The sequence below is a fragment of the Pistacia vera genome, unplaced genomic scaffold, assembly GCF_008641045.1.
Source record: "Pistacia vera cultivar Batoury unplaced genomic scaffold, PisVer_v2 Contig473, whole genome shotgun sequence".
Taxonomy (NCBI): Eukaryota; Viridiplantae; Streptophyta; class Magnoliopsida; order Sapindales; family Anacardiaceae; genus Pistacia; species Pistacia vera.
Window position 1 is genome coordinate 188024 of NW_022196305.1, and position 59796 is coordinate 247819.

General features: G+C 35.1%; 2 protein-coding genes and 1 pseudogene across 2 annotated transcripts; 1 reads left to right on the forward strand and 2 right to left on the reverse strand.

Moving 5' to 3' along the window:
- Positions 1–4725: 4725 nt before the first annotated feature.
- Positions 4726–6141, reverse strand: LOC116146143 (protein JINGUBANG-like). The gene has a single exon (XM_031431549.1). It carries the CDS (start codon positions 6139–6141, stop codon positions 4873–4875), a length of 1269 nt encoding a protein of 422 aa, XP_031287409.1. The 3' UTR covers positions 4726–4872.
- A 765-nt stretch (positions 6142–6906) lies between these two features.
- LOC116146135 (protein JINGUBANG-like) lies at positions 6907–8067 on the reverse strand. The gene has a single exon (XM_031431542.1). It carries the CDS (start codon positions 8065–8067, stop codon positions 6907–6909), a length of 1161 nt encoding a protein of 386 aa, XP_031287402.1.
- A 16383-nt stretch (positions 8068–24450) lies between these two features.
- Positions 24451–46946, forward strand: LOC116146131 (annotated as a pseudogene).
- The last annotated feature ends 12850 nt before the right edge of the window (positions 46947–59796 follow it).

Here is a 59796-nt window from a genome sequence, read left to right on the forward strand (position 1 = left end):
TACATTTCAAATAAAGAAAAAAAAAAAAACTAATAATCATTATAGATAGTAGGCATCTCACTGTAATCTAACACAGTAATATTAGGTCTACAATCTAATCTCATAACATTCTTTCATAATCTTCGTACAACTCTCGACATGACAACTTGTTATTGGTTAACCTATAAATAGACAAATAGGACTCATACAAACAAAACTTATTTTACGAGTTGACTAATGACTAACTACCACGTTTGATTATGAACTCTCGCATTACTCAATCTAACAAAACCCTAATTCTAGATAAACTTCATACAAAGTTTTAACCAATTTTAATCTTTAGATATACCCCGCTTCATTCATTTAATTGTAGGTTGTTTAACGGAGCACGATAAGGTCACATCAAATAAGGGGACTTGCGGTGTGATTGTGTAAATGTTGGAAATTTTTACTAAAGTCAAAGCATTATAGTTGACTTTCTTGTTTGTCGGGTACTCTGACGAATCATGGTTCATCTCGAACTAAGTGAAGCCCAACCCAATTAAGCAATGTTTGGGCCTCTATTCTATGTCGTTAAGCATCTCCTCCAAGCTAGAGTGGTAGTCTCGATCAAGTTTGAGAATATTTTGTGATTGAAGTATGATAATTAGAGTCGGCACCGGCATCTCCTTTGGTGTCCCAGCTCTTGATGCCATCTGTCATACATATAATTATGTTAGAAGTTGACTACTAACTAATTAAAAATCTAGTCTTCAAATAACATCATTTAGAAATTTTCGGTTCGTTTGATTCATTATTATGATAGTTTTTAGAATAATCTTTTGAAAAAAGTTAAATTATACAGGTATTATGACGTAAGATTTAAAAATTAATAAAAATATCTCATATGTTTGTTTATTTACTAAACACCCCTATAATAAAATATTAAAAGTTAACAAAAACACCTCCAATCCACCAATTAAATACGGACAGCCAGCCACCACCGCCGGAGGGTGGTCGGAGTATTTTTGTAATTTCTAAAAAAGTATTTAGAGGTGTTTAGTTAAATTAACAAATTTAGAAGGTTTAAAAGAAATTGAAAAATATAGAATAATATTTTGGGAATAATGACATTTTAGGCTTCGTTTGGTTGCATTTTGGGAATATTACTTTTAGTATTCCCAAAAAAGTTAAACAGTAAAATACCAAAAAACTCACAATATTATTCAACTTTTTTTAAACCCCCTAAATTTGTTAATTTAATTAAATACCCATAAATATTTTTTAAAAATTGCAAAAACACCCCAACAATCCACATTTACCAGATTCCGGCCACCACTGTCAGAAAATGGCCGGAATCTGGTAGGATGGCGCACTACCGGCTAAATCTGGCCAGTAAATCCTACATCATAATACCTGCCCAATTCAACTTTTTTTTAACTTTTTTCAAAAAATTTTTCCCAAAAACATAAAATTGTGAACCAAACGGAGCTTTACTGTTTAACTTTTTTGGGAATACTAATAATAGTATTCCCAAAAGCAAAACAAACGAAGCCCGATATTCTATGTCCTTGTCTGACATACATGGTTGGTCATGAGGGAATTTTTTTTGGAGTTTTTAAGAAAGATGTGTAATATGAGATCAAAATAGAAAACTCACGCAAATATCAATCAAGTAAAAAGAAAGAAATATACGCACAATTTATCTTGGTTTATACAATTAACAGATTATGTCTAACTGATTTAATATTATTACAATATTGTCTTACTTCTCTTGTTACAATGAAAGTATTTTATCCTATGATTTGATATCACTCACATATAAGAAATAAAAAAGTTTATATACTACGTTTAAAGAGTAAAAATATAAATATTCTTATTCTTAAGCCCAAAACTCAATAATGAATTAATAACTTAAAAACATCCTATAACGACTATTAATTAAATAGGCCCAAATCACCTGCGGGCCTGAGGGCGTTACCCTCTGCACCCCGCACCCATCGACTGAGCAACGGGATCCCTAATTGTGTTTGCGTGACCTGTTATTGTTGAAGTCGTCAATAACTCCAACAAGATGGAGGTAACTTTTAAAAGGTTAACTTTCTACTTCGTAAGTGCTAACCAGGATTTTCACAGTTATTTTCTTTCTTGATGGATTTGATTTATATTTTTTTAGTTACTTTGACTACGTCACACTTATCAACCTTCATTGACAGGCTATATAGGTAAAAGATCATTTGCCAATTAACTCAGTTTAATCCTTCATGTTTGAAATAAATAAAAGCAAAATTATGGACTATATATGTGTGTTGTTGAGGCAGTAGATTTCCCATCTCCTTATAAGCTGCAAATCTTGCCCATGAAATCTGGTATTGGTTTCCTAGTGATCTGCATTCTCTCACAAAACTATAAATGTAAGTAGCCTGCCAATAGCTGCACAATTCGACCGATTGTTGATAGAAGAAATATTTCGTTAAGTAAAGAATGTTATATTTGTATATGAGACGGCTCTTGGTATAGTGTTAAAGAAATATGAACCTGTGAGTCCGACTTAGCCCAATCCAGACAACATATAGCTATCTATACAGCTATATTTATTTACAATATGTCTTTTCTGAACCGCCTCATTGATACAGAGTTGGTTGCAGTAATTATATCAGGTCCAGGGTACTTGTCTCTTTCATTATTTCCATCACTTAAATATAAAGCTAACTTAGGTTAGAAGTTACGATTAAAGAATTTTGTCATCCTGATGTGAATCTGCAGATATAATCAAATTAAATTGATTTAGCAACACATCTAGATCAATGACAACTGAGATTAGAAGAGATCGATGAGACGTGCATTCCTTTTACGATCCCACTTTATAAATGTGACAGAAATATAGATGCACACCATTTTAGGTGAAAGCAACTAGTTTTTTCCTGAATAATGATTAATTTAAACTGAGTCATGAGAATGTTTATCATCTTTGTGTAATTATCTTCCAGGAGATTATTGAATGATTTTTGCACCCTTGTCCCTCAAAGTCCCATCTCCATGATCTTCACATATCATAAATTAACAATACAAAGATGGATTTGATACATGGTTGGGATGACTTTAAACCTAACTCCCACCCCACTTCTTATTAATTAAGCAGAAATATCAATAAAGCAGATGGTCAAATATTACTTTAATCCAAAGATAAAATACTTTATAGATATATTTATCATCACATAGCTGCATTGACATAAAGAAAATATTCGTGAAATCATGAGGTAATTTGGAGATCAATATATATATACACATCAGCTATAGTCATGCGTGGATATGCGATTAAATAGAATAGAACCCTATCTACTCTGAAAAGACATCACCTGAACATACTTCTGTCTGATGTTCAGATAATTTTGTTTTTTCCAGGACATGTGTCAAAAAAATAATCATCTTGATAGAAAGATGAAAAGAGGTTGGTTGAATAGTTTTTCAGCTGGTAAGAGAACCAATGGGAACTGGGGCCGTGGAGATAACTTGGAATCAATTTGACAACTCTCAACTCTGTGATCATCCGTTTTCATGCCTACTGAATTCATTTCTGCTCCCTTGTCATATCACATATGAATGTGAATTCTTTCCATCAGAAAATTAAATACCATTATTAACCATATGTATCTCTTAAGAGATGAAATTTTAAGCAGTTTTCTAGTGTTTATTTTGCCAGCACCAGCACATAGTTACAAGATCGATGAATCTGACAATAACTGTACAATGTAATTTTTCTTTCGAACAAATTGATTTTGTAATTTCCCCTAGTTGTCCAGTTCTTGCAATGTTTATGGTTTGATATTAAAGGATACAAAATTATGACCAGTTTTCTTTATGTTATCATCACTTCAAAAGCTGTTGAACTACAATCTTCACAAAATAACAACAATTCCATTATCTGATAGGACACATGCATGAGGTGATTAGAGTTTGCATGCAATGAACATTCTTTACTGATAAAGAACATTGAAACAGTTGTGGTCGATTTCATTTTGGTACATACACATCCATCATGCATATTGAGGTCATAATGTGTCGACAATGGTAAGCATCTTATCTCACACACACCAATACACGAAAAAAAAAAAGATGAAAGTTTGTATAAATTAGTCTTACAGTCCTCACTGGTCCCACGATTAAACTAAAATTAGGTTTTCATGATTAAAAAAAAAAAGTAAATGAAAACCTGTGCTTGTTGTGCTCATAAAGAAGAACAAAGAATTTAAATAAAGGCCAGTAAAAGAAAATGTTTTTTTTTTTCCAAGAAAGTATACATAATTCTATTTTATTAAGAATGGTCTGCCAGCAATTATGGAGGTAGCATGCATACATATAATTTAGAAACAGAAGTTAAATACGGCTGCCACACAAGAACAAGACAAGTAAGGTCAGGTTCATCATTCATGTTATCTCCTGACCTCTACATCAATTATACATAAACCATACCCCTTTTTAATGAAGTTAGGTCTCCTGTCATATAAAGCTAAAGATTAAAAAAATAAGAAACACTTTAATAGCGACATCAATTTTTAATTTAAACACCAATAGGTAATCGAGGATTATAATTAAACAATATAATCAAACCCTCTTTGCCAATGGCTTCACGCTGTAAATTAAAATTCAAGAGAGACATTCAGCTTGCAAAGAATTTGTTGATAATTTACTTCAACTGGTATGTATATGTCAACTCTTATTCAAAGAAATGAAACTAAGGGAGCCTTGTTGTGGCCAGAATCACAGTGACTCAAACATCTAGTATATTATATATATGTATACAAACATTGGTACAATTCAATCTTACAGTATAACAATTGATCAAAAGGAAGAAAAAAAAAAAAAAAAACAAATTTCCAATATGCATATACAGAATCGAAAAACAGCTTTATGCTAAAAGTTTTGCAGAAATGGAACCCATATGTGCCAGATCTTAATATCACAATCCAAGCCCCCGCTATAAACCAGATAAGAAGTACCGGACTCGGAATTTTCTATTACATTATCTCTATCAACAACCGCGGTCAAGCACTTAACCGGCTTTTTGTGGCCTTCCAGAACCGCTAAACAAGTATAACTCTTCTCGTTTCCTCTTTTCCATATCCAAATTGTATTATCAGCCGACCCACTGCACACCAAATCTGAAACAACCGCTAAGCACAGGATCGCTTTATTATGCCCTCTAAGGGCACCCATCAACATCATATGTTCAGAGCCATTGCCTGTAATATTATAATCTCTCTCCCATACCAGAATTGACCGATCGCATGCACCGGAATACAGTACAGACCCATCAGAACTAAGCGCTAAAGCATTAACAGCTGACTTGTGTTTCTCTAAAGTAGCCATAAGTGAATGCTTTTTCTCCTCTGCATGCTTTTTCCATACCTTTATTTTCTTGTCCGCCGAACCTGTGTAAACAAACCCATCATGGGATACTACTAAAGCATTGATGGCGTCATCGTGAGCATTCTTGACTGATTCCAAACACCTGAAATTGGATGTTCGCCAGATTTTGAACGTTCGATCCCATGAAGCGGAATAGAGAAGAGAACCATCTCTTGAATTCGCAAGTGCCGATACAGTATCAACGTGATGTACCCACGTGCACTTCTTGTGTCTCCTCACCTCTACGTAATTGTTAGCGGAGAAGCATCGTATGAAACGGTCATTTAGTGTGGGAAGCATGGCTATGCATTCGTATCTTTTTACTAAAGTGTTGTTATCGATTTTCCATATGCGGATTTTGTGATCTTGGTGGGCACTAAAAAGCTTATCGCCCAAAACCACCAGGGACTTGACGGCGCCATTGCCAGTGGCTACTAAGTTATCAGTTGGAGTCTCCACAGAAGTGTCTCGGCTCCAAGCTCGAATCTCGCTGTTTGAAGAACCGCTGAAAAGGAATTTTCCGGCTAGAGCGAGGGAGGATACATAAGAGGAGTGGGCTTTGAGAGTGCCTAGGCAGTGGTGGTGGGTAGTGGGGGCTTGTTCCTGTTGTTGAAAGGGTGAGGTGAGGGAAGGAACGGACGGTAAACTTGGCTGAGAGGAGAGGGAGGGGATTGATGAATATGATTGAAGGCGATTAGAGTGAGATTGAGATTGAGATTCTCTGTTTGTGTGACTGTGGCAAGGCAAAGGACAAGGACATGGAAGAAGTCCCATTATTGCTAGAAAACTATTTGAGTTTAGTGGCATGACGCATTTTATAAGCATGACAGGTATAAAAGAGAAGAAGTATACAAAGTAATTAAACACTTCCAAAAATAATCTCATTCTCACCTATCATATAAGTATGCCCTTTGGATTATTTATTTATAACTGATTAAATTAAATACGAAGATATGAACCTTTTGGGTTTAGAGATTCAAAAGAAAAGATTATTTTCGTGTTGATTCCTCAAAAATAAGTTATTTTTACTGCCTTTCCAATAATTTGTCATCTTGGATTATTTTTTTATTAACTCAAGAGAAAAGGGTTTGATAATTAGCAATATTATATATGAACTATTAGAATCAATAGCCGTCTGCCGAACCCTTTACCGTTATTTTTATTTTTGAAGTTAGTGTACAAAATGAATGTGCCAGTCTATATGATTCATGGTACAAAAACTATGTAACGTATAAATGGAATCTTACTATAAATACAAATTAAAGGTCTACCAGTACATGAAATGTAATGAAGTTATACACAAAAATAATAAAATCAGGAACCATATTCAGTAGAAAAGTCCCTTAGAATAGTAAACAAAAGCTTACAACGCCAATTTTCTTGCCACATAAATACTGTAAACACTCTAATCCTTTATTTCTTCTATCTCTTATGTTGAATACATTAGATATTAATAATATATTATATTACTTAATAATATTTTTTTTTTGAGTCAAATTGTTACTTAATACCGCAACATAATTAATTAAGGTTAAAATTTCATGTTNTATCAACAACCGCGGTCAAGCACTTAACCGGCTTTTTGTGGCCTTCCAGAACCGCTAAACAAGTATAACTCTTCTCGTTTCCTCTTTTCCATATCCAAATTGTATTATCAGCCGACCCACTGCACACCAAATCTGAAACAACCGCTAAGCACAGGATCGCTTTATTATGCCCTCTAAGGGCACCCATCAATATCATATGTTCAGAGCCATTGCCTGTAATATTATAATCTCTCTCCCATACCAGAATTGACCGATCGCATGCACCGGAATACAGTACAGACCCATCAGAACTAAGCGCTAAAGCATTAACAGCTGACTTGTGTTTCTCTAAAGTAGCCATAAGTGAATGCTTTTTCTCCTCTGCATGCTTTTTCCATACCTTTATTTTCTTGTCCGCCGAACCTGTGTAAACAAACCCATCATGGGATACTACTAAAGCATTGATGGCGTCATCGTGAGCATTCTTGACTGATTCCAAACACCTGAAATTGGATGTTCGCCAGATTTTGAACGTTCGATCCCATGAAGCGGAATAGAGAAGAGAACCATCTCTTGAATTCGCAAGTGCCGATACAGTATCAACGTGATGTACCCACGTGCACTTCTTGTGTCTCCTCACCTCTACGTAATTGTTAGCGGAGAAGCATCGTATGAAACGGTCATTTAGTGTGGGAAGCATGGCTATGCATTCGTATCTTTTTACTAAAGTGTTGTTATCGATTTTCCATATGCGGATTTTGTGATCTTGGTGGGCACTAAAAAGCTTATCGCCCAAAACCACCAGGGACTTGACGGCGCCATTGCCAGTGGCTACTAAGTTATCAGTTGGAGTCTCCACAGAAGTGTCTCGGCTCCAAGCTCGAATCTCGCTGTTTGAAGAACCGCTGAAAAGGAATTTTCCGGCTAGAGCGAGGGAGGATACATAAGAGGAGTGGGCTTTGAGAGTGCCTAGGCAGTGGTGGTGGGTAGTGGGGGCTTGTTCCTGTTGTTGAAAGGGTGAGGTGAGGGAAGGAACGGACGGTAAACTTGGCTGAGAGGAGAGGGAGGGGATTGATGAATATGATTGAAGGCGATTAGAGTGAGATTGAGATTGAGATTCTCTGTTTGTGTGACTGTGGCAAGGCAAAGGACAAGGACATGGAAGAAGTCCCATTATTGCTAGAAAACTATTTGAGTTTAGTGGCATGACGCATTTTATAAGCATGACAGGTATAAAAGAGAAGAAGTATACAAAGTAATTAAACACTTCCAAAAATAATCTCATTCTCACCTATCATATAAGTATGCCCTTTGGATTATTTATTTATAACTGATTAAATTAAATACGAAGATATGAACCTTTTGGGTTTAGAGATTCAAAAGAAAAGATTATTTTCGTGTTGATTCCTCAAAAATAAGTTATTTTTACTGCCTTTCCAATAATTTGTCATCTTGGATTATTTTTTTATTAACTCAAGAGAAAAGGGTTTGATAATTAGCAATATTATATATGAACTATTAGAATCAATAGCCGTCTGCCGAACCCTTTACCGTTATTTTTATTTTTGAAGTTAGTGTACAAAATGAATGTGCCAGTCTATATGATTCATGGTACAAAAACTATGTAACGTATAAATGGAATCTTACTATAAATACAAATTAAAGGTCTACCAGTACATGAAATGTAATGAAGTTATACACAAAAATAATAAAATCAGGAACCATATTCAGTAGAAAAGTCCCTTAGAATAGTAAACAAAAGCTTACAACGCCAATTTTCTTGCCACATAAATACTGTAAACACTCTAATCCTTTATTTCTTCTATCTCTTATGTTGAATACATTAGATATTAATAATATATTATATTACTTAATAATATTTTTTTTTTGAGTCAAATTGTTACTTAATACCGCAACATAATTAATTAAGGTTAAAATTTCATGTTCAAATCTCATGTCTCTTACATCTTTTTTTTTTTCTTTTTATGTGATCGAGAATGTTTGAGTCAATTTATACACATCTCAACTAATCTTACAGGACCTTGAAACTACTGACTAAACAAGAATTTCAGTGGCTACTCTTATTAGCAACCGATAAGGGATTCGAACTTAGGATCTGTTGAATAATACATTTAAAAGTATTTATCAAACCACTCGATAACTCATGACCTTTTACATCTAATTTCGTCAATCGAATCTTTATTATTTTACCGATTTTAGCTGTCTTAGTAAAATCCCAAGAACAATGTGTAAGATTATGCAATAATAATGATCTAATTTTAAGGAATTATAAAATAGGGCTTGCGTCACTATTTGCAAATTGAGTATGTATCCAAATTTACGATGCTCGGCAACTTGCACATTTTATAGGGTTTGAAGTGCTATACTGCTACACGTCCATTTTGATCAGTTAGTGAAATTAATAAGAGCAGATGACAGATCTTGAAAGGGTCAGAATCAAGGTTAGGGACCTTTTCTTTTTGTGCTTAATTGTGAAATTAATAAGAGCAGATAACAGATCTTGAAAAGGGTCAGAATCAAGGTTAGGGACCTTTTCTTTTTGTGCTTAATTGCTTCTGAGTTTGTGAATGACGCAAGGAGAACCAGTACGTAGTTCACATCTCAAATCTAATTAACTTGTCACTTCCGTGGTTGAGTTGAAAGGTAAATGATAAGTCTTCTTAGTAATAAACACATTAATTTGTACAAAGAGTATACGTACAGGAATACGGAACATCCAGCTTTTATCTTATTTTTATATTAGTCTTTTTGAAACTTATAATTAAACCCTTTGCCCCAAGAGTAATATGAGCAGGATTTCAAGACTTCAGTCACTCTCCAAGGAACTGCACCCACTAAAATAGTTGGTAGTAAAAGAAACACCACACTGTTCTTGTTTATTATATTAAAAGCTGTTCTTACTTTCTGGATTAATCTTAAGTTGAATATATGGATAAATTGTCTGGGAATCATTGGAATCTCTATTTGTGGTTGGACTATGTGTTATCGATGAATCTAGCAAATGTGTTGTGAGGTAGTTATGAAACAAGCTCTTATTAATTGATTTACTATTATTTTTAACGTAAAGGACCATAAAGCTTAATTTCTTGCAACTTCCAAATAGTACTGGTCATGTAGATGATATAATTAGATTGAGTAAAAAATAGTCAAATTTGTACAAAATGATGACAATTGAAGGATACAAGGATCGAGAATTTCATAAATTATTGACTACAGCCTTGACATGAAAAGGGTAGTTTTTTTTGCGTAAATTTCTCAGAACATGCAACAGGTCGCTATTTGATTCAACAAGGGTGGGCGGAGTCATGATCACTCTCTTTTACTATTACTATACTAGCTTGTGCGTGAAAACACGTGATTCTGAACAGCCGGAGTTCGATGTTATATTGAAATAGCCACATTCAATCAATAAAACATAAAAATATGCTTATATGCTGGGACGTCTTTGAGTGCTACTTTGCAGTGAAATTTGTAAAGCGTCCTCAGTATTTCACTGGTATTCATACAATGTAACTTAACACCAGAAGAAGTCGACAAAATGAGCAACGTTTTCTCTCATTTCTTTGATTGTCTCAATTGCAATACAAGTTCCAAGAATGATTCATTGTATATCAACACCGTTAAATTCCTGCAAATTCAGATTGATCACAAATATAATTTCTTGTATAGGGTTAATCCCTATGCTGTTATGCACCCCATGAGACTCAAAGAAAACTTGTCGTCCCCACCAACTCCGAAAATTATCACTTAAACCCCCTACTATTACTTCGATACTTTCTATACCCTAAAAGTTAATGAAGAGAAGAGTGAAATATATATTTTAACAGTAAATATAACTTTTATATAAAAAAATATATAAAAAATATAAAAATTAAACCTCAAAGACTGGCATAACGGTCTAAAATGTTTGCTCTCTTTATTAACTTTTGAGTTCTAACCTTGGGGTCATCTACCACATTTGTAACTTACTTTGAAAAATTTAACTTGTAAGACGTTCAATAGACCCCGAAGATTCTAGTCGAGATGCATGCAAATTAGCCCGGACATAAAAAATAAATAAATAAATAAATAAATAAAAATAAAAATTAGCACCATGGCTGATCATAACTTGATGGTCACACTCACAAGCACTGAAATATCTGCTGAAATATTAAATATAAAGAATTGTCTTAAACGTTAGAAGATAAAAAATTTAGCATTTTTGTTTTTTATATAAAACATATATATTAACATCCTTATTATGTGTTCCAAAAAAATGAGTAAAGACATAAGTTAAAACCATTACGGCAATTGCAAAAGCTGATGGGTACAGAACTTTGATGGAGCACATGATTTGTAGAGCTGTTGTCTGCTAATTGATTAATTCTATCTGTATGCCTGGGAAAATTTAAAGGGAAAGAGGTGAGCCACATAGGCAATCAGGCCCCGCTAATTCCATACACTCAACACGAATTTCATGTGGTTGCCGCCGCATTAAATTGATGCATTATTAGAATAGTAATTAATTCCCCTGGCCATCTTCACTGCCAAATTGGCAGGTGCTAAGTGTAATTTGCCAATCTTGATTGTATTTTCAAATTGTTTAATGTTAGATCTATAATTCTATCTCATAACTCTCAACATGATAACTTGCAATTGATCAATTTACAAATAGGTCTCGTCTACCCAATTATGAACTGACACATCAATGATTGTGCAATTGGGTGGTTAACTTAATATTACTGTCAAAAATTTTCTGTTCTGATTATTAATATAATGTATAACAGTGCACATTAATAATTTGCTAGTACATTGCTCTTTTTTGGGTATATATTACTACTTAGGTTACAGGTCCTTTGTAGAGTTAATGACTTTTTTCCACCCAAATAATAACTTAATGACACTTTCCCACCCACAAACTTTTAAAATACTATTTTATTACCCAAATTTATATTCCGACCACGAACAAAGAGCAAACTCGATCTAGACTGTTAGAGTTTTTGAAGAGGGGAGGCCGATGAGTCTTTTGGTGGTGGAAGGTTGGATTTTGATGGTTGAGATTGATCAAAATTTGACTTAGGCAGAACAGTTGTGCAAACTTTAATCGCTCGATTGGCAGCGATTGACGAGGTCAATAGAAGTGGGGTTTGAAGGGTAGTAATAGGATGGTGATGGTTTGGGCTTGCAATGATGCCGGAAACGGAAACGGAATATAAATTTAGGTGATAAAGTAGTATTTTAAAAATATATGGGTGGAAAATGTCATTAAGCCATTATTTGGGTGGGAAAAATTAGTTTACTCGTTCTTTGACCGTTGTAATTAATAATTCTTGTAGATGAATAATAAGATAGAACTAGGTAGTCAATAACACTACACATACAACACTCCCTTAAAACGGGACATGGCACATGATGTGGCAATTGCCACCTCATCTACCACGTCACCTAGATGCCACGTCATTCCCAAAAAAAAAAAAAAAAAATTCCCACCCTAAATTTCAAATTTCATTTTCCTACACTTGAATCCTAAATCAATTTCATTTTTTTCCTAAAAATACAGACCCCCCAAATTTTTCCCAAATTTCCTTTTAGCTTTTAGAACCCTAGCCACCACATTCCCCAATCTTAGGCGAATGGCGGTCACCTTACCTTGAGCAAGAGAGGTTTCGTATGTGTAGTATTTACCTTAATGCATCCTCTTTGTAAAGCTAATAAGAAAAACACAAAGCACACGGTTTGAAATGTCAGATGCGGGAAAAGCTGCTCACAGATGCAAGGGATTGTAAAGCAATCAGCACATTCTAACACAGGCGAGCCAGTTGTTAAGGTTGTCCTTTTCCTTCCTTATCAAAGTTCGAAACTTATTTTTTAGGCTCTCTAAATGTGGATGGAAATTTTTTCTTAAACCATTTCTCTTGTTTAGCTATATAATGCAAGTTTAACACTTTGTTTTTGTGTTGTTGATGCAGTCGCAAATGAGTTGAGGTTGTGGTTGTTGCCTGTTTAACTACAACTGTTTATTGTAAGTAAATTTTCTCCCTACAAATATTGAATATGGCATGATTTCTTTACCTTTCATGCAGATATGGAGTTCTGATTTTTCTAACACTTATTGGTAGATTCTAAATGGACATTATGTTATGATATCATTCTTTGGCATTATATCTGATGATTCCAGAAATTTGCTCCCCTCACTTCTTAGTTGGTGTTATGGGCCAGGTAATGATCGTGGTGTTATTGACCATTTGCTTCTGCCGAAGCAGAGAAATCAGTTGAATTAATCCTAATGCCAAGGTAAGGTGACCGCCATTTGCCTGAGATTGGGGAATGTGGTGGCTAGGGTTCTAAAAATTAAAAGGAAATTTGGGGGAAATTTTGGGGGTTTGTATTTTCGGGAAAATATGAAATTGATTTGGAATTTGAGTGTAGGAAAATGAAATTTGAAATTTACGGTGGGAATTTTTTTTTTTTAATTTTTGGAGAATGATGTAACATCTAGGTGACGTGGCATATAAGATGGCAATTGTCATATCAAATGGCAAGTCATGTTATAAGGAGATGCTGTAAGAGAGTGTTGTATCACTGCAACAAAAATGGTCTATGATAACACTGGACAGTAGCACTTTTTTTTAAAGTGTTACCGTAGACTATCTATGGTAACACTTGATGTTAAAATGTTACGATAACAATTTTTATATGTAACACTTTAACTTTCTGTAACACATTTTATATCAATGGTAACTCTTTTTCTTAAATGTTATGGAAAATATATCTACAGTAGCATTTTTAAAGTATTACAATAGACCTAATAATACAGTAACTTTTTTATAATGTTACCATATAATCAAAATACAGCAACATTTTATAAGTGTTACCATAAACCTAATTATTTACCGAAAAACAAAATATTATTTCCGCCAATATGAAATGAGGTTGGTTTTGTCTCATTTTTATTGTTTAGGGGTCAAATTTACTATTTGAGCTTTACTTTGTTACATCTCATTCATGTAGGGACCAAACTAAAATGTTTTTACAAATAGTATAAAAGGAAGATGGAAGGTTATGCAAAGCCAAAAACGTCCACCCATCTTCATCCATTTTCCGNTTTATCATGCAAACTATGATATGTTTTATTTTATTCAGGATGACCTGAAGAAATTGAAGAAAGATCCAGCATTTGAAAAAGAACAGCACTCTAAGCATTTACTTCAAGCCCTTCTCCCTTACGTTAGAACATTTAGTGAAGAACAAATGAAAGAGTTGGCGATGGAGGCCCAGATACTAGGTATTAAGATCATTTAGCTTTGATGCTTGTGCTGTTTTTTTTTTTTTTTTTCTTTTCCAAATTAATTATTATACTTTCTATAGAAAGAGTTGCTAAATCAGAAAGCCATAGGCAAGTCTTCTTGAAGTGAAATTGCTGTCACTATGACTTTTAATGGACATAAAAGAAGTTGTTATGAATACTATTCGCGTGGGGTGCCATTGCACCTGAGCTAATAAGATGGACTTTTCGTTCATTTGCTCTGTAGACCTTGTTGTCATTAGGAGAAGCTAAGGTGACTCATTTCAACAGTCTAAGAGGGTTCTTCTAAAATTTAATCAGCAGGCATAATATTTCATTTCTCTTAAAGGTGGTTCCATGTTCTGGCTTTCTCAGCAAGTTTCTGAATGATGTATATGACATCAAACATGTCTGCAATGCATAGCATACCCACGTATATTCAAGAGATCTTCTTTTTCTTAATATATGCTTGCTAAGTGTATTTTTGAATGACCAGGGGTATCACTATCAGAAATTCAGCCACGGAAGTCAGATTGTCGTGATACTGAGCGTGTCTACTGGTATGTGATTCTTTCTTAAACAGTTTGCAAACTGTAAAATTGCCGGTGGAATTTTTGCATAGTGATTGTGAAGCTGAAATTTAAACAGTTTTTAAACTTGCATGGTGCCATTTTTTGAACTAGTAATTGTGAAGTTGAAGATTTAAACATGTTTCTTCCTCTTGTCTTTTGCATTAAATATTTGGGGTGTTTTGTCTTAATCTTTTCTTATCCAATTATTGTGTGTCGTCTTTGAGATATACATGGGTTGAAGTTTTTTGTTAATGGTTTTGTAGGTTGTGAAGAGGTACTTTTTTTGGTAAAACCTCATTTGTGGAAGTGGTTGCATGTGGTTTTTGTTGTTGTTTTGTGATTGGAAGGTATAACTATTGCTCATAGTTTTTCCATCATCTGGTATATATGTAAATGATGGTGCTATTTGTTGGCATACATAAAACTTTTGTTGTGAAGGTTTTTGTTACAAATGTGAATTGTATGCATTTGATTTTTGGTGTAAAGGTGTTGGGTGCTTATTTTTGGCATATTTGCCCTTTTTGTATATGAAGGTTCACATTGACCATTCTTGAATTGTGTATCCTATTTAAAAGTTTATTTAATCAACTATACAGTTTTATATGGCTTATAACAACGCCATTGATAACACTTTCAATAGTTATGGAATTGAAAATCAATGTCAGATAACTTTTGCTTTTTATTATTATAAAACTCTCTGTAGCATTTTATGTTCAAAACAACTAATGATAGGTTACTACAGGACATAGATGTGTTAGACAGAAACAAAGTTAAGTAAATTGGTTTATAGTACAAACGTATTTGAAGTTACGTAAAGAGCAAAATTTTAGAGAGTTAACAGTTACAGAAACTTATTTATAGTATTTTAGAATGTTACAGAAAACTAAAACTGTAACAAGTTAAGAATGTTACAGAAAAACTTATTATAGCATTTGAGAAGTTACAGAAAACTAAACTGTAACAGGTTAAGATGTACAGAAAACTATTTATAGCATTTTGAGAAGTTACAGAAAACTAACTGTAACAGGTTAAGAATGTTACAGAAAACTTATTATAGCATTTTAATGTTACAGAAAAAAACTGTAACAGGTTAAGAATGTTACAAAAAACTTATTTATAAAATTTATACAGTGTTACCAAAAATTATTCGTAACTACAATAAGTGCTACAATAACTTACAAAACATTTATGATAGTTACTGAAATGATTAGGAACATACAAAAAATGTTACCAGTAATGTTTTAATAAACATAGACTGTATAGTATCTTTATAAATGCACAACCATTTTTGTTAGAGTGTGTAGTGGTTTATTATTATATAACTGAATAAATTATTCACTCTGTTGATTTAAATTCCAATAGATGATGACAGCTCATCGGATAAGATATTCATATCCCTTTGTCCCCACTGAAATTGAAGAAAAAGGATGAGCATTGCTCTGGCGAAGCTGTCGGTAGAAAGAATCTTGAGAGCTAGGCAGCTAGCAATAAACTCGTATAATGTAAGTTTTAAATTAGTTGTTAAGTAGAAAGGAAATAAAATAAATTTGATTACATACACAATGAGTGGTATATCTCTTGGGTGCACAAATTAAGCTATATTTTCTTGCAAATGTTATTATTAGTGATGACTACAAAAGGTTCATGATCATTCACAATATTAACGGTATAAGAAACAGCAAAATGGTATGGGCATGGATAAGTTATAGAGCTTTAAAAATTGAACCTGAAATCCAGTCCACTAACCCTAGAACTTTTGTTTTCTAGTTGATTGCAATGCTCAAAAGCCTAAGCTAATAATGAATACACATTACACTATGATTTTAATGAGAAACTCATAAGAAATGGTAGATTTATTTATGTTATCAATAACCAAGCAAAATGTATCACCAGTCGGATGAAGAGTTGGTATGCAAACTCCGTTGGGGTAGCCTTACTGTTTATTTACATAAATGTAAATATATAAACAAATTTTATAAATATTTATCACAAGATAAAAAAAATAAATAAAAAAATGAATATGATAAGTTTGACTTTTGTATATATTTATTCTTCTGTCAGTCAGTTTTATGTAAATCTTTTCAAGAGTTGTATAAATCTATCTTTATTTATATAATCCTTAATTTCCCTACAATTTATTATTTAACCCAACATTGGCGCCACTTTTCAAAACCTCACCCACTGTTTTTTTATTTTTTCCCCAAAACCAACCCTAACCCTAGTCCCAATTCCTTTCTATTCCGAATCCCTATTATTATCCTCTATCTTCAAGTCTTGAGTCCGTGTTTATACGGATTCAAATTCGTAGTTGAAACACGCTTTTGTATATTAAATACACCTTCACACTCGCTCTCTCTCTCTGTCTTTTGGTTTTCTTTCTGTTACTGCAACTCATGAAAACCACTAGAAAGCAGCAGAAACCGGAGAGGGCTCCGGGAGTTTGGAAATTGTGTGTGGAAATGTTGAGCTGAAGGGGAGTCTTAGGGAGAGCGAGGTCGACCCAAGAAGAGAGAGGTTTGGAACTGGATGGTGAGGGATTGGAGTGGCACGAGGAAGAGGAAATAATGGTATGGGGTTTCTGAAAAAGGGATGAGGGTGGGTAAGGGGGAATGGGTTCTCAAAGGAGGAGTGTGCGTGGGGTGGATTAGTGAGTTGGTGAAGGGATGGAGATAAAGCTAAGGAAGTGAAGTGATGCTGGAAGAAGGGGTTGGAAGGAATACATAAAGGGAATTTTATGGAAGGGGGGATAAGAGGAAGGAAACATTGGAACATGTGTTGAAGGATTCGAAGAAACGAAAATCTAATGTGAATTTCTCCTGTATGGTGTGGTGTGGGGTTTTTTTTTTTTGTGTTTAAAGTTGATTGATGTTTAATCGTGTCTGTATTCGTTTGTTTTAACAGGGGAATGGAGGGGGGTCGATGATGGGCCCAGGTGCCAGAGGAATGATAAAGGAAGGGTTGTTAATTGTCAAAATGTACAAAAAAGCGGTTTGCATCCATGCATAACAAATTGGTAAAACAAAACAAAAATATCTTCATGAATTGATTTTCTTGCAAAAGCGAATATGTGATTTTTGAACTCTGTTTTGGTTTATATTTAGTGTTCTCAGATGTGGGGATGAAATTTTTTCCATTGGATTTGAATTTTGCTATTGGAAAAGTAAATTGTGGTGGGAAATGAATAGTGAAAGCTAATTGCTTTTATGCTATTAAATGTGGAACTGTAGCTAGTCATGTGGTGTAGAAGTGTTGTCTTCGTTAAGCATTCTTTAGGATCATGAAATGTTGATTAGTTTATTAATTTTACTTAGAAAATAATTTATAGAACCGTTAAGTTTTGGTCTAAAATGTGGGATTTAATATATTGTAACACATAGCTGTGTGAGCATCATGAGTTTTCTGCCTGGCACCTGCTTGCTCTCAAACTATCATATCAATGTTACATTTGATTTATATGTTAGAAAAGTTTGTTGAAATTGTCTGTTTTAAAATAGATAGAACAATGTAAATATTTTTTATTCACCTTTGAAAGAATGGAAGAAATTTAGATAGTGAAAAGGTGTAGATAGGATATATTATGAGTAAGTGCTGCACATCACAAGCCTCTTCCAATTTTTGCATCGCTAGACGTGCTTCTGATGTTGTTCTAACTCAGATGATGAGACAAGTTGTTATGATGTGTAATGCTGCATGGGAAGACCCTGGGATGGAAAATTTTGGGGTATGAATGAGAATGGCTGGCATTACTCTCTTATTATTGATGCTCAGTGGCATAATGTCATTGTTCAGGACCAAGATATATCAGTGAGTTAGTTGTCTCACTTTCTTACATTTTAAAATTTTGTTATTTTTTGGACTTTATTGGTTATGTTGTATTTTATTTTTGTGTTCTCATGATAACGTCTTTTCAATTATCAATTATTCCATCTAGGTATCCTAAGATGTCAGAGGATGAAATTGCTTTTTCTTGTCCAGTTGTCTGGGTAATTGCAATTGCAAAACATGCTTACGCATGGAGGAGTGATAACAGTTAGTTGTCCTTCACTCGAGTCCTATCATAGACGAGATTTGATACCCAAAAAAAAAAAAAACCTAATACCTCATTCACTCATCTTCTTCACGCCACTTTTGCAATTTTACTTCTTCACTAAAATTTCAGCTGCAAACTTCCCTTTATAACAATTTTTCGTTATCTCAATGAAGCCACCCTACACTTAGAGCATTTTCAATTCTTCCAATCTACTCACTCAAACAAAATACCCTACACTTAATCATCTTCATTCAGAAAAATCTAGTGAAAATCATTCGTTTCATCGAATTTTTAGCTTAAAATCTCCAATACCCATAACCTATTGAACCTTAAATCGAAGCCCCCATCCTTTAAGAGGCAAATCAATGAAGCTACGGTTCAGGTGAATCAATTTCTTCATTTTTTTAATCGTGTCAGTTGTTTGCTTACGTTTTTTGGTTATTTGATAGTGAGTATGTTGTTCATCAGGGTACACAAACTCTGGGTGGAGGGCCGCCTGTAAAAAATGTCATTTCTAGTTGCTTCACATTCTTCTTTTCGCTCTTCCTCACATTTGTTACTTTTTTTTTTTTTTTGGTGCATTTACTGTTTATTGTTTTGTGCTTTGCTTGCTAGAATTAAAATTGTGTTAAAAGTGGTAATGTAGAAACTTTTAAGCTTAAAGCAATCGTCTCAATGGCTAGTCAAATTCGGTTTATCTCAACTATAGTTTGCAAAATGCAGTCTGCATTTTTGCAAACTGCGGCTTGCAAAAATGCAGACTGCAGTTATCATTGTCATCATATTCATTTTCTTCTCTCTATCTTATGTATTTCCTTTTGGGAGAAGGGGAATGGGAGCTATTGGTTGCAAGGTTGAGAAAATTATGATCACAAAAGAAAATCAATGGTAGTTGATTTAAGGTTTTTGGAGTGACTATTTTAGTGACATTGAGAGCTTGACATAGATGTTAACTAGCATTTTATGTGTACTATCCTGAAGATGCAGTTATGACCTTAAAGATTTTGAGTATAAGAATATTGATGATAAAGGGTGGGGTCGTAGCAATGATGATGATTAAGTAATTTTTTTATTGGTTAACTAAGCATATATGATGTTTGCTTTGCTTTAGAGTTAAGAAGCATTTTCTATTTTTAGTTTTTTCTTCTATTGTTCTCCTCTTGTATACTTCTTTTGGCCTTTTTAAATGTTATGTTATTTACTTATTCGAGAGACTTATTGCATCTTTGGTTGAAAGAATACTAAAATATCTGAAATTGAGCCTTCTCAACATTTTTTTAGGGTTCAGATTTCAAAGGAAGGGTTTTCTTTGCTACAAGTTTTCAAATTACTAATCAAACTTATATGTTTGCAAGATGAAGTCGTGAAACTATCAGCTCATGCTCGTGCCATTAGATATGTGGAGGATGAGGAGCTTCGGAGCTTCTTTTATGGAATGTCACCTTGGGAGGTATATCTTCTTTAGTTTCATAATGCTTATACTTGTTAATATTGTCTATCTCTAATAGAACCAAAAAGAATTGATATAACTGTAATTTTACAAACTGTAGTATGCAAAATTACATACTGCAGTTTGCAGTCTGTAAAATTGCAGTTGGCATTTTTGCACTAGTGATTGTGAAGTTGAATATTTAAACATGTTCTTTTAAACTTGCATGGTGCCATTTTTTAGAACTAGTGATTGTGAAGTTGAAGATTTAAACATATTCTTTTAAATTATGGGCAAGGTTATACTTTTCATGTGGTTAGTGTAGCTGCTAGTGAGGTATGCATTATCTTAGTATCTAAATTTTCTCATGTTGAGGTATATATGTATTCAATGTTTTAATTGTATGAACACACAGTTTATGTATAGAGTTTGATCTATCTTCATAAGTTTTTAATTTTTATTTAAACTGTGTAGCATGACATGAAATATATCTAAAGAGGTCACTCTACTGTCTTTGTAAAACTTTAAAGGTTTTGCACTATAACATAATAATGTGTTCTTTGTTATTTAATTGAGTGAAGAAAGATTCTTGATGGTGTGCAAACTGCAATATGCAATCTGTAGTTTGTAAAATTGCATACTGTAGTTTAAAAACTGTAGTCTGCAATTTTGCAATCGGCATTTTTGCAAACTACAATCTGCATTTTGCAAACTGTAGTTTGCAATTTTACAGACTGCAGTTTGCAAACTTCAGTCTGCAATTTTCAGACTGCAGTTTGGAAAATTATAGACTNTGAAAATTTTGAATTTCTATTAGGCATGAATATTTGGTATGAAATGTTATTTGCTGTTAATGTGGTTAGTAAATATTTACAATCTAAAAATATGCGTTCAACTATGTCACAAGAAAGTTTAGGTAATTTAGCTATATTATCAATTGAAAAAAATTTGGTTTCTAAACTTGAATATAAAAATTTAATTAGTGATTTTGCATCTCAAAAGGTAAGAAAAATAAATTTGAAATAATTTTTTAATATATACTTGTATTATTAGAAGGCCCCTAAAGCAACTCTTGCCTAGGGCCACAAATGTTCTTGAGACGGCCTGGTGCTAAGTGTAATATGCCAATCTTGATTGTATTTTAAAATTGTTTAATGCTAGGTCTATAACTCTATCTCACAACTCTTAACATGACAACTCGCAATTAATCAGTTTACAAATGGGTCTCGCCTATCTAATCGTGAACTGACACGTCAAGGGTTGTGCAATTGGGTTGTGAACTTAATATTACTGTTAAAAATTTTCCATTCTAATTATTAATATAATGTATAACAATGCACATTAATAATTTGCTAGTACATTGCTCTTTTTTGGGTATAAATTACTACTTAGGTTACAGGTCCTTTGTAGAGTTAATGACTTTTTTCACCCAAATAATGGTTTAATGACACTTTCCCACCTACAAACTTTTAAAATACCGTTTTATTACCCAAATTTATATTTCGATCACGAATAGAGAGCAAAGTCGGCCCAGACTGTTAGAGCTTTTGAAGAGGGGAAACCAATGAGTCTTTTGGTGGTGGAAGGTTGGATTTTGGTGGTTGAGATTGATCGAAATTTGACTTGGGTAGAATAGTTGTGCAAACTCTAATCCCTCGATTGACGGCGATTGGCGAGGTCAACAGTAGTAGGTTTTGAAGGGTAGTAACAGGATGGTGATGGTTTGGGTTTGCAATGATGCCGGAAATAGAAACGGAATATAAATTTGGGTAATAAAGTAGTATTTTAAAAGTATATGGGTGAAAAAATATCATTAAGCCATTATTTGGGTGGGAAAATTATTTTGCTCATTCTTTGACCTTTGTAATAAATAATTCTTGTAGATGAATACTAAGATAGAACTGGGTATTCAATAACACTACACATACAACACTCCCTTATAACATGACATGGCACCAATGTGGCAATTGCCACCTCATCTTCCACGTCACATAGATGCCACTCATTCCTCAAAAATAAAAATAAAAAAAATTTCCCACCCTAAATTTCAAATTTCATTTTCCTATGCTCGAATCCTAAATCAATTTCATTTTTTCTTGAAAATACAGACCCCCAAAATTTTCCCCAAATTTCCTTTTAGTTTTTAGAACCCTAGCCACCACATTCCCCAATCTTAGGCGAATGGCGATCACCTTACCTTGAGCGAGAGAGGTTTCATATGTGTAGTATTTACCTTAATGCATCCTCTTTGTGAAGCTAATAAGAAAAACACAAAGCACACGGTTTGAAATGTTAGATGTGAGAAAAGCTGCTCACAGATGCAAGGGATTGCAAAGCGATAAGCAAATTCTAACACAGGCGAGCCAGTTGTTAAGATTGTCCTTTTCCTTATCGAAGTTTGAAACTTATTTTTCACGCTCTCTAAATGTGGATGGAATTTTTTTTCTTAAACCATTTCTCTTGTTTAGCTATATAATGCAAGTTTAACACTTTGTTTTTGTGTTATTGATGCAGTCGCAAATGAGTTGAGGTTGTGGTTGTTGCCTGTTTAACTACAACTATTTATAGACTGAATGGCTTAGATCTTGGATGGTTGAACAATGCGGCACCGTTTGGATAAGTGCATTAGCTGAAGCAAAAGACGTCACCGTTTCTAGCTTCGCCATCAACAACAACCTTAACAACTGGCTCGCATGTGTTAGAGTTTGTCAATTGCTTTGCAATCCCTTGCATCTGTGAGTAGCTTTTCCCGCATCTGACGTTTCAAACCGTGTGCTTTGTGTTTTTCTTATTAGCTTCACAAAGAGGAAGCATTAAGGTAAATACTACACATACAAAACCTCTCTCGCTCAAGGTAAGGTGACCGCTATTCGCCTGAGATTGGGGAATGTGGTGGCTAGGGTTCTAAAAATTGAAAGGAAATTTGGGGGAAATTTTGGGGGTTTGTATTTTCGGGAAAAAATGAAATTGACTTGGAATTTGAGTGTAGGAAAATGAAATTTGAAATTTAGGGTGGGAATTTTTTTTTTTAAATGTTTGGAGAATGACTTAACAACTAGGTAACGTGGCAGATGAGATGACAATTGTCATATCAAATGGCAAATCATGTTATAAGGATATGTTGTAAGAGAGTGTGGTATGTGTAGTGTTTTATGTATATATAACTGAATAAATTATTCACTCTGTTGATGTAAATATCCAATAGATGATGACAGCCTCATCGGGACTAAGATATTCATGCCCCTTTATCCCCACTGAAATTGAAGAAAAAGGATGAGCATTGCTCTTGGCGAAGCTGTCGGTAGAAAGAATCTTGAGAGCTAGGCAGCTAGCTCAATAACTCGTATAATGTAAGTTTTAAATTAATTGTTAATAGAAAGAGAAAAATAAATAAATTTGACTATACATACACCATAATAGTGGTATATCTCTTGGGTGCAAAATTAAGCTATATTTTCTTGCAAATGTTATTTATTTAGTGATGACTACAAAAGGTTCATGATTCATTCACAATATTAACGGTGTAAGAAACAGCAAAATGGTATGGGCCATGGATAAGTTATAGAGCTTTAAAAATTGAACTTGAAATCCAGTCCACTAAACCCTAGAACTTTTTTGTTTTCTAGTTGATTGCAATGCTCAAAAGCCTAAGCTAATAATGAATACACATTACACTATGATTTTAAATGAGAAACTCATTTTAAGAAATGGTAGATTTATTTATTTTATCAATAACCAAGCAAAATGTATCACGTCAGTCGGAATTGAAGAGTTGGTATGCAAACTCCGTTGGGGTAGCCTTACTGTTTTATTTATCAATAATGCTAAATATATAAACAAATTTTATAAATATTTATTCACAAGATAAAAAAAATAAATAAAAAAATGAATATGATAAGTTTGACTTTTTGTATTTATTATTTTATTCTTCTGTCAGTCAGTTTTTATGTAAATCTTTTCAAGAGTTGTATAAATCTATCTTTATTTATATACTCCTTAATTTCCCTACTAATTTATTATTTAACCCTACATTGGCGCCACTTTTCAAAACCCTCACCCACTGTTTTTTTATTTTTTCCCCAATAACCAACCCTAACCCTAGTCCCAATTCCTTTTCTTATTCCGAATCCCTATTAAATATTCTCTCTATCTTCAAGTCTTGAGTCCGTAGTTTATACGGATTCAAATTCGTAGTTGAAACACGCTTTTGTATATTAAATACACTCTCACACTCGCTCTCTCTCTCTGTCTTTTGGTTTACTCTTTTCTGTTACTGCAACTCATGAAACACACTAGAAAGCAGCAGAAACCGGAGAGGGCTCCGGGAAGTTTGGAAATTGTGTGTGGAAATTGTGAGTCTGATAAGGGAGAAGTCTTAGGGAAGAAGCGAGTTCGAAAACCCAAGAAGAAAGAAGAGGTATTGGAAACTGAGAATGGTGAAAGGGAAATTGGAGTGGAACAGAAGGAAATTGAGGAAAATAATGGTAATGGGGTTTCTGAAAAGGGGAATGTGGGTGGAGTAAGGGGTAATGGGGTTTCTCAAAAGGAGGAAAGTGTGCAGAATGAGGGTGGAATTAGTGAAGTTGGTGAAGGGAATGGAGATAAAGCTAAGGAAAGTGAAGTAGATGCTGGGAAGAAGGGAGTTGGAAGGAATACAGATAAGGGAAATTTAATATGGGAAGGTGGGGAAAAGAATAAAGAGAAGGAAACATTGGAACATGTGTTGAAGGATTCGAAGAAACGAAAATCTAATGTAAGAATTTTCTCCTGTATGGTGTGGTAGTGGGAGTTTTTTTTTTTGGTTTAAATTGTTATGTGGTTTTATCGTGTCTGTTATTCGTTTATAATAGGGGAATGGAGGGGAGTCGATGATGTGCCATCAGTGCCAGAGGAATGATAAAGGAAGGGTTGTTAATTGTCAAAAATGTACAAAAAAGCGGTTTTGCATCCCATGCATAACAAATTGGTAAAACAACTTCTCACAAAATTATCTTCATTGAATTTGATTTTCTTGCAAAAGCGAATATGTGATTTTTTGAATCTCTGTTTTGGTTTATATTTTAGTGTTCTCAGATTTTGTGTTGATGGTAATATTTTTTCCATATGGATTTGAATTTTGCTATTGGAAAAGTAAATTGTGGTGGGAAATGAATAGTGAAAGCTAATTGCTTTTATGCTATTAAATGTGGAACTGTAGCTAGTCATGTGGTGTTAGAAGTGTTGTCTTCGTTAAGCATTCTTTAGGATCATGAAATGTTGATTAGTTTTTTATTAATATTTACTTAGAAAATAATTTATTAGGAACCGTTAAGCTTTTGGTAAAAAATGTGGGATGTTCAATATATTGTAACCACATAGCTGTGTGAGCATCATGAGTTCTTCGCCTGGCACCTGCTTGCTCTCAAACTATCATATCAATGTTACAATTTGAATTTATATGTTAGAATAAGTTTGTTGAAATTGTCTGGTTTTAAAATAGATAGAACAATGTAAATTATTTTTTTATTCACCTTTGAAAGAATGGAAGAAATTTAGATAGCTTGAAAAGGTGTAGATAGGATATATTATGAGTAAGTGCTGCACATCACAAGCCTCTTCCAATTTTTGCATCGCATGACTTGTCTTCTGATGTTGTTCTAACTCATAGATGATGAGACAATGTTGTTATTGATTGGTAATGCTGCATGGGAAGACTCTTGGGATGGAAAATTTGGGGTATGAATTAGAATAGCTGGCATTACTCTCTTATTATTGATGCTCAGTGGCATAATGTTATTGTTCAGGACGAAGATGTATCAGTGAGTTAGTTGTCTCTACTTTCTTACATTTTAAAATTTTGTTATTTTTTGGACTTTACTGTTTATGTTGTATTTTTATTTTTTGTGTTCTCATGATAACGTCTTTTTCAATTATCAATTTTATTCCATCTAGGTATCCTAAGATGTCAGAGGATGAAATTGCTTTTTCTTGTCCAGTTTGTCTGGGTAATTGCAATTGCAAAACATGCTTACGCATGGAGGGAGTGATAACAGTTAGTTTTTCCTTTCATCTCGAGTCCTCTCATAATTTGATGCATTTGTCATGCAAACTATGATATGTTTTATTTTATTTAGGATGACCTGAAGAAATTGAAGAAAGATCCAGAATTTGAAAAAGAACAGCACTCTAAGCATTTACTTCAAGCTCTTCTCCCTTACATCAGAACATTTAGTGAAGAACAAATGAAAGAGTTGGAGATGGAGGCCCAGATATTAGGTATTAAGATCATTTAGCTTGGATGCTTTTGTGCTGGTTTAGTATTCTAGTTAGGTTGTTTTGGAATCATTGCATCATGTGAATTTTAGTCATTCTTTTGCTAATACAGAATAAGCTGCTATAATTTCCAATCTACTGAGCCTTTTGTTTTATTGATCTTCTTTTCCAAATTAATTATTATAGTTTACATTGAAAGATTTGTTGCTAAATCAGAAGGCCTGAGGCAAGTCTTCTTGAAGTGAAAATTCCTGTTACAGTGACTTTTTATGGACATAAAAGAAGTTCCTATGAATACTATTCTCTGGGGGTGCCATTGTATCTGAGCTAATAAGATGGACATTCCTTTCATTTGCTCTGTAGACCTTGTTGTCATTAGGAGGAGCTAAGGTGACTCATTTCAACAGTCTAAAGAGGGTTTATCTAGAATTTAATCGGCAGGCATAATATTTCATTTCTCTTAAAGGTGGTTCCATATTCTTGCTTTCTCAGCAAGTTTCTGAATGACGTATATGGCATCAGCCATGTTTGCAATGCATAGCATACCACTTATATTCAGAGATCTTCTTTTTCTTAATATATGCTTGCTAAGTTATTTTTGAATGACCAGGGTATCACTATCAGAAATTCAGCCACGAAGTCAGATTGTCGTGATACTGAGCGTGTCTACTGGTATGTGATTCTTTCTTAAGTTAATTTTAACAGCGTCATTTTGTACCATGACATTTCCTTATTGACTTTTTGGTGCCATGACATAATTTTACAGTGACAACTGTCGAACTCAATTGTTGACTTTCACAGAAGCTGTCCAAACTGTAAGTATGATCTTTGCTTTGTTTGCTGCCGGGAAATGCGTGATGGCCACTTGCAGGGTGGAGGTGAGGAAGTAGTTGTGAAATATCGTAAGCCCAAATATTGGAATACTTGCATGGTATGATGAAACAATCTGAGTCTCCAGAAAAGACAGGTCATCTACTGCTGAGTCAAATTCCAAGGTCAGAATAGGTCAATACCTGACTGGAAGGCAAATGGGAATGGTGGTATTCCTTGCCCCCCAAAGGATTAGGTGGTTGTGTGATGGCCTCTTGGAACTTAGGTCTATCTTTACAAAAAATTGGGTTGCTGAATTGGTGATAAAGGCTGAAGAAGTAGTCAAAGCTCATAATCTTGAGATATGCCAAATCTCCAGAACAATGTGCATTGTTACAACTCAGCAGGTGATTGACATGGGCAACAGTCATTAAAAAGCAGCTTCGCGAAGACTCCAGTGATAATTATTTGTTAACCCAGTTGCTAAAGACATTCAGCATGGAGATTAAAGCATTCCCGTGGCACTGGGCTAAAGGCGAGTCGGTGTAGTCAGCAATGTGCTCGACTGTGCATTGGGGTTGAGTTGGGAACCAATGGTTATGGCGCGCTTTTTGTCAGATTACAATAAAAGCATGGCCAACATCTGGATGTTAAGGCTATGATTGTTTTGTAGGGGTGGCAAAAAAAACCGGTAACCGAACCGAACCGAACCCGGATTTGCGGTACCGAAAATTCGGGTTGGTTTCGGGTATTTTTATAAGATACCCGAATTTTCGGTTCGGGTATCGGTATTTAATTTTAGGAAACTGGGTACCTGGTTTTTATTTAAAAAAAAGAAAAGGTCAGACTAAACCCAAAAGCCCCAAATCTGAAAAAATTTCAGATGCCCTAAAACTAAAACCCGTCACTCTCCACCGTGTAAACTTCCAGTCTCAGTCTTCCCACTCTTCGTCAGTTCGTCTCTTCCCGGTACTCAAGTCCTGCAGGACCTGCACACAGCCGCACTCAAACTGTAGAACTAACATGAGTTGTTGCCAGTATTGATTGGCTGCAGTTGCAACTAAACTGCAGAACTGAAATGAGTTGTTTCCAGTTTTGATTAGCTGAAGTTGCAATTAAAACTGCAGAACTGAAAATGAGTTGTTGCCTTAAGTAGCTGAGCAGTTTTTTTTAGAGTTTGTGCACCGGTTGACTGAAGGATTAAAGGAGAACAGAGGTAATAAAAAGGAAGAGAGTTTGAGAATTTGAGAGGGCATGTTTGGTTAAAGAAGTCAATGAATTTGAGAAGAACTGCTGTTAGGAGTTAGGACTGCTAATATTCGGGTAAGAAAATCGGATACCCGGTTTGTGACCAGAATTTTCGGGTACCCGCAAACCAGGTATTCTAAAACCGGTTCGGTTAGCGGGTATATTTTTTGCAGATACCCAATATTCGGGTACCCGGTTTTGGTCAAAATCGGAGCGGGTACCCGGTTTTGCACAGCCCTAAATTTGTTTGGATTGGTGTGAGTCAGTTTATTTATACTGTGTAGTACAATGTCATAAACTTGCTGGTGTGAATTTTTTTGCATGCCATTCATTTTACAATGTGCAATATTTTTTGTTTTGGTTAGGGTCCAGACCATAAAAAAATGCTTAGCGAAACTTCAATAGTAATATGAGTTATACGGTAGATTATAACAGTAGTTCATGTGTTCCCAAGTTACCTACTTTTTCTTTTTTGTATATGTGAAAGTTTCTGTATCTGCAAGCATGACATAGATCCACATTTTTCCATGAATCTCAAATAGTTATAGGGTATTTTTAATTGCATACACATCGGTTATAGGTTTTCTGCATACCAGATTCATATACATAGATGGTTTAGAATTTAGAAAAAAAACTATTTTACCTACCATCTGGAGTCTAACTGGAAACTACGAACTGACAGATAGGAAACTAATTCCTTGTCAATTTCAGGACTGGTTTTTGTGCTTGTGCTCATTTCTTTTCTTTTTTTTTTTTTTTTTTTTTTTTTTTTTGGGGGGGGGGCGGGGGGCGCGGTGTGTGGTTTAATTTTTAAGTTGTTGAAGAAGAGATTAAAGATCAATGTTTCTTCCAGGTGAATATGAGAAGTTTATGTTGGAGGCTAAGGAAGTGAGAATAATATGTATTACTACTGTTTGTCAATGGGTTTACCTAAGGGAGTTCTTGCTACTTTTTCAAGTGTTTGCTCTATGTGTTTTTCTTTTCTGCCAAAAATTATGTCTACCAGCTTATATATATTTTTATTTTCCTGTGTTCAAAATTCTCTATTGGCTTAGTTTATATGACTTTCATGTTAGGAGCTAGAAAGTGAGTTTTGCTGATTGTGTGAGAAAATTTCTTGTTTTACTTGAAAAGTACCTTGTTTATGCAGTCTGTCTATGGTTCTTGTCAATGATGTTTACTTGCCATTTTTTTTACTGTTTATAGTCTGGTTATTTGTTTCTAAATATTAATGAATGGCAGGGGGAGTTCAGCATTCACCAATTCTTTAAAGGCTACACGGATGGTCGTTATGACTGGAAATCCTGGCCTCAAATATTGAAGTTAAAGGACTGGCCGCCATCTAATTTATTTGAGGAACGCTTGCCTCGTCATAACATTGAGTTTCTGGCTTGTTTGCCTTTTAAGGAGTATACACATCCTCGTGGTGGTATTCTAAATCTTTCTACCAAATTGCTTGACAAATCTCTGAAGCCAGACATGGGGCCAAAGACATATATTGCTTATGGGTTTGCTCAAGAGCTTGGACGCGGAGACTCTGTTACCAAGCTTCATTGTGAAATGTCCGATTCGGTATAATATTATTCTCTCTCTCTCTCTCTCTCTTTTNAATGGAGAGAGTTTTGAGCCATCTGATGTTCCTCAAAGTGAATTAGAATCGGCTGATGGAGGTGCTGTTTGGGACATTTTTCGGAGACAAGATGTTCCTAAGCTGCATGAGTATCTTAATAAGCATTGTCGAGAATTCAGACATATTCATTGTTGTCAAATACCACAGGTAGCTGCTTACTGAATGATTCATAATATGGCTGGAGTTTTCTTTTTGACTATTTTATGTATAGTGGAAGTGTGATCTCTTGATTTATGCATCGTAATGATTTTGTATTTATTTTGAGTGATTGAATGACAAACTCTGTCAGCCAAGTTTAGCTATAGATTATGGAAGTTGGCTGTTAAAATCATTTATCCAAGGTATTGACAGATTCAAAATGAATTTACTGCTGAATGATTGAGAAAAGTTTATTTAAAGAAATAAAAAGAAAAGGCCTAGCTGTTTTTAAGTTGCCTTGATGAAGTATATGACTTTATTCGACAGAGCTTATCTTAATTCTTGGAGAATACATTGGATCTTCTAGGAAATCTACAACTTATGTGAGAGAGCATGATGAAAGAGTTGGTTGAAGAGTAATGCACACTGGGATTTGGGGTTGTGACTATATTGATACCTTTTATGCCTAGATGCTTAGTGTATAATATCATTTGAATAATGGTACAGGTTTTCTCAACCTTTTAAGTCTTATGCCTATATATTTATATAGCTTCCATTTTTATATTGTTTGTTCTGGTGGCATAGGTTATTCATCCTATTCATGATCAGATCTTTTACCTCACTTTGGAGCATAAAGCAAAGCTCAAGCAGGAATATGGTATGTTAAAATGCATTAATATTGTGGAACTGTTTGAATTAAAGTTAGACTTTGATTACTGTTTTATGGTTATATGCTATCACTCAGGAATCGAACCTTGGACATTCCTTCAGAAGCTTGGAGAGGCTGTTTTAATTCCTGCAGGATGCCCCGACCAAGTCAGGAACCTTAAGGTATATCAATTTACACTTGGACAACTTTCTGCTTTTCTCTTACATTGGGAAGACAGGGTTGAACTTTCATTTTATCGGGTCATCAATATTACATTGAGACAGTTCTAGTTCACCAGAGCAGATTTATTTATTATTATTTTTTTTTTCTGGGAGCTGTTAATTTACAGTCTGCCATGTTTAAATATCCCAGGGAACAAGATATGGTGTGCTGATGACTGCAGTTAAATTGGAGTTTTGACTTTTTTCTGTCATATTTAAGACTGTTTTCTTGTCTCCCCACACGACACACATGCAGAATTGCATTCTAATATCTCAAAAGTGTATACTTTTTCAGCATTTCATGTTGTGTTATAGAGTTTGAAATTTATTTATCTAAAACAGATTAATCCATTTATGTAGGCTAATATATCTCGATGTTCTTGCTTTGGTCTTCAACAGTCATGCATAAAGGTTGCACTAGATTTTGTCTCTCCTGAAAATGTTGGTGAGTGTGCCGTTTGACGGAGGAATTCGGGTGCTTCCTCCAAATCATTGGGCTAAAGAGGACAAGTTGGAGGTATTTTTTCTTTATACTTGGCTAATTATGAGTTCCTGAAAGTTTTAGTAATATTCACTTTGACTACTTTTATGGTGAAACATTGAGATGTTATAAGCTTGTTGTTGTATTTACTTTACAAAGTTTTTAAGACATATCAGAACTTGATCCTCAATTTGTTTTATGGATTATTATTGTTATCACTATCATTTTGACTAATCAAAATTGCTACCTACCTCTGTTCCATTGTTGTTAAGCATGCCCTCTCCTATGCTCGGATGTAGCAACTATGAGTCTCTGTTCACAGCAAGAAGACATCTGGGTGACGGCATTGCCTCCCTTCAATGCTTTTCCGTTATTTGCAATCCGTACTAAATACAACTCATAGTAACATTCATTCCAATGCACATGGACTTTCCTTTTTCAACTTTAAATTGGAGTACTGTTGTATTCTGTGTCAATCCAACTTTTCTTTTGTTACATCATGCATTATTTTCAAGATTTATGTGGGTGTGCCAAAGGAGTTAAGTTGGTGATGGAGGAGCAGAAGAAAGAACAACATAAGACAAGAAATTTTATAGAGAAATAGGAAGATAGAGAGAATAAAAGAAGGATAGACCAAGAGAACAGCAGGAAAGGGAGAAATTCTTGAAGATTTAAGAGAGACAATCTAGAAGAATTATGGGGAGGTAGAGACAATTGATAGGGAGAGAACCAATATTTTTATTCAACCATAGTTCAAGCATGTCAACAAGAATGATAGAATCCTTTATTTATAGGCTTAAGAAATAAAATCGTAATAATAAACAATCCTATCCTAATAAACATGAATAGAAGTTTGATTTAATTAAGACAAATCAATCCTAGAAACTATGCTTTCTTCCTCCATCAGTTGGATTAAACCAGATAGAGTAATGCACCCAAAACAAGTGATTAGAATTGCTGGGATTCTATATGGAAGTGTTGCACTGTGGATTCTGTATTTGTTTAACCTTGTAAATAAATTTTTGCTTTATGATATGTTTTTGATGATTACTGTCTGAATCAGGTGAAAAAAATGATTCTCTATGCAATGAATCGGGCTATAAAGGATTTGGAACATCAGAGTCCAGAGTAAGTAATCTATGATACACAAACCTGATATTTATGGCTTCTTTCTGTCTTCAATTTATTAATAGTTTCTAGTTCTCGTGTCTGTAGCCGGTGTGTCTTTTCTGCTTTGGTATTCATTTCATCCCATTTGGGTGAGGCCAGTGGGAGTCAAAATTTATCCAGCATATCTACTTGAAATTCCTGGACTCCTTTAAGTTTTATTCGGTGATTGTAGTTTCAGTTCTGTTCTTGAATCCATAAAAATTTTTATTGTGTGGTCTCATAGGCCAGTAATGGTCTTTTCCGATTGTTTCTGTGTAACCATTCTACTTTGTTCTAATTTGTAATTGAAAATCAGTTTTTGTTAAATACCCTGTCCTATCTTGTAAGTGTTAGGGTTTCTGTGGTATCCACGTGGGTGGATATAGTTTGTGCTTGTGAAATCTTTTAAAAGTTCATTGCTATGCCTCAATCTTTCTTGATTTTCAGTTCGGGAACTGCTAACAAAGCTCAGAATTCTAAATCTAGAAAAAGAGACAGAGACGGTGAAGCATGGATTGAGTTTAAGGTTAGTTCACCTACAAAACTGGTCAGAGTTTCAAGTAGGTTTTTGGAGATGTGTTATATGTAAGAATGTGGACCTTAAGTAACACATTTTGTCCGATCTTCTCTGCCATCAGTAACCTCAATGTCGCTGTATATTTTGGAGGAAGGGCAGGGCCGGTGTATTTTGTTAAAATACAATCAAACAACTATATTGATGTCAACATGGTAGGGTAAAATGTACATTTAAATGAAAAGATGTATTTATTTAGTTGCAAGTGTTTGATTTGTCCTCATTGACTTGGAATCATGAAGTAAAAGCTTTAGAAAACCACAATGTTGAAATTATGAGATTCCATCGGATGTGCTGAAGCTGAAGCAAATGAGGGTGTAGTGAAGACTGAAGTGGACACGAAACAGTTGTGGGATGGGGAGTTACATTTCGGTAAGGCAGAGCGATTTCAATAATACAGAACGTAAGAAAGAAAAAAGAATTTGTAATGAAGGTCTGGCGACTGCGTGGTGCATAAGCTAAGCGGGATATTGTTGATGTTGACCAACGGTGGGGACCAATTAAATTAATTAGCTGCCGTTTTCCCTATTTGGAAAACTTAACCTGTGCCTTGTCTAGCTTTCTCACTTCAATTCATTTCCAATCACCCTACGCTCTCTATTTTTTCTTGACAGCTAGATGTAGATAATACTAATTAATCACTCACAAATAATACTAACATAACCAATTTAAGTCCACTTTGAGGATGTTCAGCTTGGATTATTCTCTTTTTGACCGTTTTACTTGGTGCGGGGCAGCTGGGGGACATTTCATTTCTTTTGTTTCTTTTGGGGTCAAATCCAGCAATTTTAACGGGTTTTACATGGTAATTACACGTTTATGTAGAGAGTTGTTTGGATTGAATTTTTTTGGTAAATGCCAGAAATAGTGGGGTCCGTGAAGTGATAATATTGTTGATCCACTTAGCTTAGTGATACTGTGGTTGATGATTAAAATAGTCGATAGGCTTGTAATTGTACTTGAATCAGTTTAGTTGAATTTTTTTTTTTTTTTTGGTAATCGAGGTGTTTGGATTAATTTGTGCATACTTAACTAATCTCAGAGATTCGTTGAATACCCTACATACCTAAAAGACTATATAAATTAATATTATTGTGATAGATGATCGAACCTAAGACTCAAGGAAGACAATAAACCTCTTTGACCGTCATGGTAATGTGAAATAACAGTAATATAAGTTGGGAAACGAGAATGTAACACCAACCCGCAGGAGATAAACAAAATTTGACTCTTGGAGTTAACCTTGTCAACTGGATGAAAAATGTAGACCGACCATTACCAAGTATACCAAGTATTTGAAATGGTATAATGGTTACTGACCAACCTAATAGAATTAATTTATTAATATAGCATAAAGTTTTAAACCGCGTTTGCCTTATATATATTAGCGGTAAGAAACTTTGATGATAGTGAAAATTAAAGATAAGTGTTGGTTTGGTTGTACCTTAAGATAATACAAGGATTAATGTTATAGATTTATCAATGTTTTAAACTTGGACCACCTCTTGACTCGGTCAAAGGGTCAGTTCCCAGGTGGTCGGTTAGAACGGTGATGTCAGCATATCCGGTAGACTTGAAATCCAACAAACACAACCTTAAGAAATTCCTTCAGTCCTTGCAGGTTTGAACTCAATAAACAATCTCTAGGATCTAGGCAAGAAACCGCGAAGCAAACAGAAGACGATGAACGACGATCGTGCCAATCGGAGTTCAGGATGATGTGGAGATGGAGGTGATGCTGATGGTAGTGTTAGGTGGGATGTTTGGAGCCGAAAGCTGTAGGACTCAGGGAGGAAGACGAAAGCTGTCGAAATCAAGGATTTTTGATGACCCAGGTTAGCCACTGGTCATTACTATCCGTCGATCTAAATCCGGTCCAATGGCTAAAACCACATTAAGGGTACTCAAACCGGAGTCAATGTCGATTCCCAATCAGACCGGTTCGAGTTTTAAAACAATGGAGTTAATACAAGGACAAAATTTAATGTAACTAATATCAAATAAATAACAATGACATGGATAATGATTTCTTTCTTCTCTCTCGGATAAGAAAAAAACACCAAAAAAAGTATGTACATAATATTATAGTAAAAATATATATGGTACATTCTTCAATAATAGTAATAATAATGATATTTAAACTAAATTAATGTAAAAAAGACAAGACAATATACTACATAAATTTCAAATAATTTTCATTTGAAAGCTTTAGTTAAATAAATAACAAGATCTTACCGAATAATCATAATAAGAGATGAGACGACTAAAGATTATAAGTGTTAGAAAGTCACAAGCAAGCATAATGTAAGTGTATTAAGCTGGAGCAGAGAAAGAGTTAGATGATTCTGAAGCAATTATATAATTTAACTTTCACCATCTTCATTTTCAATCCAAAATAGTATTTCAAACATTCAAACTACTGGCTGCAATGCCCATCATTTATATGAAGAAGGTCTATAACTACATCTACTAAACAAATTCCCAAGGCAAGTATCAATATCAATATCAATATTTCATAAAACATGAATGTGTACAAACAAGCGTTTTTTTTTTTTTTGTTTTCCCACTAGGAACACTACAGTCTGCATAATTAATATGCCATTAGGGTGGATTATCATTTGTATCACCTTGTGCATGACTTTCTTTGTTTCCTCAAACAGGATGCTGCTTCAAAACATTAGCTGTGCCCAGAAGTAGAACCTCGGTACTTCAAACGGGGGACACCTGCATTCACAGAGCTGTAATTAGCACACAAACACAACCCACATGAAATACCACATATCATTCTATACCAAAACATTGTTAACCATTTTCAACGGTATACAAAACTACACAACCAATTATGTGCATGAAAAATCAGTTTGAGCATTGAGCTAATGAAAACTCTAAAATGCTCAATTAGAAATCATTATAAAAGATGACAAAATGTATACAGACTCATTATAAAAGATGACAAAAGTAACAGACTAAGTGCCCAAAAGAAAACATTCATACAATAATCTATTATCAAAAGACTGAAAGTTTCTAGCATGTTTTACATATTTGTATCAACTATAAACATATTTAGCAGCATATTTGCCAGTTGAGAGAATAAATGACAATTAATCATCCATGCAATCATGTGAAACAGTCACACGTCGTGACAGATTCAGCATTCCAAAGGAATTGATGGAAACCCACTTCCAAAACTCTCAATCCAGTAACAACAACAAGCTCACAACAATGCCAGCACACAACAATCAATCAATCTTCCACAAAATCATTCAACAGAATAAGAAATAACAAATGAAATAGGAAAAACAAGCAATATAAACTAAGCGGAAAGTTTTATAGAACACCAGAGAACAAGCTGATCTTCGATAGGGTTAGCACCTCCCAAGTCCCAATACAATCTCCCACTAAATTCAATGATGTCTCACACCTCTCATGGCTTCCTTTTTATTTCTGTCAACTTTAGATTCTAACTAACTATTCAGACACATCATGTCTCATTCCATCTGTCAATCCTACCCTTTTGTCCTTCTACCAGTTTCCCCTTTTGCCCTTCCCTATTTCCTCGTTTATACCACTTAGTTACTCGGGGTCCGTCATTACCCTTCCCAAGGAGTGCCACCTAGTCCTCAAGGCATAAAGAAGGAAATTGGTGGCAAATAAAGTCATTAGTCATATGCTTCCCATGTGTTGTCACAGGTTGGTAAAGTCTTCCACTTAATCAACACTTCATAATTTCCGTCTATCAGACATCGTTTCAAATGGGCTTGCTTAGTTCTACATTTAACACCATGTTACCATCAAGGACGTCTGGAAGGGATTGTGCCTTAATAGGATGGAAAGTGACGGTGCCTCAATAGGATGGACAGTGACTTTCTTGAGCTAAGACACGTGGAAGACGTTGTGTATGCGGGTTGTAGGAGGTAATTCAGCTTGTATGCAACTTGACCAACTTTCTCAGCAATCGTATAAGGACCATAGAAGATGGGGCTGAGCTTCTCATTGGCTCTATGTGCCAAAGATTTGAGATGATAGAGTTGAATTTTTAGATAAACAGAGTCTCCTACTGCATAGTGAACCTCTCGCCTTTTGCCATCCGCATGAGCTTTCATGTTATCTTGAGCTTTAGCCAAGTTTGCCTTTAATGCTTCCAAAATGAGGTTTCGCTCTATCATTTGTTGATCTACGACATCCACAACAGAATTGTTTTCGATGTATTTGAGAGAACTGGAGGATCCTAACCATATAAGACTCGAAATTGAGTCATACCCGTAGAACAATTGTACGTGGTGTTGAACCAGTACTCTGCCCAAGCCAACCATTTAGGCCATTGCTATGGCTGGTGTCCCACGAAACATCACTGGTAAGTCTCCACACATCTATTCACTATTTCCAATTGTCCATCAGATTGTGGGTGATAGGCAGTACTCATATGAAGTTGCGTACTGGATTACTTGAACTTCTCTCCCTAAAATATACTCATGAAGACTTGGTCCCGATAAAAAAACTATAATGTGAGGGAAGCCATGTAACTTTACAATATCTTTAAGAAATAGGTTAGCTACCTCTTTAGCAATGTAGGGTTGTTGCAATGTGAGAAAATGGCTGTGTTTTTTGAGTCGATCAACTACCACAAGAATAGTGTCCACCTGATGAGCTTTTGGGAGGCCAACTATGAAATCCATTTAGCAATCTTCCCATTCTTGAGATGGAATAGGCAAAAGTTGCAATAGTCCTGCTGGTTGGAGAGCTTTATATTTGTTCTGTTGGCAAGTTGGACAACCCTTCACAAACTCTTGAATATCTTGTTTCATCCCTCCCAATAAACCACCTGTGCTAGTCGTTTGTAGGTCCTGAAAAACTCGGAGTGGCCCTCTAAAGGAGATGAATGAAATTCCTGAAGAAGTTGTTTAACTTGAGGGCCAGACAAAGGATGAACCACATAATCATCATAGAACAATTGATGGCCGATTAATAGAAAATGCGGATGACTATTAGGATTAACTATTAAGTCTTGGCTGATTTTTCTAAGCTTGACATCCTGTTGAAAGGCCTCTTCCCACTTGTCTCTCTTAGCAAAGTAACAAGTGGAAATGGCATTGTACTAAGTTGTTTCATCACATTTGGATAGGGCATCTGCTGTTTTGTTCTTTAACCTGGTTTACATTGTATTTTGTAATCCAGTCCTAACAACTTGATGATCCATTTAGGTTATTCTTCCCCCTACAACCTCTATTCATTTAAATAGTGCAAACTACGTTGATCAATCCGAATGATGAAATGTCTGCCCAATAGATAATGCCGCCACTTTTGGACAGCTAAAACAACGACCATTAACTCCCTTTCGTAGATTGACCATAACCGAGATCGTGTAGAGAGCCCTTGACTAAGAAATGCTAGTAGTCTACCTCTTGCATTAGAACAACCCCAATCCCTTACGTTGACGCATCTGTCTCAATGATAAATGCTTTGGAGAAATTGGGCATCACTATAACTGACACTATGGTCATGATTTGCTTAAGCTCCTCAAAGGCTTTTTGTGACAATTTTATCCAAACAAATGCATCTTTGCGAATGAGATTTTTTAAGGGTAATGCAATCTTGCCATACCTATTTATGAACTTCCTATAATATCCTGTCAACTCGAGAAATCCACGAAGTGCCTTGACATCCCTTGGCGTTGGCCATTTTAATATGTAATCAACTTTGGAGGGATCAAATGCAATTCCTTGGGTTGAAATGAAATGGCCTAAGTACTCCAATTGAACTTGTGCAAATGTGCATTTCTTCCTATTAACCACTAGATGATGCTCCAATAATACCTAAAAGGTGAGTCGAAGATGTTGTAAATGTGTCTCCATGTCTAAGCTTTAGATCAAGATATCGTCGAAAAAGACCAATATGAACCTGTGCAGATAAGGTTTGAATATATCATTCATGAGGGCTTGGAAGGCTGATACAACATTTGATAACCCAAAAGCCATGATGAGGAACTCATAGTGTCTCTCGTGAGTTCGAAACGCTGTCATGTGGGTGTCCTCCTCTCTAACCCTTATCTGATGATATCCTGATTTGAGGTCTAGCTTCGAGAATATGGTGGCTCCTCCCAATTCATCAAACAACTCATCTATGGTTGGAATGGGAAACTTATCGAGGGTTGTGATTTTATTGAGTGCCCGGTAATCTACACAAAAGCGCAACCCTTCATCTTTCTTTCTTACTAACAACACCGAACTAGAGAACGGATTGATACTTGGTTTAATAATCCAAGAAGCCAACATTTCTTGAACAATATTTTCAATTTCATTTTTTTGATAATATGGACACCGGTAAGGTTGGATGTTGGGGGCTTGAGTATCGTGTTCAAGTCTGATAGCCTGATCGTGTGTCCTAGTAGGTAGGAGTCTTGGCAAAGGTTCAAATAAACTTCATGGTTTTATTTCGACTATCCTCTTCTATTCTGACTTCCTCTTGTAACTGCAAATTCCCAAACTCAACCAAATATCCTTGCCTCTCTGTCTGCAGTGTCTCAATCATCCCCTTTAATGACACCATTGTTTTGCATAAGGATGGATCGCCGACAAGAGTTACCATTTCCCCTTATAGGTTGAACTTCATAATTTACTTCCTCCAAGTCTTTGTGGTTTCCCCCAACGTTTTCAGGCATGCGACCCCCAAAATAATGTCAACACTACTCATGTCGAAGGGGAAATTTTTTTGGACAATGATGATACTCTACAACTTCAAACATACCTCACGACATTCACCTTGACACCTCACATTGTAACCATCCCAAACTCTTACTCCAAAAGACTTTGTCTGTAATACTGGAATTTTCAACTTCTCCACTATCTCCCGATTGATGAAATTATTGGAGGCCTCGCTATCAACTAACACAATAACTTCCTTATTCCCAATTTCACTCTTCGGCTTCAACGTCTTTGGACCATTTATTCTACTATAGAGTTGATTGAAAGCTCAATAGTGTTTGGTAAGGGTGTTCAAAAGAATTGATCGGAATCAAAACCGGCAAGTACCTAGGGTTTGGTTCCGATTCCTACTCAAAACCAGCCGTCAACGGGTAGGTTCCGATTTCTACAGTCAGGAATCGGAATTGGGAACCGAGACTGATATGAAATAAAATTAAAGAGTGGGGGGTTTTTGTAAGTTTGCTATCATAGATAAGAACTTCAATTGGATTTTAGGGAAAACGAATTTTCCATCGTTTCTCAGGCAAAAAAATTGAACAAGACAACGACTTCACTCGATCTTCTTCTTTCACTAAGGTACATCGTATATTTCTTCACTCGATCTTCTTCTTTCACTTGCTTTCTCTTTGTTATATACTCGAATTTTCTGTCGTTTGTTTTGGATGGGGGTTTCATTCTGTAAGGCAGAGCGATTTCAATAATACAGAACGTAAGAAAGAAAAAGAATTTGTATGAAGGTCTGGCGACTGCGTGGTGCATAAGCTAAGCGGATATTGTTGATGTTGCCAACGGTGGGACCAATTAAATTAAAGCTGCCTGTTTTCCCTATTTGAAAACTAACATGTGCTCTTTGTCTAAGCTTTCTCACTTCAATTTCATTTCCAATCACCCTAACGCTCCTATTTTTTCTTGACAGCTAGATGAATAATCTAATTAATCACTCACAATAATACTAACATCCATTTAAGTCCTCTTTGAGGTTACAGCTTGGGATTATTCTCTTTTTTGACCGTTTCTTGGTGCGGGGCAGCGGGGGACATTTCATTTCTTTTTTTCTTTTTGGGTCAAATCAAAGCAATTTTAAGGTTTTCACATGCTAATTACACGTTTATGTAGAGAGTTGTTTGGAATTGATAATTTTTTGGTAAATGCCAGAATAGTGGGGTCCGTGAAGTGATAATATTGTTGATCCCACTTAGCTTAGTTGATTATGGTTGATGATTAAAATAGTCGTAGGCTTGTAATTGTACTTGAATCAGTTTAGTTGATTTTTTTTTTTTTTTTTTCGAGGTGTTTGGATTAATTTGTGCATACTTTCAACTAATCTCGAGATTCGTTAAACCCTACATACCTAAAGACTATATAAATTAAAATATTTGTGTAGATATCTTGAACCTAAGAATAAGAAAGACAATAACCTTTTGACCGTCATGGTAATTTGAAATAACAAGTTATAATGTTTGGGAAACGAGAATGTAACACCAACCCGCAGGAGATAAACAAAATTTGACTCTTGGAGTTAACCTTGTCAACTGGTGAAAAATGTAGACCGACCATTACCATATACCATATTTGAAATGGTATAATGGTTACTGACCAACCTAATGAATTATTTATTAATATAGCATAAAGTTTTAAACCGCGTTTGCCTTATATATTAGACGTAAGAAACTTTGATGATAGTAAAATTAAGATATGTTGTTTTTACTTAGATACAAGTTTGTTATAGATTACAATGTTTAACTTGGACCACCTCTTGACTCGATCAAAGGGTCAGTTCCGGTCGTCGTTTAGACCGGTGATGTCAGCATATCCGTAGACTTGAAATCCAAACACAACCTTAAGAAATTCCTTCAGTCCTTGCTAGGTTTGAAATCAAAACACATCTCTAGGATCTAGGCAAGAAACCGCGAAGCAAACAGAACATGACGACGATCGATGCCAATCGGAGTTCAGATGATGTGGAGATGAAGGTGATGCTGATGGTGTGTTAGGTGGGATGTTTGGCCGAAAGCTATAGGACTCAGGAGGAGACAAAGCTATCGAAATCAAGGATTTTTGGTGACCCAGTTTAGCCACTGGTCCATTACTATTCCGCCGATCTAAATCCGGTCCAATGGCTAAAACCACTTTAAGGGTACTCAAACCGAGTCAATGTCGATTCCCAATCAGACCGGTTCGAGTTTTAAAACAAGGAGTTAATTACAAGGACAAATTTTAATGTAACTAATATCAAAATAAATAACAATGACATGTGATAATGATTTCTTTCTTCTCTCTCGGATAAGAAAAAAAACCCAAAAAAGTATGTACATAAATTTATAGTAAAAATATAATATGGTACATTCTTCAATAATAGTAATAATAATGATATTTAAACTAATTTAATGTAAAAAAGACAAGACAATATACTACATAATTTTCAAATAATTTATCATTTGAAACTTTAGTTAAATAAATACAAGATTCTTACCGAATAATCTAATAAGAGATGAGACGACTAAAGATTATAAGTGTTAGAAAGTCACAAGCAAGCATAATGTAAGTGTATTACAAGCTGGAGCAGAGAAAGAGTTAGATGATTCTGAAGCAATTATATATTTTAACTTCACCATCTTCATTCTTCAATCCAAATAGTATATTTCAACATTCAACTAACTGGCTGCAATGCCCATCATTTATATGAAGAAGGTCATATAACTACATCTACTAAACAAATTCCCAAGGCATATCAATATCAATATCAATATTTCATTAAACATGAATGTGTACAAACAACGTTTTTTTTTTTTTTTGTTTTCCCCACTAGGAACACTACAGTCTGCATAATTAAATATGCCATTAGGTGGATTATCATTTTTGTATCCACTTGTGCATGACTTTCTTTTTTCCTCAAACAGGATGCTGCTTCATAAACATTACTGTGCCCAGAAGTAGAAACCTCGGTACTTCAAACGGGGCACACCTGCATTCACAGAGCTGTAATTAGCACACAACACAACCCACATGAAATACCACATATCATTCTATACCAAAACATTGTTATACCATTTTCAACGGTATACAAACTACACAACCAATTATGTGCATGAAAAATCAGTTTGAGCATTGAGCTAATGAAAATCTAAAATGCTCAATTAGAAATCATTATAAAAGATGACAAAATGTATACAGACTCATTATAAAAGATGACAAATGTATACAGACTAGTGCCCAACCAGAAACATTCATCCAATAATCTATTATCAAAAGACTGAAAGTTTACTAGCATGTTTTACATATTTGTATCAACTATAACCATTATTTAGCAGCATATTTGCCAGTTGAGAGAATAAATGACAATTTAATCATCCATGCATTCATGTGAAACAGTCACACGTCAGTGACAGATTCAGCATTCCAAAGGAATTGATGGAAACCCACTTCCAAAACTCTCAATCCAGTAACAACAACAAGCTCACAACAGCCAGCACACAAATCACAATCTTCCACAAAATCATTCAACAGAATAAGAAATAACAAATGAAATAGGAAAAACAAGCATAATAAACTAAGCGGAAAGTTTTATAGAACACCAGAGAACAAGCTGATCTTCGATGAGGTTAGCACCTCCCAAGTCCCAATACAATCTCCCACAAAATTCAATGATGTCTCACACCTCTCATGGCTTCCTTTTTATTTCTGTCAACTTTAGATTCTAACTAACTATTCAGACACATCATGTCTCATTCCATCGTCATCCTACCCTTTTGTCCTTCACCAGTTTCCCCTTTTGCCCTTCCCTATTTCCTCGTTTATACCACTAGTTTACTCGGGTCCGTCATTACCCTCCAAGGAGTGCCACCTAGTCCTCAAGGCATAAAGAAGGAAATTGGTGGCAAATAAAGTCTTATTCATATGCTCCCATGTGTTGTCACAGGTTGGTAAAGTCTTCCACTTAATCAACACTTCATAATTTCCGTCTATCAGACATCGTTTCAAATGGGCTTGCTTATTTCTACATTTAACACCATGTTACCATCAAGGACGTCTGGAAGGGATTGTGCCTTAATGATGGAAAGTGACGGTGCCTCAATAGGATGGACAGTGACTTTCTTGAGCTAAGACACTGGAAGACTTGTGTATGCGGGTTGTAGGAGGTAATCTCTTTGTATGCAACTTGACCAACTTTCTCAACAATCATATAAGACCATAGAATATGGGGCTGAGCTTCTCATTGGCTCTATGTGCCAAAGATTGGAGATGATAGAGTTGAATTTTTAGATAAACAGAGTCTCCACTGCATAGTGAACATCTCGCCTTTTGCCATCCGCATCTTTCATGTTATCTTGAGCTTTAGCCAAGTTTGCCTTTAATGCTTCCAAAATGAGGTTTCGCTCTGTCATTTGTTTCTACGACATCCACAACAGAATTGTTTTCGATGTATTTGAGAGAACTGGAGGATCCCACCCATAAAAGGCTCGAAATGGAGTCAACCCGTAGAACAATTGTACGTGTGTTGAACCAGTACTCTGCCCAAGCCAACCATTTAGGCCATTGCTATGCTGGTGTCCCACGAAACATCACGGTAGTCTCCACACATCTATTCACTATTTCCAATTGTCCATCATTTGTGGTGATAGGCAGTACTCATATGAAGTTGCATACTCGATTACTTGAACATCTCTCCCTAAAATATACTCATGAAGACTTGGTCCCGATAAAAAACTATAATTGAGGGAAGCCATGTACTTTACAATATCTTTAGAAATAGGTTAGCTACCTCTTTACTATGTAGGGTTGTGTCAATGTGAGAAATGACGGTATTTTTTGAGTCGATCAACTACCACAAGAATAGTGTCCACTGATGAGCTTTTGGAGGCCAACTATAAATCCATATAGCAATCTTCCCATTCTTGAGATGGAATAGGCAAAAGTTGCAATAGTCCTGCTGGTTGGAGAGCTTATATTTGTTCTGTTGGCAAGTTGACAACCCTTCACAAACTCTTGAATATCTTGTTTCATCCCTTCCCAATAACCACCTGTGCTAGTCGTTTGTAGGTCCTGAAAAACTCGGAGTGGCCCTCTATTACAGTCTGCCATGTTTAAATATCCCAGGGAACAAGATATGGTGTGCTTGATGACTGCAGTTAAATTGGGAGTTTTGACTTTTTTCTGTCTATATTTAAGACTGTTTTCTTTGTCTTCCACACAGACACACATGTAGAATTGCATTCTAATATCTCAAAAGTTGTATACTTTTTCAGCATTTCATGTTGTGTTATAGAGTTTGAAATTTATTTATTCTTAAACAGATTAATCAATTTATGTAGGCTAATATATCTCTGATGTTCTTGCTTTGGTCTTCAACAGTCATGCATAAAGGTTGCACTAGATTTTGTCTCTCCTGAAAATGTTGGTGAGTGTGCCCGTTTGACGGAGGAATTCCGGGTGCTTCCTCCAAATCATTGGGCTAAAGAGGACAAGTTGGAGGTATTTTTTCTCCTTATACTTGGCTAATTATGAGTTCCTGAAAGTTTCTAGTAATATTCACTTTTGACTACTTTTTATGGTGAAACATTGAGATGTTAATAATGCTTTGTTGTTTATTTACTTTACAATAGTTTTTAAAGACATATACAGAACTTGATTCCTCAATTTTGTTTTATGGATTATTATTGTTATCACTATCATTTTGATCTAATCAAAATTGCTACCATACCTCTGTTCCATTGTTGTTAAGCATGCCCTTCCATATGCTCGGATGTAGCAACTATGAGTCTCTGTTCACAGCAAGAAGACATCTGGGTGACGGCATTGCCTCCCCCTTCAATGCTTTTCCGTTATTTGCAATCCGCTTAACTAATACACACTCATAGTAACATTCATTCCAATGCACATGGACTTTTCCTTTTTCACTTTAAATTGGAGTACTGTTGTATTCTGTGTCAATCCAACTTGTTCTTTTGTTACATCATGCATTATTTTCATGACATTTATGTGGGTGTGCCCAAAGGAGTTAAGTTGGTGATGGAGGAGCAGAAGAAAGAACAACATAAGACAGAAATTTTATAGAGAAATAGGAAGATAGAGAGAATAAAAGAAGGATAGACCAAGAGAACAGCAGGAAAGGGGAGAAATTCTTGAAGATTTAAGAGAGACAATCTAGAAGAATTATGGGGAGGTAGAGACAATTGATAGGGAGAGAACCAATATTTTTTTATTCAACCATAGTTCAAGCATGTCAACAAGAATGATAGAATCCTTTATTTATAGGCTTAAGAAATAAAATCGTAATAATAAACAATCCTAATCCTAATAAACATTGAAATAGAAGTTTGATTTAATTAAGACAACTCAATCCTAGAAACTATGCTATTCTTCCTCCATCAGTTGGATTAAAACCAGATAGAGTAATGCACCCAAAACAAGTGATTAGAATTGCTGGGATTCTATATGGAAGTTGTGCACTGTGGATTCTGTATTGTTTTTAACCTTGTAAATAAATTTTTGCTTTATGATTATGTTTTTGATGATTACTGTCTGAATCAGGTGAAAAAAATGATTCTCTATGCAATGAATCGGGCTATAAAGGATTTGGAACATCAGAGTCCAGAGTAAGTAATCTATGATACACAAACCTGATATTTATGGCTTCTTTTCTGTCTTCAATTTATTTAATAGTTTCTAGTTCTCTGTGTCTGTAGCCGGTGTGTCTTTTCTGCTTTGGTATTCATTTCATCCCAATTTGGTTGAGGCCAGTGGGAGTCAAAATTTATCCAGCATATCTATTTGAAATTCCTGGACTCCTGTAAGTTTTATTCGGTGATTGTAGTTTCAGTTCTGTTCTTGAATCCATAAAAATTTTTATTGTGTGGTCTCATAGGCCAGTAATGGTCTTTTCCTGATTGTTTCTGTGTAACCATTCTACTTTTGTCTAATTTGTAAATTGAAAATCAGTTTTTGTTAAATACCCTGTTCCTATCTTGTAAGTGTTAGGGTTTCTGTGGTATCCACGTGGGTGGATATAGTTTGTGCTTGTGAAATCTTTTAAAAGTTCATTGCTATGCCTCAACTCTTTCTTGATTTTCAGTTCGGGAACTGCTAACAAAGCTCAGAATTCTAAATCTAAGAAAAAGAGACAGAGACGGTGAAGCATGGAATTGAGTTTAAGGTTAGTTCACCTACAAAACTGGTCAGAGTTTCAAGTAGGTTTTTGGAGATGTGTTATATGTAAGAATGTGGACCTTAAGTAACACATTTTGTCCGATCTTCTCTGCCATCAGTAACCTCAATGTTCGCTGTATATTTTGTGAGGAAGGGCAGGGCTGGTGTATTTTGTTAAAATTACAATCAAACAACTATATTGATGTCAACATGGTAGGGTAAAATGTACATTTAAATGAAAAAGATGTATTTATTTTAGTTGCAAGTGTTTGTTATTTGTCCTCATTGACTTGGATATCATGAAGTAAAAGCTTTAGAAAACCACAATGTTGAAATTATGAAGATTCCATCGGCATGTGCTGAAGCTGAAGCAAATGAGGGTGTAGTGAAGACTGAAGTGGACACGAAACAAGTTGTGGGATGGGGAGTTGTCATTTCTGGTAAGGCAGAGCGATTTCAATAATACAGAACAGTAAGAAAGAAAAAAGAATTTGTAATGAAGGTCTGGCGACTGCGTGGTGCATAAGCTAATCTGATATTGTTGATGTTACCACGGTGGGACCAATTAAATTAATTAGCTGCCTGTTTTCCCTATTTGAAAACTTAACAGTGCTCTTTGTCTACCTTTCTCACTTCAATTTCATTTCCAATCACCCTACGCTCCTCTATTTTTTCTTGACAGCTAGATAGATATACTAATTAATCACTCACAAATAATACTAACAACCATTTAAGTCCATCTTGAGGATGTACAGCTTGGATTATTCTCTTTTTGACCGTTTACTTGGTGCGGGGCAGCTGGGGGACATTTCATTTCTTTTGTTTCTTTTTTGGGTCAAATCAAAGCAATTTTAACGGTTTTACATGCTAATTACACTTTATGTAGAGAGTTGTTTGGAATTGATAATTTTTTTGGTAATGCCAGAAATAGTGGGGCCGTGAAGTGATAATATTGTTGATCCACTTAGCTTAGTTGATCTTGATGGTTGATGATTAAAATAGTCGATAGGCTTGTAATTGTACTTGAATGTTTAGTTGATTTTTTTTTTTTTTTGTAATCGAGTGTTTGGATTAATTTGTGCATACTTCAACTAATCTCAGAGATTCGTGAATACCCTACATACCTAAAAGACTATATAAATTAAATATTATTGTGATAGATGATCTTTTGAACCTAAGAACTCAAGGAAGACAATAACCTCTTTGACCGTCATGGTAATTGTAAATAACAAGTTATAATAAGTTGGGAAACGAGAATGTAACACCAACCCGCAGGAATAACAAAATTTGACTCTTGGAGTTAACCTTGTCAACTGGATGAAAAATGTAGACCGACCATTACCAATTATACATATTTGAAATGGTATAATGGTTACTGACCAACCTATATGAATTAATTTATTATATAGCATAAGTTTTAAACCGCGTTTGCCTTATATATATAGAGACGGTAAGAAACTTTGATGATAGGAAAATTAAAGATAATGTGTTGTTTACCTAATAATACAAGGATTATGTTATAGATTTAATCAATGTTTTTAACTTGGACCACCTCTTGACTCGGTCAAAGGGTCATTTCCAGGTCGGTGTCGGTTAGACCGTGATGTCAGCATATCCGGTAGACTTGAAATCCAACAACACAACCTTAAGAAATTCCTTCAGTCCTTGCAGGTTTGAACTCAATAAACACATCTCTAGGATCTAGGCAAGAAACCGCGAAGCAAACAAAGACGATGACGACGATCGATGCCAATCGGAGTTCAGGATGATGTGGAGATGAAGGTGATGCTGATGGTAGTGTTAGGTGGGATGTTTGGAGCCGAAAGCTGTAGGACTCAGGGAGGAAGACAAAGCTGTCGAAATCAAGGATTTTTGATGACCCAGTTTAGCCACTGGTCCATTACTATTCCGTCGATCTAAATCCGTCCAATGGCTAAAACCACATTTAGGGTACTCAAACCGAGTCAATGTCGATTCCAATCAAGACCGGTTCGAGTTTTAAAACAATGGAGTTAATTACAAGGACAAAATTTTAATGTAACTAATATCAAAATAAATAACAATGACATGGATAATGATTTCTTTCTTCTCTCTCGGATAAGAAAAAAAACACCAAAAAATGTTTACTATATTTATAGTAAAAATATAATATGGTACATTCTTCATTAGTAATAATAATGATATTTAAACTAAATTTAATGTAAAAAACAAGACAATATACTACATAATTTCAAATAATTTATCATTTGAAGCTTTAGTTTAAATAAATAACAAGATTCTTACCGAATAATCATAATAAGAGATGAGACGACTAAAGATTATAAGTGTTAGAAAGTCACAAGCAAGCATAATGTAAGTGTATTACAAGCTGGAGCAGAGAAAGAGTTGATGTTCTGAAGCAATTATATAATTTAACTTTCACCATCTTCATTCTTCAATCCAAAATAGTATATTTCAACCATTCAACTAACTGGCTGCAATGCCCATCATTTAAAGAAGGTCATATAACTACATCTACTAAACAAATTCCCAAGGCAAGTATCAATATCAATATCAATATTTCATTAAAACATGAATGTGTACAAACAGCGTTTTTTTTTTTTTGTTTTCCCCCACTAGAAACACTACAGTCTGCATAATTAATATGCCATTAGGGTGGATTATCATTTTGTATCACTTGTGCATGACTTTCTTTTGTTTCCTCAACAGGATGCTGCTTCATAAACATTAGCTGTGCCCAGAAGTAGAAACCTCGGTACTTCAAACGGGGCACACCTGCATTCACAGAGCTGTAATTACACACAACACAACCCACATGAAATACCACATATCATCTCAATACCAAAACATTGTTATACCATTTTCAACGGTATACAACTACACAACCAATTATGTGCATGAAAATCATTTTGAGCATTGAGCTAATGAAAACTACTAAATGCTCAATTAGAAATCATTATAAAAGATGACAAAATGATACAGACCATTATAAAGATGACAAAATGTTCCAGACTAAGTGCCCAACCAAGAAAACATTCATACAATAATCTATTATCAAAAGACTGAAAGTTTACTAGCATGTTTTACATATTTGTATCAACTATAAACATTATTTAGCAGCATATTTGCCATTGAGAGAAATAATGACAATTTAATCATCCATGCAATCATGTGAAACAGTCACACGTCAGTGACAGATTCAGCATTCCAAAGGAATTGATGGAACCCCACTTCCAAAACTCTCAATCCAGTAACAACACAAGCTCACAACAATGCCCACACACACATCAATCAATCTTCCACAAAATCATTCACAGAATAAGAATAACAAAAATAGGAAAACAAGCAATATAAACTAAGCGGAAAGTTTTATAGAACACCAGAGAACAGCGATCTTCGATAGGGTTAGCACCTCCCAAGTCCCATACAATCTCCCACTAAATCAATGATGCTCACACCTCTCATGGCTTCCTTTTTATTCTGTCAACTTTAGATTCAACAACTATTCAGACACACATGTCTCATTCCATCTGTCAATCCTACCCTTTTGTCCTTCTACCAGTTTCCCCTTTGCCCTTCCTATTTCCTCGTTTATACCACTTAGTTACTCGGGTCCGTCATTACCCTTCCAAGGAGTGCCACCTAGTCCTCAAGGCATAAAGAAGGAAATGGTGGCAAATAAAGTCATTAGTCATATGCTTCCCATGTGTTGTCACAGGTTGGTAAAGTCTTCCACTTAATCACACTTCTATATTTCCGTCTATCAGACATCGTTCAAATGGGCTTGCTTAGTTCTACATTTAACACCATGTTACCATCAAGGACGTCTGGAAGGGATTGTGCCTTAATAGGATGGAAAGTGACGGTGCCTCAATAGGATGGACAGTGCTTTCTTGAGCTAAGACACGTGGAAGACGTTGTGTATGCGGGTTGTAGGAGGTAATTCAGCTTGTATGCACTTGACCAACTTTCTCAACAATCATATAAGGACCATAGAATATGGGGCTGAGCTCTCATTGCTCTATGTGCCAAAGATTTGAGATATAGAGTTGAATTTTTAGATAAACAGAGTCTCCTACTGCATAGTGAACATCTCGCCTTTTGCCATCCGCATGAGCTTCATGTTACTTGAGCTTTAGCCAAGTTTGCCTTTAATGCTTCCAAAATGAGGTTTCGCTCTGTCATTTGTTATCTACACATCCACACCAGAATTGTTTTCGATGTATTTGAGAGAACTGGATCCCAACCATAAAGGCTCGAAATGGAGTCACACCGTAGAACAATTGTACGTGGTGTTGAACCAGTACTCTGCCCAAGCCAACCATTTAGGCCATTGCTATGGCTGGTGTCCCACGAAACATCACTGGTAAGTCTCCACACATCTATTCACTATTTCCAATGTCCATCAGATGTGGGTGATAGGCGTACTCATATGAAGTTGCATACGATTACTTGAACATCTCTCCCTAAAATATACTCATGAAGACTTGTCCCGATAAAAAACTATAATGTGAGGGAAGCCATGTAACTTTACAATATCTTTAAGAAATAGGTTAGCTACCTCTATCTATGTAGGTTGTTGCAATGTGAGAAAATGACTGTGTTTTTTGAGTCGATCAACTACCACAAGAATGTGTCCACCTGATGAGCTTTTGGGAGGCCAACTTGAAATCCATATAGCAATCTTCCATTCTTGAGATGGAATAGGCAAAAGTGCAATAGTCCTGCTGGTTGGAGAGCTTATATTTGTTCTGTTGGCAAGTTGGACAACCCTTCCACAACCTCTTGAATATCTGTTTTCATCCCTTCCCAATAAACCACCTGTGCTAGTCGTTTGTAGGTCCTAAAAACTCGGATGGCCCTCTAAAGGAGATGAATGAATTCCTGAAGAAGTTGTTTAACTTGAGGGCCAGACAAAGGATGAACCACATAATAATCATAGAACAATTGATGGCCGATTAATAGAAAATGCGGATGACTATTAGATCAACTATTAAGTCTGGCTGATTTTTCTAAGCTTGACATCCGTTGAAACCTCTTCCCACTTGTCTCTCTTAGCAAAGTACATATGAAATGGCATTTACTATGTTGTTTCACATTTGGATAGGCATCTGCTGTTTGTTCTTTAACCTGGTTTACATTGTATTTTGTAATCCATTCCACAACTGATATCCATTTAGGTTATTCTTCCCCCTACAACCTCTATTCATTTAAATAGTGCAAACTACGTTGATCAATCCGATGATGAATGTCTGCCCATAATAAGCGCGCCACTTTTGGACAGCTAAAACAACGACCATTAACTCCCTTTCGTAGATTGACCATAACCGAGATCGTGTAGAGAGCCCTTGACTAAGAAATGCTGTAGTCTACCTCTTGCATTAGAACAACCCCAATCCCTTACGTGCGCATCTGTCTCAATGATAAATGCTTTGGAGAAATTGGGCATCACTATAACTGACACTATGGTCATGATTTGCTTAGCTCCTCAAAGGCTTTTTGTGACATTTTATCCAAACAAATGCATCTTTGGAATGAGATTTTTTAAGGGTAATGCAATCTTGCCATACCATTTATGAACTTCCTATAATATCCTGTCAACCGAGAAATCCACGAAGTGCCTTGACATCCCTTGGCGTTGGCCATTTATATGTAATCAACTTTGGAGGGATCAAAGCATTCCTGGGTGAACTGAAATGGCCTAATACTCCAATTGAACTTGTGCAAATGTGCATTTCTTCCTATTAACCAAGATGATGCTCCAATAATACCTAAAAGGTGAGTCGAAGATGTTGTAAATTGTGTCTCCATGTCTAAGCTTAGATCAAGATATGTCGAAAAAGACCATATGAACTGTGCAGATAAGGTTTGAATATATCATTCATAGGCTTGGAAGGCTGATACAACTTTGATAACCCAAAGCCATGAGGAGAACTCATAGTGTCTCTCGTGAGTTCGAAACGCTGCATGTGTGTCCTCCTCTCTAACCCTTATCTAGTGATATCTGATTTGTCTAGCTTCGAGAATATGGTGGCTCCTCCTAATTCATGAACAACTCATCTATGGTTGGAATGGGAAACTTATCGAGGGTTGTGATTTTATTGAGTGCCCGTAATCACACAAAGCGCAACCTTCATCTTTCTTCTTACTAACACACGAACTAGAGAAGGATTGATACTTGTTTTAATACCAGAAGCCAACATTTCTTGAACAATTTTCAATTTCATTTTTTTGATAATATGGATACCGTAAGGTTGATTTTGGGGCCTTGAGTATCGGGTTCAAGTCTGATGCCTGATCGTGTGTCCTATAGGTAGAGTCTGGCAAAGGTTCAAATAAACTTCATGGTTTTATTTCGTATCCTCTTCTATTCTGACTTCCTCTTGTAACTGCAAATTCCCAAACTCAACCAAATACCTTGCCTCTCTGTCTGCAGTGTCTCAATCATCCCCTTTAATGACACCATTGTTTTGCATAAGGATGGATCGCGACAAATTACCATTTCCCCTTATAGGTTGAACTTCATAATTTACTTCCTCCAAGTCTTTGTGGTTTCCCCCAACGTTTCAGCATGCGACCCCCAAAATAATGTCAACACTACCATGTCAAAGGGGAAAATTTGGACAATGATGATACTCTACAACTTCAACTACCTCACGACATTCACCTTGACACTCCCATTGTAACCATCCCAAACTCTTACTCCAAAGACTTTGTCTGTACTACTGGAATTTTCAACTTCTCCACTATCTCCCGTTGATGAAATTATGGAGGCCTCGCTATCAACTAACACAATAACTTCCTTATTCCCAATTTCACTCTTCGGCTTCAACGTCTTTGGACCATTTATTCTACTATAGAGTTGATGGAAAGCTCAATAATGTTTGTAGGGTGTTCAAAAGAATTGATCGGAATCAAACCGCAAGTACTAGGGTTTGGTTCCGATTCCTACTCAAAACCAGCCGTCAAGGTAGGTTCCGTTTCTACAGTCAGGAATCGAATTGGGAACCGAGACTGATAGAAATAAAATTAAGAGTGGGGTTTTGTAAGTTTGCTATCATAGATAAGAACTTCAATCGATTTTAGGGAAAACGAATTTTCCATCGTTTCTCAGGCAAAAAAATGAACAAGACAACGACTTCACTCGATCTTCTTCTTTCACTAAGGTACATCGTATATTTCTTCACTCGATCTTCTTCTTTCACTTGCTTTCTCTTGTTTATCTCAATTTCTGTCGTTCTCTTTGTCTCTTCTTTTGCCATTGATGTATTAGAAGAATCTAGACTTTAGAGGTTGAAGTTTATTTGAATTATGGATGTAAATAAATGGTTGGATTTAGATATATGTTTTGTATGTGAATCCTTTAAATATGAATCAACATATAAAGTGTTTTGAATGACGGAGCGCAAATGCTCATTGATTAAGTAAAGATTTCACATCCTTAAATTTGTGTATTACATTCAACACTAATTAATTATGTAATACTTTTCTTATCAGAACTCTTTGTATTCTTTACTGTGTTGCATAATAATGTAACGTACTTGAGTGAATATATAATCTATTTATTTTATGCGCGCATATGGTCAGGATTTTTAGTTTAAGTTTAACTATATACAAAGTTTGAATTTGATATTAAAGCCATGATTGTCGCCAGCGTAACCTACCAACATTATGCTTACTGCTTTATTTATACAATTGGGACACATACTTAACTAACTTGCCAAATTAATTAGTTGTTTCCTATGCAATGAAGGACCGTAACCATAAGTGTTTTTGAAATGATACTAGACTCTAAAAAAGTGATCCAACTGCTAATAAAAAAAAAAAAAAAAGCAAAAGAATCCATAACATAGCATAGGCACAGTCAATGCTTTGCCTTTGAATTATTTTTTTATGAGCACAAAGCCGAATAATGAAACCTAACTTTTCAAACTAATATCCAATTGTGAATTGCAGCCACGTACACACCCAATTTTGATTGCTTTTAAGTTTTTAAAGTCACTCATCTATGTTTTAACCGACAATATGGACCATCTCTTTATGTGTTTATGATAATCATGTGTAGTCTTAGTTTAATAAAAAGAAACCATCTTTGTTAATTTGTATAGATTATGTGTGTATACTTAATTCTTTTCTGCGTGGAATTAGAAACAACATCTCTTTGTTTTGATCATTGATAGGAAAAGAAGCATGAAATAATACTTTTATATATTGATAGCATATATCATATAATACATATAAAAACTTATATGTACTTTAAATTCTTTTGAAGTTGAACTTGGCAATTTTTTGCAGAACATGCCATCAATTAGAGAGAACATTGACATTGGGGAGGATATGTCTAATATTGTTAAAGAGTCTATCTTAAATGGTCGTGCACAGCATAAGCAATCTGTCATGTGGCAACACTTTAAGAAAATTGTTAATGAGACAACCAACATAGTAGACCAGACGAAGTGTTCATATTGTGCAAACATGTTGGTGTTTAATTTGACAAATGGAACTTCTTCTATGCGTAAGCATATATCCAGTTGTAAGAAATGCCCAAGCAATGTAGATAAAAGCCAAACACTTATCTCAATTTTTAAGACCATAAACAAAAAAAGAGAGGAAAGTAGTATGATGAGCACTTGGAGATTCAATCAAGAGGTGTCTAGGCAGTAGCTTGCTGAAATGGTCATTATTATGGAAGAACCTTTTCAAATGGTGGAGCAACCACTGTTTAGGAGATTTCTAAGTTCATTGCAACCTTTGTGATTTGATATTTCTCGCATCACAATGTAGGTGGTTTTACTGAAAAGTAAGTTGTGCTCTCTAAAGTCTAGGATTACTTTGATTACTGATATATGGACTTCAATTCAGAATATTAGGTACTTATGTCTCACTGGTCACTACATTGATGGGAATTGGGTTATACATAAAATAATTCTCAATTTTGTGTCCATTAGTAGTCACAAGGAAAGGGAGATAAGGAAAGTGGTTGAGAAGTGCATTTTTCAATTGGGGTATTAAAGATAAAGTGTCAACTATAATGATGGATCATGCCAGGGCTAATGACGTGGCAATCGCTTACTTGAGGGGCAAATTAGAGCTACTTCTGGTTGGTGAGTTCTTCTATATGAGATGTACTGCTCATATTATGAATTTGATCTTGAAGGATAGTCTTAGTGAGACAAAAGATTGTATTAGCCAAATTCGTAATTTAGTTAAGTATGTGAGGAGTTCCCCTGCTTGAGCTAAAGCATTTCAAAGATGTGTGAAAGAAGAAATGATTGCTTATAAAGATGGTGTGTGTCTTGATGTTTCTACTAGATGGAATTCCACCTATTTGATATTAGATGTTGTAGTAAAATTCAAGAAAACTTTTCAGAGGTTGGAAGATGAGGATCCTAACTATGTTATAGTTTTGTCACATGATACACTTTCTGATGAAGATTGGGAAAAGCAAATGTATTTGCTAAATTTCTAAGAAAATTTTATGAAGCTACAAAAAAAATGTCAGGGTCAAACTATTTGACTTCTAACACTTACTTTCAAGAGACAGTTGGTATTATACTTTATTTGAATGATTGGGAGAAAGAGACAAATCCGATACTTAATAACATGTCAAAGAAAACAAGAGAGAAGTTTGATAAGTATTATGGAAATGTTGACAGATCCAACATAATGGTATTGATTGCAGCGGTTTTAGATCCTCGGTTTAAAACAAAATATGTGGACTGGGGGTACAAAAAGATTTATGGCAATAATTTACAATAGGTTGGGTTGCTGTCTAGAAAGTTGAGAGATTTGTTACAATGGTTGTATGATTTTTATGTGGAGGTTGTATCAAGTTTACAAGAAAGTCAAGCTTCCACTTCTTCCCAACCTACCGAAATTGGTTAGTCCTCAGCTGCTGGTGTGAGTTATGATGATATTGAGTACAACCCCTCCTTAGACAAGTATGAAGAGGAGATGGAGGTACAGGTTCAGTAAGACTAAATCAGAGTTAGAAATTTACCTTGAGGAGAGATGTCTACCCGTGAAGTCTAACTTGAACATACTAGATTCATGGAAAATAAATTCTGCAATGTATAAGGTTCTCTCGCTTATGGCAAGAGATGTGTTTGCCATTCTAGTATCTACAGTTGCTTCTAAGTCAACTTTCAATACATTAGGTCATGTACTTGATCAATTTTGGAGTTCTTTCAGTACATTTGTTATAGAAGCATTAGTTTTTACACAAGATTGGTTGAAATATGCATATACCCTAACTACTTTTGAGGATTACTTGATGGATGTAGAAAGTTACGACTCAGTTAACTTCCTAATATCAATATTTTATATTCATATTTAGTTAATTTATTCTTAAATAATTGTATCTAATATTTTGAACTTACTAATTGACTTTCTTGTATTTAGTTTGTAGAAATTAATGCACGTGATGCAAGCAATTTAGAGCATAGAGCATGAGATATTTTCAATTTTTCATATTGGGATGTTATTAATTGTTATTTTACTTATTTTATATGTTATGTAATTTCATCATTTTGATTTTGGAGTTTGTAATTTTGAATTTGTGATTTTTCAATAGATTATTGTAATTTGTAATGTGAAATTCTTAGTTTCCAGAAAGTTGAATTGGAGTTGGAACGCTTGAAGGCTTTATAATGTATTTGTAATTTTATTTTTTGTTAACAAGTGCCAAGGGGGTATTTGTAAGTTTATAAGGGTTTTTTATCATTTTTAAACTATTGGAGAGTAAATGTAATTTTCCCAATTACCCGGAACCGGAACCATTGTTACAGATTCTGATTTGGTTTCGATTTTGGTTCCAAATTTTAGGAACTATCGATTTCAGTTTCTTAAAAAAATAAAGGGTACTCAGAACCGATCACCCTTTGTGTTTGGTGCCTCCTCTTCGATTACGTCTCCCTTTGTATAAGTTTTGTTCACCTCTGGTTCATCTTCTTCCACCAAAAATACTTGAAACAGTTTGTCCCCACACCTATGGCCTGGCGAATACTTGGCATCACATTGGTAACACAACTCTGTCTCTCTCTTCCTTTGAATTTGAGCTTCGGTCATCTTTTTATAGTGATAATCTTGTTGGAAGTGTTCGGTCGAAAATTGACAAAGGAAGATGAGTTGGGACTAGAGAGGGACTCACCTGGGTTTCGTCGAATTAGGGATGGATTTTGGTTGAACGATCTAGGTGATTCTCTTGTGGGTGGTTCTTGTTACTTTCTTCGGGTTGGGTTAGATGATTATAAATTCGTGGCCCAGATGAAGGATTTGTTGGAGTAGGTGCCCTAGAGCCAATCTATTATTTTAAAAATTGACTCTGTAATAAATGTTTATTTATCAATAAAAGGCATATTCTTCTATATCGTATAAATCATAGTTATATATAATGATATATGTCCTTAGGATGGTAGAACCGTGACGAGGGTATCAAGTATTTCAAATCTTGATATTGAGAACCCTATAATCACATATGGTGGCCATTCTAGAAACGTCTGTAGCCCCAATATTATTCTGATCAAGGACACAGATAATACGGTAAGACTATCATAGTATTGAACAACCCTATCAAAAGGCAATGACTGATCTCACTTGTCAAGGTTGTTTGCCAATAACCTGGTGCAACACATGGATGCTTGCTAGAGGCAAGTTCACTGGACAGACCCACCAGAGGATTTCATATAGATGGTAACCCTAGTGTCTATGGAATAAATCCTTTAACGGATGGTGGTGCATGTGATCCTTAGACTTGAGATTACCAGAGCGCCTTATACACCAATTGGTGTAGTTTGACACTAGTCCAACATAGTTCTATTCAAAGCTATCAATACGGTAGTGATTGGCTATACTGAAAAGTGTATCGAGACTATAGTGGATTGACAAAGGATTCATTACTCATGGGTATAGGAGAAGTTATCTCACTTGGTAATTCAATAAATGGCAATGACACTAAATCTGTGGCCACATTGGGATTGAGTTGATACTTAATCCAATTTATTATTCCGGTCATTGGTCCATTAACTAAATACAAACATGTCAAGGATATTTGAGGTTGACACTATTTATGCATCTCAGTCTCGATGAGATAACAGATGATAAAATGATTTGATTGCATGGTAACCATACCGTTGACAGGCTGCGATTTCACTGAATCCGAATATATCGGGTGGCCATGATGCTTTGCTAGGGGCCAATCTTGGTCTGTATGTAGTGAGACAATTAATTGGTGTTAATCGCGATACTACACACTGCCGATATCATGAGGAGCCTACGGGTCACACACTTAGAAGATAATTTAAGAATCAATTTGTGAGAAGGGTATTTTCGTCTTTCATGATGAAAGGGTATTTTGGTAATCTCACAATGCAATTAAATTTGATGAGGTTGTTGCCTGTATTTAATTTTAATATTAAAATTAAATTAGTGAGATTATATTTAAATATATCTATGTATATATTTAAATGAATTATTATTATTAATTAAATGTTTATATATTAATTGATTTTAATTATAATAATAATTAATTAATTAAAATACCATAAAGAGTGTGTTTGATTGCAAGGGTGAACTAGGGTTGGAGCCCAT

What these genes read in the sequence shown, in the direction of transcription:
- LOC116146143 (XM_031431549.1), bottom strand. Translation starts at nt 6,141, where the DNA reads ATGGGACTTCTTCCATGTCCTTGTCCTTTGCCTTGCCACAGTCACACA.